This window comes from Centruroides sculpturatus, unplaced genomic scaffold (assembly GCF_000671375.1).
Source record: "Centruroides sculpturatus isolate CEXI.00-Female unplaced genomic scaffold, Cexi_2.0 scaffold239, whole genome shotgun sequence".
NCBI lineage: Eukaryota > Metazoa > Arthropoda > Arachnida > Scorpiones > Buthidae > Centruroides > Centruroides sculpturatus.
This window is the reverse complement of record NW_019384979.1, coordinates 714,713-770,104: the sequence shown is the minus strand read 5'-3', so window position 1 is coordinate 770,104 and position 55,392 is coordinate 714,713. Positions and strand designations below refer to the sequence as shown.

General features: G+C 31.9%; 3 protein-coding genes across 12 annotated transcripts; 2 read left to right on the top strand and 1 right to left on the bottom strand.

The window, feature by feature from the left end:
- Nucleotides 1-2,453: 2,453 nt before the first annotated feature.
- Nucleotides 2,454-12,595, top strand: LOC111632749 (peptidyl-tRNA hydrolase 2, mitochondrial-like). 2 transcript variants are annotated; one of them, XM_023377271.1, is made up of 6 exons: nucleotides 2,454-2,496; nucleotides 3,979-4,132; nucleotides 4,321-4,410; nucleotides 4,742-4,863; nucleotides 6,752-6,864; nucleotides 10,018-12,595. In XM_023377271.1, the coding sequence occupies exons 2-6, from the start codon at nucleotides 3,992-3,994 to the stop codon at nucleotides 10,065-10,067; spliced, it is 516 nt and encodes a 171-aa protein (XP_023233039.1). In that variant the 5' UTR covers nucleotides 2,454-2,496; nucleotides 3,979-3,991; the 3' UTR covers nucleotides 10,068-12,595. The 2 variants fall into 2 exon arrangements, with proteins under 2 accessions (XP_023233039.1, XP_023233040.1); XM_023377272.1 differs by lacking the exon at nucleotides 2,454-2,496 and adding an exon at nucleotides 3,388-3,902.
- A 781-nt stretch (nucleotides 12,596-13,376) lies between these two features.
- Nucleotides 13,377-37,917, bottom strand: LOC111632748 (TATA box-binding protein-associated factor RNA polymerase I subunit A-like). Of its 6 annotated transcripts, none has more exons than XM_023377265.1 (13): nucleotides 37,605-37,741; nucleotides 34,934-35,201; nucleotides 34,688-34,772; nucleotides 34,483-34,616; nucleotides 33,167-33,231; nucleotides 32,997-33,102; nucleotides 32,809-32,938; nucleotides 27,815-27,942; nucleotides 27,580-27,732; nucleotides 23,631-23,697; nucleotides 23,444-23,555; nucleotides 20,368-20,528; nucleotides 13,377-13,984 (listed from the first exon to the last, which is right to left on the bottom strand). In XM_023377265.1, the coding sequence occupies exons 2-13, from the start codon at nucleotides 35,012-35,014 to the stop codon at nucleotides 13,872-13,874; spliced, it is 1,335 nt and encodes a 444-aa protein (XP_023233033.1). In that variant the 5' UTR covers nucleotides 35,015-35,201; nucleotides 37,605-37,741; the 3' UTR covers nucleotides 13,377-13,871. The 6 variants fall into 6 exon arrangements, with proteins under 6 accessions (XP_023233033.1, XP_023233037.1, XP_023233035.1 ...); XM_023377269.1 differs by having other exon boundaries at nucleotides 34,934-35,127; nucleotides 37,605-37,709; XM_023377267.1 differs by having other exon boundaries at nucleotides 37,644-37,658.
- Nucleotides 37,918-38,618: 701 nt separating this feature from the next.
- LOC111632750 (multiple coagulation factor deficiency protein 2 homolog) lies at nucleotides 38,619-51,550 on the top strand. Of its 4 annotated transcripts, none has more exons than XM_023377276.1 (4): nucleotides 38,619-38,820; nucleotides 40,534-40,750; nucleotides 47,409-47,566; nucleotides 48,699-48,837. In XM_023377276.1, coding segments are annotated over exons 2-4 (375 nt in total). In that variant the 5' UTR covers nucleotides 38,619-38,820; nucleotides 40,534-40,535; the 3' UTR covers nucleotides 48,701-48,837. The 4 variants fall into 4 exon arrangements, with proteins under 4 accessions (XP_023233044.1, XP_023233043.1, XP_023233041.1 ...); XM_023377275.1 differs by having other exon boundaries at nucleotides 38,623-38,820; nucleotides 40,629-40,750; nucleotides 48,696-51,550; XM_023377273.1 differs by having other exon boundaries at nucleotides 38,623-38,820; nucleotides 48,696-51,550.
- The last annotated feature ends 3,842 nt before the right edge of the window (nucleotides 51,551-55,392 follow it).

The window sequence follows — 55,392 nt, the reverse complement described above, 5'->3', positions numbered from 1 at the left end:
GAAATCCGACGAGAGCGCACTACATGACCTCACTCATACGCCGATTGCCAACGACTGACGCTTCCTGCAGGCGGGAAAAAATTCAGGGCTGTGCATGACTGTCCCCTCCACAACTCCACCGAAGAAGGCCTCTCTCGCATCATTGGTTTACGCGGAAAATAAAAAGGTCCGATACTTTTTGAACAGACCTTGTATATTTGATATTATATAAATAGTTTTCTAGGGGTTTTATAATTAAACTTTTATTGTACAGGATTTAGATGGACTATTAGCTGTAGGGATACGGCCTTTATTTCATTAGCCCTACGAACAGTTATTTTAAAAATATAACTGTTAATAGGTATGTAATCATTAATATATTTGTTTGTGTTTTATGTATTTAGTATATATTATTAATATAAGTTTAATGGAATTTACCATTATTATGTGGATGCGTAGAAATTGATAAATCTTCAGAAGTTCCTAATGAGGAATGCATGTCCGGTTTTTTATTAGTTATTGTATCCGGAACAAAAACTTCATGTTCGGACACTTTTTTTTGCGCCTCACATTCCGACTCCGAATTACTTTGCAACATATTTGGTTGCATCGAATGTAGCGACGTTTCGGCTACAGGATACTCCGATTCATTTGTTCTTATTTGAAACGGACGAAGTTCATTTTCGTCCATATCTGCCAGTGGCCAAAATTCTGATGTATTTGTGGCCACATCATATTGCGGCACTTCTTGAAAAGGTTCATTTTAAACCACTTCCTCCTGTGACCAATAATTTGATGTTTGAAATCCTTGTAATGGCGGTTTGTATAAACCGTCTTGACTTGAATATCCATAAGCAAGCGAATTAGAGACTTGCTGATATGGAATAAATGGTGAATATAGTCCATATTCTTCTTGTGGTATGAAATACTAAAGTATAAAACAAAATTGATTAATTATAAAAATATCAAGTATTGATATTATTTTTAATTTCTAATTTAAGCAATCTTAACATCACTTGTATGATTTATTTTCTTTATTGTATTAATAATATTTACTGTATTTTAAGTAAGATAACATTGTAATTTTTCACTTACTTGATAATCATAAGTAACATAAAAACCATCTTCGTACCAGAAAATAGTTTCAATGCAATAACAATCAACATCTGTAAATAATAATTTCATAATTATTACATTTAATTAATGGCAGTCGGTCATTTTCTCTTCTCAATTAACTCATTGAAATAAGAAAGTGCAGAATTAGGAGGAGGAAAGGTTTAAAAAATACCGTGTTTCCCCGAAAATAAGACATCCACAGAAAATAAGACCTAGCGCATTTTTCAGAGCAAAAATTAATATATGACACTGCCTTATTTTCGGGGAAACACGGTAGCTAANTGGGAATTTTTTTGTTCAATAATAAATGTGAATTCTTCTTCCTGGAAAAAATAAGACATTCCCTGAAAATAAGACCTAGCGCACTTTTCAGAGCAAAAATTAATATAGGACACTGCCTTATTTTCGGGGAAACACGGTAGCTAAGAAAGCATTTAGAGTGGTGTGAATACACAGTCTTGATATACAATGCAGAATTTAAAGATAACGCAATATACAACAATAAATGCCATTCTGGCCAGACGAATGAATACAATAACTAACTATCGATGAAGTAGCAGCAGAAAATATATACATATTAATTACCAAACTGTACATATTAATTAACAAGCTGACAACAAGCAATTACAACGATGATTCACAATTGAACACAAGTAATGTGATGACACAGTTGTATTAATGACAAGCATTATCCAATTCATGTTGGTGGTTTGGTTGTGTTGTTTTACTTCAACAAGTCCCATGTCCTAACAAAATTTGAGAAGATCTTGTAGGTTTCCTTGTTCGCACACAGTGAGCTGAGTTCCGCAGGCCATGTCAGACCAGTATCTGTCTGCGTTACTAGTCTACTAAAAGTAGTCTGAGTAAACGAGTAAGAATTCTTACAGTAGGTGGAGTCAGAACTACTGATATATCGTCCAGTATCGTCACAAGGCCTGACTAAGTCAAAATTCTGCGTTACTGAACACAGGTCTGGTTGTATTAAAAAAAAAATTCGAATCCCTGGATCGCCATTGTGAGCCTGGTAGAACCCACAATGGATATGGATAACACGCGCTAGATCAGTGGTTCTCGTGTCGCGGATCCCTGAAACCACCACAACATGATGGACCGCGACCCTCACAGAGTTCGGAAACGGCTCTAGATGACCATACGCCAAAAATGTAAAAAGGACTAAATTAAAATTATGATATCTATGGTGGTTTCATCAAAATTTCTACCGAAACATAATCTATTCTTACATTTGGACTGATTGATGTTTTAATTTTAAAACCAAATCTAAGAAAAAAGAAAGAAAAAAAACTGTAAACCAGTAATTTTAATACAGTATTTAAATAAAAATTTTAATTCCAATATTTAAAATTAATGCAGGTGGCGTGCCATATCACAATCAGCTAAACGGTATGTTATAAAGCGGCTTAATTTAAAATTTAGCGTAAAATCTAGAGTTTTTTTTTTCTTTTCATATTAACTGAATTTCTTCTGTTTACGAATTTGTGTTTTTAACTCATTTGACATTCTGTTTAACTGAAGAATATAGACGTAAATACTTGTAATCCTTAGTCACGTGGCATCGTAAGGAAGCTGCCATGTTTAAAATTTGACTGTCAGTTTCAAACCTTTTTAACTTCAATTTTAGGACTTTCTGATATATTTTATTCATTTGATATAGGTTTTTATCATCGTGTAATGAGTTTGCTAATAATTAATTCAAAATAATTCCATTGTTTTTAATATCAATATGAATACAGAAGCTTGATACAGTAATTACATATCCATGTATCTACCCATAAATTTACTAAGTAAGCACTCCACATATGTTTATCAGATACACATTTTTAACTATTGCATGATTGCCATCACTTAATGTAGCTAGCTGAAAATGATTTTCTAACATGATTCAGAATGTATGCACCTACTTAAAAATCAGCTATGATAAGGTGATCAATCATCCTCCTTTTGTAAGTTTTGTCCTCCCTTGAAAGTGTCCTCCTACATGTCCTTCTTTTTGATATTTGAAGACTAATCTGTAAATCTCCGTATTTGATCAGTGCCGAACTGATCCGTTGCGTGTGATGTGATATGATGTTTTTGTATTTAACATGACGATTCATCAAGGCTGTGTACAGTGCGACGAGATACAATTATGAGACACATGCTCTTCGCACGGGAGACCTAGAGAGAGAGGGAGCGCAAATGGCTTTGTTTGCTTCTTGTCAAAACATGACATGGTACCTATGCATGCAGTAGAGATTATTATAGTGTATTATTGTTGCAATGAATAAAATGTTTTTTATTTATGATATTTTTTCTATCAATTTATTAGTGTCCTCCTTTTCATTGTAAAAAAGTTGGTCACCTTAGCTATGATATATAAAAGTAGAGATAGATTTTAATTTGAAAGCTCTGTATTAAAATAAAAGAAAATCAAATGTAATAATCATCTGGTGTAATAAATATTATAAGACATTCTTTGATATATGTGCCTTCCTATATTTGGAAGTTATGCTACAAGAAAGCAAGATGGCATTAGTTATTTTCCCATAAAATACTTCCCATATGTAAATTTTAGCATTTTCCACTTTTATTCTTACTTATACAGGGTGGACCGAAACTTAGTTAATCCACATATTTTTTATGAGCAGTCTTAAAATATATTTCAGTTAGTTAACTTTTGCACCAGCCTTTATACTATTTGCCAAGTTAAAAATAGTCGTAAGCAAAGAATAAAATGAGTTTCAGTTCAAATTTTCCTTGAATGAAAGAAAAATTAATTCTGTAATTATTCAAAAGATCATTTTGCAAATGTATGGTTCTTTAAATAACAGATATTTTGTTCTGAAAGCTTTGTAGTACTCAATAATTTACTAATTTGTGTTTCAGATATTGGAATATTATGATGCCACTCTCAATTGATAAATCTTCCTTAACAGTTGGAATTTTTACCGGATTGAGTGTTGGGATATTGCTAGGATGGGTCCTTAGAAAAAAGCTGAGGGTGCCAGTAACGAATTTAGGAAGTGCTATAATCCAAGAAGTAAGTATCAATAAGAGCCGGATATAAATGCAAGCTAAACAATTTGTAGTTTAGGACCTCCATCTGTTAGTCTATGTCTTAGGGATTTTTATGCATTAAAGTTCAGGGTCAAGATAACTCTAAATCTGGCCCTAAGTTTACTATTTAATCATACTAAGTTTACTAATTACATTATTATTTTTTAATAGAGTTTTAACGAATTTGGGCCATGTGAATGCAAGCTAGTTCTTGTTGTCAGGAATGATCTGAAAATGGGAAAAGGCAAAGTGGCTGCCCAGGTAATTAATGAAAGCTTTTTTTTGGGGTGTTGATCTGAAAAGCTTACTTGAAACAGGGTAGACTTTGCAATTCCATGAGTCATTTGTACTTGTTACTGCCTTGCTATGCATTACAAAAACACAGATCTGAAACGTTTATTTACATTAGTAACATTATAACTATGATGAATCAGTTAGGTGCCACTGGTTCATGGCATCACCAAGTCTACTCCTTCAGTAAATTTTTCATTCTGAACATAGTGCTAAAACAGTATACCAATACTATGTAGTACATTAATTATTTCTTCTTCATTAATATATGACATAATTAAAATAATTTCTTTCATTACAGTGTTCTCATGCTTCTGTTATAGCCTACAGGCAGCTGCAAAAGAAAGATCCTGACACATTAAGGATGTGGGAACTTTCTGGTCAGAGGAAAGTGGTGGTGAAAATTGATAATGAAAGTTTAATGTAAGTACTGATAATCATTTAAATAATTTAAATCCTGTGGAAGATAAAATTCCATGTTCAACTCCATCACTGACTACTAGATAAACAAATTAGTTATAAATTTTATAATTAAAAGGATTGGAATATATCTAAGTGGTCAATCAATTTTTTAATTACAAAAACTTGCAAAGATGCTGCATTAGATATTCGTAAAAGAAAATAGTTCTTAGTTGTAGCTTCCGCAAATCTTGAACCAGTGTATTCTATGATAAATCCAAAAATATGAATGAAAGGACAAATCTGATTGTCATAGATAAATTTCACAATATTTTGTCTGCAAAGATTGGATTCATTATCATCTTTTTGGACTGTTTTTTTATAGGGAAAAGTTTCTTCAAAAGATCTGTGAAAGTTAATCTTTTCAGACATTGAAAGAGGTGAGATGCTCACTGGCCATCTCTCCAAGAGCCATAAAAATGCAGTAGAAACTTTCTAATCCAAATCCTGGTAATCTGAAATTTCAGCTGATGCAAACAGCCAAAAAATAATTTAAATTGCTCTCTTGCTATCCAAACAAAATACATGGCCATTGTGCTTGCTTTATGCCACTTAGAATACATGATGCCACCTCAAAATAAATTTTAAAATTTTATTGTTGGAATAGAAATGAAAATTAGTCTCCTATCTCCTCCTCCTCACAGTCACAATTACTCACAGAATGAAGTTGAAAACCCCTGCACACTTGAACTGACTTCTCAGTTCATATTTGCAGGGATTTTCAGTTTCCAGTTGGTTCTTGAAAAACACTGTTGGTGATCTTGATGTAATACATCTGCAATTACAATCTATATCTATACTAATATTATAAAGAGGTAAAGTTTGTAAGTTTGGATGTAGGAGGTAATCTCCGAAACTACTCATCCGATTTCAAAAATTCTTTCACCAATATTTAGAATGGAACTTTATGGTGGACATACGCTGTATATTATTCCGTTAAACATTCATATAAATTAAAAGATATCATCTAGGATTAAGGCTTTTATGTCGCTAACTCCGCGAGTATGACAACCTAAGTTTGCTTTTCTGTGAACTAAAGCAGATCATCTTCTTTCTATCTATATAAATAAAAATGTAATGTTTGTTTGTTCCTACCAATTCCTTTGAAATTTTGACACAACATTGCATTCGAATACGCACGTGTTTTTATATAATATATATGTTGAAATTCCCCCCACTGGTAGGGAGATGGACAGGATTAAGGCTTACCATGAAGAACTTGGCTTCTATTATACTATTTTAGATGTGGTTTTTGCGTTTTTGATTGAGTTTTAATAGGGTACATCAATAGAATGTACTACACTAAGAATGGATTTTTCAAAAAATTCCCCCCACGGGGGAAGTGTTATACATTTATAATAGATACATTTTGAGCCACAACAATGCATGGTGGGGTCTGCTAGTATATTCATAAACCCAAAATTAAGATAAAAATACATTAAGAAATTTGTATAATCCAAATAGTTTGGATTAGGAAGGGGCTCTACTGCAAATTAATAAATAATTATGGATTTTTATCATTTACCAAAAGCAACTCTTATTTATATTGCTTTAGTATCATGATTTTTATGTAAATTACTAAATTTTGGGGGTTTTCTGTGTCTGGGTCTGGATGTAATGGCTCTTCTGACCATCCTTGCATCCATATTCTTTATAGACCTATTTAGATTAGACTTCTTCCTCAATGGAACAGATCTATCTATAAGTTGCAGTTATTTGTAGCAAAGAATTTTACTATTCTGATGATTCATTATTACAGATTGTGAAACATTATACAGAAGTGTCATTCTAAAGCATTGTTTATCTAGGAGGCTGTAGTTACATGATGTTTCATATTTGATCGGTTCTGTAGGTCCGAGTTGGCGGCAAAAGCGAGATCCGAGGGCCTGTTGACAAGTCTGGTGTGTGATGCTGGAAGAACTCAAATAGCTGCAGGAAGCAAGACTGTTTTAGGAGTTGGACCAGGTATGTTAATTTTTGCTTTTTATGTTGTATAACTAGTTATTTTTTTGTTTGGAGTTTTCGGGGTGGCAGACAAAATAAAAATATGTTGTTTACTTATTGCAGCATGAGTATTGCTGCAATAAGTAAACAAGTACAAGATATCTAGGTATTGCCAGTCTCACAGTCTTGCAAATGATTCACTTTATTTTTATTGGATTTTATTAAAAATTCAATAAAAATAAACATAAAGATATTTAAATATAGGAGTAATAAAATTTATAAGGTTATAGATGGTGGGGAGAATTCACCCATCACCAAAACCTGAAAGGCCTGTTGTGTCATCTGTGTTATATCTGTTTCTCCATCCATCTGATGATACACGGGGGCAGTCTCAGCCTCTTCAAATGCATCTACAGTCACCATACAATGCAGAATCCCAACAAGGTAGCTGCCTTGTCTACAGTTAAAGTCTTGGGACTGCCAGCATTCATGGAAAATCGAGGCAGTCATAGCCTAGACTTGAGCCTGTGCCTCTTCTAGAGTGGCAAGCCAAAGCTAAGCTGCCTTGACCATGTTTGCTATATGGTATGCTAAAATGATGCTAATTAAGTCAATTAATTTGTTAATTAAATAATTAATTCACATTACTTGCAAGTGACTCACTGCTAATAAAGCAATAGAATCCCAAATGTATCTTGATTAACTGACTCTTGGGCCACGCTGTAGTGGTTTTTTTATACGCAAGTTCATAAACATTTTTAATAATGGGAACGATAAAGCTACACCAACTACCATATAATACTTGGCTATATATCAGCAATCATAATTACAGTATTAACCGATATTATATGGCAGTTAGTGTAGCTTTATTGTAATGTATCATGTTTTATTAAGATGTTTATATTAATAATGGGAACAATTTGAAGCTACTGGAAGAGATTTTGTCTGTCTGATAACAAAATTCTAAAATTGTTCTGATAATAATTTTAGAACATGTTATCAGAAAGTGTGAGAAATAACTATTCAGGAGGGACTTTAGTTACAATTTCCTTATGCCATCTGAACAGCACTCTGTTAGCTGTTGTCTAACTTTCATCTGTATTAAATCAATTAGAATACAATGTGCAACCTTTATTCACACGCAACTCCTAAATTTGGATGTTGACTGTGCAACTCTTTAAACATCTGCAACTTCAGATTGCTTTGTGTTCTGAATGCTAAAATAGTAAATTGCTCAGGTTGTATGTTAAAATTCCTATTCCTAATGTAAGATAATGCCAGACAAACTCAATTATTAAGTGCAGTTTTTACTCCATACTCCAGTTAATTTAAACTTTGAGCAGTGTTGAAGAATACAAACTTACTTTATGTTTATTTTTACAGAAATTATTGTTTTAGATCAGGAATGTGCACTTATAAAATCGGATGGCTGATATAAAGACTGGAAACAGATTTTCAGCCAGGTGATTATGCATACAGAAAATTTGTCAAAGACAAAACTTTAAATGCAGATGACTATTGCCATCTATAGTAAAATGGAGCCTTTGATACACAAAATACTTTTGTGTTGGTACTTTGTTCCACTTGAACGATGATGGGTTTAGGAAGTAATTTTATTAAAAAATTGCCAGAAAAGAATGGCCAGAAAGTTATTTTGAAACTAAAATACACACAGATTTAACATGGCATTGATTCCAAAATGACAATTAAGTGATTGAGAACACTATACGTCTACAGTGACCAAACTGCAACTCACAGGACATGATTCTTGTAGCCTTAACTGCAACTCTCATATACTTATACAGTCTTTATATAAATTTGATACATACAAAACTATTACATATGTGTATGCAGTAAGTTTTCTGACTGTCATCTAATGTGGTTTACATGAAAACTGAAAGACCCTCACCTTGAAAAAGCAACCAAAACCTAAAGGTACAGTAAATTTGGAATGTCAAATGTTTAACAAGCTGGTTATAATATACCAGTAAAGTAACAGTGATAATTACAGTAATTCAATAAGATAAATAAACACCTTTCTCTATTCCAGCACAACGTTTAATGCGTTAATTAAACGCATTAAACGTTGTGCTGGAATAGAGAAAGGTGTTTATTTATCTTATTTAATTAATTCCAGTAAGAATTTATTTATTTATAGTAATTCATATAATATACAGAAGATACGGTTCTTGCTTATTTCTGATAGCCAATACATGGCTCATATCACAAGATTTGGCCACTCCTGCTATATACAGTAGGTGATTGAATTTCACATCTTGTGCCCCTGATTTTAATACACAACATTGAAGTACCTTACATCCATCTTGTCATATGTAACTGATATTTTCTTAGTTTCCAATATATTTTAACATATCATAACAAAGATTATTGGTCAAATGTTTCCAGATATGTCCACTGTTAAATTGCTTAGCTTTTGCATTTTGCATTTTTAAGTTGTGCCATAGTTTATGCCTGCTTTTTGAACTTGACTGACCCTTCAAGAAAGAAGAAAATTGTAAATCTATGAGTCTAAAACCTTGTTACAAGCCAATAAAAATCCAGTTTGTTAAGAATGTGATTCAAACATATAAAATAGAATCAATATTTGAGTATTGGGACCCCATACAATGAAATTTTTGCATTCTATTCATGCTTAACATTATAAGTAGAAATATTCTTATGAAAGTTCACTATCAAACCCTCCACCCTTTGATAATCTATATTCATTTTCTCTTTTATTCCATGTGAATACAGATGATTAAGATAAACAAACACTATGGATCCATGCTGATAACATACTGTATCAGTAAAATAATGTCGATGCAAAGTTGTAACCACAACCTCATATTGATATCCTTTTACTGATACAGTATGTTATCAGCGTTCAGATTGGGACATCAGGGGACATCTTGACAATGCATTCAAAAGAGCCCATAAACTGTATACAATTTTGTAATCACTTTCTGAATGGATTCTCAAAAAATGGCTTGATAACAAGAAATTTATGATCACAGAAAAATTTCAGAGAATTAGCTATTAAATTTGTTAACTTAAATTTTAAGGAGTAAAAAACTGCTGACCAACTTAATGAGGTTTTATCCTATTATGAAATTGTACATTTGTGAGATTGTTTTTGGATTATAAATAATTATTAATTTATCTTTTGTTTTACAGGACCTGAAAATCTAGTAGACAAAGTGACTGGCCATCTAAAATTGTATTAAAATGTATTTTTTAAATAAATTAAAGTGTTTTTTATATAAAATATTACAAATAATAGTTTTATAACTTTAAACATCTCATTTTCTGTTTTTGCTTTTTATATTATTACCATTTTTCACTGGAATTGCAAGTTAGGATGGAGAAATGAAGCAGTATTTCAGAGCTTATATTAATCAGACAAGCTCCCAAAATTGTAGATTAGATGACTTTTCTGTACTTTGTCACTGTGAGACTAGAGCATACTACCACAGAGCAATGTCTACCGAAACACAGACAGCCAGCCTCAAATTGGGAAGACATTTGTAGATTGTCAATGTATTTATTTGTGTAAATTGACAACATATTCTAAAAAATTCAATCTGCAGAGTGAACAGTAAGAATCTGTTTAACACATTTGCATTTGCCTGCATTTTTTCTTTGATTTTTCTCATCAGAGTGTTTGTTTGATAAAGAATGCGGTGTATCTTCTCTTGATTGTGAGGCAAATGTGCACTTTGGAACAATTGCCAAAATCAAAGATTGCTTCCATAAAACTGAACACAGGTGATGGACTGTCGGGAATATTTTGTCTGTTCCTTCAGACTATGAACAATTCATGTAATGATTCTAGAACTAGAAGAGCTGACTCATAAGACTTAAAGTTATGACAATTACTTTGTGAACGCTCAACAACATATAAACTAACTTAATGAAATGATAACGCCAGATTCGTCAGACCATAACTTGGCTAATTAAATATAGGAGATATGAAGTAATTTGGACTAAAGATGGGCAATTAAGTTATCATCTTTGATCTTTTCTTCCAGAATACTCTTAAATTAATTAATCTGGAGCAGAACTTAAATCTGCTTACTGTGCAAATGCATTGCCAATTATGCTGTCTGGACCTCTGATCTTCACTTCCAGACCAATTAGTATAGAAGATATAATCATACATTGAATATATATTCGACATGATTGCATTGTCCGTCAAATACACATTATAGCAGTAGATCAAGGAATCAAAAATCTTGATGTTAGAGATGCATTTTGTAAACTTATTTGACCTTTAGCTTCTCAGACATCTTCCTCAAATTGTCAAGCCTTAAAGATATCTTCAGTTTGGAAAATAGGTGAAAGTTTGGAATTATGACATCATAAATCCTTTTCTTGTAAAAGAAAAAACAATCACTTTAAAATATTTTGTCTGGAAATGAAAAATCCTGACACCATAATGTTTTCAGCCAAGACTTGACCATTTTTGGCATCAAACATTACTTTTATAATTTATTCTATTTTGTTTGTATGCTTGATTCAGAATATGACCTAAATTAGGCTGAAAATAGTGGAGTGTTTTTTTAGCATAATTTTAAAAATTTTGTATTTTGAACAAGGTTTTTATTGTGAGAAGTCAGAATTTGAAGTTGTAAATAAGCTTACACTATGTATAAAATAAAAGAGAGTGATATATAATGATAACTTAAATCATATTAATTTGGTTAAAGTTGGTGTTTCATATTTTTGTATGAATCTTTGACAATAAATTACCATTGTTTGAGACCACAATAGTTTTTCATATAACAAAAATAAAAATTTAAGTAAAGGGCATGTCTGTGCCAAAATATAATGTAAACTAGTAACTGTAATATTAATGCTTCAGAATGTGCTTTAATATACAGTGTGTTCCCCTCAAACTTATCTAGTTTTAAATCGTTCTGTAGCATCCATTTATCCAGATATGAATAAAATCTGTTGGAGAATGTTGGTCAACACTCCAACTTTCACATGTGTAGCCACTGTTGCATGATGACAATTTGGACCTCCATTATGGCATGGTATAGATTGTAGAGGCTCATTTCTTGGTCCACTTGATTGTCTGACGTTATCTCTCTGAACTTTTTTCTTTGTGGATATGTCAAAGATCATGTGTATGCTACAAAAGTTCCAGACAGGAGAGTTTCACATATAAGAATGCAGATGTCATTAATGGCATGAATTCTAACATGCTGGCTTGAATGTGGACTGAAATCAAGTACAGGCCAGATATAAGTCAGGAGCATATGTAGAAGTATGCTGATTTAATGTAGTAACTAACTATTTCAGATGCACTTTCTCTTACCATTGTCTACAGTGCTATACTCGCATTTCTTTTCTCAAAATTAATTCACAAACCTAGGTACGTTCAAGGGGGAAACACTGTACTATACATAAAAAAGTAATTTAATTAAAAATACAAGAAAAAAATTGATCAGAACAACAAGTTTCTCCAAATAAAAAAAATGAGATGTTATATAAAAAGGGATACAGCAAGTAGTCAGAAGAAGCCTTCCTGGTTGCAGATGTATTGACAGAAAGTGATCTCTTATATTTGCTATCTAGGTGACTTCTTGCTCTCTACTCACTGCTTATCTACTTAATCAGTGTGTATGTCTGTCAATAATCAGGACAAGACAGATGCTGCCATGCAAATAAACAGAACTACCATATATCTCGGCAGATAAGACATGGTATAAATTTTTGTCAAAGTTTTAGCATATATCTGTCCTATAAGATGACACCCAAATTATCAATGGCCTATGAATTTAGTTTAGATCATCGATCATCATTTGAATAATAATAATACTGTATAGCATATACAGAATTATGTCCTATTTGTAATTTTTTGAATGAACAAATTTTATTTTCTTGCATCTGGCAGCACTTCCTTGTGATTGTTGCAAACATTGGCACTGATTTGACATTCGGGTAATGACCTTGACTATTCACAAAAATGTCGTATGGACTATTCTATTTTGTACACATACCCTACTCTCTTCTAGTAAATAATTACGGTTTGTCTGTCTTTTTATTATGGTTTTAATTTATATAAATTTCAATCTAACTTTTTTTTGTATCTGTCGTATAAGACAACCCCAGATTTTGGGGACCTTTTTTTATGATTCAACTGTTGTCTTATCTGCCGAGATATACGGTAATTATTTTGAAATTTTTTTGTGGAACTTTCAGGAAAATAATGTTTCATATTGTTTTACTGAAAGTTTCTTTTTTATCATAATAATGGAAATTAAAATGGAATGTAATTTAATGGAAAATAATGATGTATTTTATAATGTTTTCTTATGGTATAGCAAGGTAAAGGAACATAATAAAGGTCTATTTGTTTAAGGCAGTGCAACATATGGCAATCTGCCAAGGGGGATGATTTTTATGGGAAACTGGCCCCTATTTAGGTGTTACTAACAAAGAAAACCTGGAAAATTCCACATGGCCAGCCCATTGGCAAAGCACAAACCCTTCTTATGGTAGGACTTGGTTTCAAATTATTCTTCCTGTATTCTTATTTCTGCAGTTTCTCCACGAAATGTTCTTGTAATTTGCCATTGACGACAATGCACATTTTTTTTTGTGTGTAATCAATTATTTTCTGTAAATCTAACTAAAATATTTGGGAGGATTATGTTCTTGTATAGTGATTTATATTTTTTTATTAAGGACAAGGTATATAGATGTGTTGGGACCCATAATCTCAGGAAAGCTGTGGTGAGAGTCTGACATTGTTTTCGTATTATCTGTTGATAAATTTTGGTTCTTTAGTTGAAAGAGTGAAACATTTTGAAATTAAAACTTAATAAGGAGCCCATAGATTCCATTTAAAATATGACAATGCACGAAGGACACAAAATCAGATCACATGATGGTATGTTAATTTGAACATAACAAACCTCTCATATATTTATTTTTATACAAAGTTTAGAAAAACAAATATCTTGTAACAGTGTAATTATCAAAATAAAATTAATAATTTAAAAATACTAATTAATTTTTAATCAACTTTTCTTCAAATTCTTCACATGTATGATAACATCATTAAATTCTGAAGAGAGATCGTGAAAAGGAGACTCGTTTAATTTCTCAGATACTGTTTCTAAGTAGGGATGACCTGCAATAAAATAAAATTTGGAAATTAATGTCAGCATTTTCTTTATTAAGTGTAAATATGATTAAAATAAATTATTAATATGGACTCAAAGTAGAATATACATATGCAGGGTGCATAGTAAAGTTCTTATGCACGCACATAACCTACAAATGCAAATAGCTACAGTTATGAATGTGATGTATAGTAAAGCAATTATGTGCTACAAGCAGAGACCACTTGCAGCAACCCTAATAGAAATGCTAACTTCTAAATTTTACTATCTCAAAATGATGCACATACAGAAAAAAAGTCTATTATAAAACTATGGAGTGTGACTGACTTAGTACAAAAGAACACCCTGCATACATAAATAGAAAGTGTAAAATGCTAATTTGTCAGTGTTTGATTCTTGCCAATACTACTAATGTTACAAAGCAGTAAATTGTGAGAAATAGAGACAGAATAGGAAATACACATTTATGTCTGGGAGAGAACTTCTCATTGCTCATTGAAACAATTTGCCAGATCTATGTCTAACATGCAGTTTCCATTCCCATGTTTTGTGTGTGCGATGCTCACTTTTGAAAATGCTTACAAATGATGGCAGTCAATAATCCCCTCTAGTCAGTGTTTCCCAAAGTGGTACCCAAATGGTCTTCAGAGTATGTGATGGTTTTTGGCTATGTACAGTACCCGTACTATTAACACACAGAATCATTACTATGAAAAAGTGTAGTAACAAATTATTTTAATGTATATTTGGATAATTTGCAAAATAACTTTTGTTGACAAGAACACACTTCAATAATACTTACGAAAATCTGAGGAGGAATATAAAACTTTGGGAAACACTTCTATTCACTCTTGATATGCAAATAAGTGATATTTGTCAAAAATTTTTAAAAAGTCATACAAAGGGAGAAGTTTATTTAGTTAATAAGGACTTTAAAAAGATTCTAATTACTATACTCGCTCTACATTTACTTGAATATTAAGAATGAATAGAGGATTATAAATGATTGGACTGCAATTCCTTAATCTCAAGAAGGGAGTTAGATGAGAGGTGAGACTAGATGTGGAAAGCTTAAGGGCAGGAGGTTCCAGTTTGAACCGGAAGTCATGTTATTTCAATTCAAAAATTTTCTCCAGAATGGAGTTAGATGACCAGCATAACTGTATTGTTAACAGGAAAAGTATGATGTACAGGGGCAAGACACTACTAAAAACAAGTGTACATATTTTAAATTAAATAAATTAAAAATTGCAGCCTGGCATTGTGATAATGTCACAATAAATAATTACTCATTTGTCATCAATTGTGTATAGCCATTCCATAGTTTAGAGAACTGGAGTTCCAATTTGAGAGCTGACATACAGATGTACTGTACAGTACATAGATCTACATGGGATTTTAGAGAGTTTTTTAGAATATAATGAGTAAAGAAGGTCAAGATTACCAATATGTTTCCTATATTAAAAGAATTAATATTAATTTTTACTTTTATGAAATTCTCTCTCTCTTTAAATATTAGAATTTCCTTGTGTTAAAGTTATTAAATCTATGTATTAACTGGAAGAGGGTTTGAGTCTGCAAGACTTAATTTGAGTAAACAGTTGGGGCTAAAAATACAGTTTGTGTGTCAAATTAAAGCTCTTACCCTTTAGTTAATGCTGCTGAAAAGAGATTTGAGGATGATGCAAGGGTTCAGACATGACAAAGTAGCAAAAGTACAATGTTAAATCAATGGGACAAACATTTTGGGTGCTTGCATGCCATCCAGTGATTTAGTTTTTTTTTTTTTTTTAACTGTTAGAACATGTTACTCTGAATTACTGTATTTTTTTTTTCTAATTACACAGGTCTGCAAGTAAAAAACTGCATAGGATTTTTATACATTTTCTTATAGATTTCAACTTGGTAAAAACAAAAAAATACGAAAAAAATTCCATCTCGTCAATTTTTTTTGTTACACTAAGTTGTTGTTTGTATTTAGCGTAAAATTCCTAATAAAGGAATTTTACGCTAAATACATGCCTTTATTAGTTGATGCTAAAATTTATTTTAGCGTCAACTAATAAAGGAATTTGATGGAAAATTTGCCATTTGTCTTTGGAATAAAACACAATACTAGTGTTTATTACGCCACAAAAGTAAAATTCCTAGTTAACTTAAAATTTAGTATTTGTTTTTTTTATTTAAAAAATGGCCTTAAAACGAAGATTTCTCACATTAATTCTATCAATTATAGCTGGACTTGGCAATAAATAAATAAAAATGTTAATGGTTGAAGAGAGTAGTGGTAGGGGGAGATGAGTAAAGTAGTTTTAGCGTTAGGAGGAAGATCGCATGATCGTGTAGATACAGGTTAAAAGTTGATAGTGAGTAATATTACTGGTGAGGTTGAGCATGTTTCAACATGTTATCTGGGATACTAGGAATAAATATAAATAACCTACTGTTGGATTAGATCATGTTTCAACAAGCTAAATAAGTTCAGTATCTCTCTGGCTATCTAATGCTACACTTAGTTTATATCCAGCATTTGAACACTACTGTGCTTGTATTTCTACTTCTGAATATGGCTCACAGAGATTGTGTAATTTCTCCCATCAGCTTCTGTTATGTTTGTGGTGAATACATAGTGAAAAGTCAACATCCCCTTTATCTGATCCCCTCTTTTTGGAAACAATAGGAGAAAAGGAAAAAGAAGCATGGAACTCTCAAGAATGTAGTGCATAAGTTTTTGGTGAATATACCCTGACTACAAAACCATTGTATAATGCATGTTGGCAGTGTATGAAGCTCAAGGATGCAAGATGAGCTTAAAAGTTCATTTCTTACACTCCCATATTGACTATTTTCCCAAAAACTTGGGAGCCTACAGTGATGAACAGGGTGAAAGATTTCACCAAGATGTCCGTGATATCGAGATGTTACCAAGGAAAACGGGATGTCAATATGTTAGCTGACTACTGTTGGATGCTCAATCGAGAAACCAGAGAAGGAAATCAGAAACAAGTTTGGAGAAGCATCAAAGAGAAGAAGAAAAGGTGTCATAAGAAAAAAGAGTAGATCTAAAATTGTATATAAGTATCAGGAACAATTTTTTTGATTAGTTGTAAGAAAATATAATATAGTTCATTATAGTTCATTGTAATAAAAAAGTTTTTGTCAAAAATTTGTTTTTATTTTGCAAAAAACCTATACATGATGTGATGTTATGAAAGTCATTTTTAGCATCTATGATCTTTAAAACATAATTCAGCAAAAATATCCCATGCAGCTGAAAAAAAAAATTCTTTTTGTAGACCTGTGTTATGTGTTAATTAAAAGACTTTTTACATTAATTTTTTAACATTATTATTTAAATAGAGGTGTAAGAGTTTAAATTTATTAAATTACAAGTAGTTTTGTCAAAATTGGCTGTAGTGTCATCTATCAATTTTTAGCACCAATCTCTGTTTTTACTTTACTGTTATTCCACGAGGAGACCAAAATATGATTCTAACCATTCAATTTGTTACTTAGTGCCAATTAACGGATTTATCAACAAACCTATCAACAAAAAGAGTACACTTGAACATTTGACTGTTGGTAGATCTAAGTGGTGATTGCCATGAGGCAGGCCAGCACTATCATCCGTTAATCTGAAGCCATGCCAGTTGAAGTTGGTCAGCCTTAAGAAGCCACTGAGACATGACTGATGAGAGGAACCTCATAGTATATGCAAATCACCTGCAGACAGATCTGGAAAACAATTGCTATGTGCTTGATGATTTTTGTGTAGAATGGCAAATTTTAAACAAGCTTATTGATTGTGTTTAACTGAATAACACTATTGATTTTGACAGTTTCCTGATAATATTTAATTAAAAGAAGAAAGCAAANACAAGTAGTTTTGTCAAAATTAGCTAGTGTCGTCTATCAATTTTTAGCACCAATCTCTGTTTTTATTTTACTGTTATTCCATGAGGAGACCAAAATATGATTCTAACTGTAAAGTAGTGACCTTTTAGCAGAGTGGGGACAAAAGAGGCGTGACCTTGTCAATTGGACCCACGTGCGGTCGGGTAATACCACTTGTAAAGTATTGACTTGTAAACAAGGGTAAACAAAGGAAGCGCCGGCTTTGTTAATTGGACTCACCTGCAGTCAGACGGTAATGGTAAACAAACGAACATAAACAAGTGGCGGACGTTTGTGTAAGCTTCATCTTGTCGGATGACGGCGGACCTGAGTGTAAGCTGTTCGGGCATAAAAAAGGGTTGTGATTGGTCGGAAGTTCCCATTCCAAAATCCCTTAAATTGCGGGGCGAACGAGAGTCAAGGAGAGAAGGGCAAGAGACTGGTACACGGTTGTCTCAGACACTTGGGAAGCCCGCTGAGCGTAAAGAGAGAGTGTTCTCATCTGTTGATCTTCTCAGAGACGGGTTAGTGCTGAGACCGGACCGACTGTGTAGTTGAGCCGACTCCACAATCTGACTGAGGTCTCTCCAAAGGTTATTAGTTCCCAGACACCAATCTGGCACGTGAATTTACTATGCATGATTATCCTGTATATACGCTATGTTTTCCAACTTGTACTTTCTACAACTGTAAATAAACTGTACATATATTCAATTTGAGTGTGGAGGTGTGCTTTCCAATGAACCTGATTCATTACATCGAGTCGTGAAACACAAGAAAATAACTCAACGAGACGGAGTTAGGAAGGAACGGCAATAAGATCTTCACTCTAACCATTCAATTTGTTACTTAGTGCTGATTAACGGATTTATCAACAAACCTATCAACAAAAAGAGTACACTTGAACATTTGACTGTTGGTAGATCTAAGTGGTGATTGACATGAGGCAGGCCACCACTACCATCACTGTTAATCTGAAGCCATGTCAGGTTGAAGTTGGTCAGTCTTAAGAAGCCACTGAGACAGGACTGATGAGAGGACCTCATAGTATATGCAAATCACCTGCAGACAGATCTGGAAAACAACTGCTATGATGCTTGATGATTTTTGTGTAGAATGCCAAATTTTAAACAAGCTTATTGATTGTGTTTAACTGAATAACACTATTGATTTTGACAGTTTCCTGATAATATTTAATTAAAAGAAGAAAGCAAAGTGAATAGATAAAATCAATATAAAAAAAGTGTTTTATGCATTTCTAACTTTTATACACAAATAAAGCTAAGTTTGCATTGGCATAACTACAAAATAGATACGAACTGTCAGTCTGTCCCGTTTCGGCAATTGTTTGACTAGTTTGTTAGGAGTTGGAAATATCTCAATGTTTGACAAACTTGGATTCATTTCACCAATCAATTTTTCACAATTAGTGTTCAAAACCTGTTCAACCAATTACATTCATTCATAATAATTTCTATGATGGTGTAAACCAGTAGTTCCCAATTAGTTTTTCCTGCGTACCACTTCGAGAAAGAGCTCAAACTTGTGAACACCTTATAGCAGAAATTCATATTAATCCATACTAATATTATAAATTCGAAGGTAATTCTGTCTGGCTGTCTGTCTGTTACCTTCTTTTCACATCTAAACCGCTGAACAGGTTTTAATACAATTTGGCACAGAGATAGTTTACATGTTGGTGATGGACATAGGCTACATTTTACTGCGAGAAAATATCTTACTCCCACGAGAAAATTCAATATAATGTGGGTGAAGCTGTGGGTAGACAGCAAGTGATAAATAGAATAAGTTTTTTTACATTTATTACCTTTAAAATACAATTCTAATAATAATGAAAATAACATAAAGTTATTCAATTTTAATGTGACAAATGTGCATGATTTTCTTTGCACAACTTTGTAAAATTTGGTTTCTTTTTGGTCAGCTTCAGTCTCAAGTCATCTTCGAGTTGAAGTCGGTGACGATGTTTAGTTTTCATGTTTGTCATGGCCAAAAATCTGCTCTCGCAGAGGTATGCTGTGCAAAATGGTAGAAAATATTTTATTGCCGCTTCGCTGACATGATGATAATGATAATTGTACAATTAACACAAATTGTGTTAATTGTACAATTTTTGTTTCTTGCGCAAGAATTTCATTTAGGTATTGTCACAAATGCATTTTTTTTATGAAATTTCGAGAATATTTTTAGTTATAAATAAACAAATTTGTGCATTCCACATCATGTTGTAAATTGCCAAAATGGTCCACCCATTATTTTTTTGATTGTTTCATCTCATGCATTTAAATTTTAAATCAATTGATTTTAGATTGCTGCGCGTACCCCTTGATGCAATTTCGCGTATCCCCAGGGGTACGCATACCACTAATTGGGAACCATTGGTGTAAACCTAACTTAAAGGTATTGTATGTCTTTTTACTTGTATACAGTAGTGATTTTTAATAAGAAAAAAACTACAAAATAAATTATTTTTTACCACTTTCAATGTCTTCAAAAATGGACAAAACCATTGCCTTTAGTAAAATCAATTTTGCAGAATTTCTGTCCGTAACATTTAGTTCCGATGTAGAAAATTGATAGCTGGGCCAGAAATTTTCATATTCACTCCATATATCATCCAAGTCAATATCGATTGAACTGCAAATTCATAATAATAATAATAATAATAATTAGCAAACATATTGATATTAAACGTTATAATTTGAGAACCTCATAAATTATAAATTTTAACTAAAAAAGTCTTTCTAGTATCTATATTTGTATAACAACCATTATGCATAATTGTAACATAACATAATGTCATGCATTTTCTCAATCTTATGTTTTTCAACAAGCAGATGTAATAGTTTCACTTACTCCTGCACTATATCACTCTAACAAAGCATGCATTTTTTCATGCACTGCACAATGGGCACTAAAGGGCCTTTTCCAGGCCTATTATGGGTTCAACTAAGCTCATAGTGGAGTAACTGGGTGATGAAAGATTGGGCCTAACATATCCAGGATGGACCTCTAAAAAATTCCTGGGATTTTGACTAATCTGGATTTGATTCTGGGTTCCCTAGTGTTTTAGGCTGATATCTTTCTTAACTGTCTTGGCCTATTCTCCTCTTTACATAAGTTCATGATCTCTTTCTTTTTTAAAGAATCCAACCACTGACTAGCCATTCACAATATCTTTGTCCACTTTCTTTATCCCCTCTCCCTTGTTCATTCTCCCAATGCTGTGCTGATTCACTCATTTAATCATGTTCTCCTTCAGTATATCCATATTTCTAAAATGATAATATCTAGTCATATTACATTTTAAAGGCATTTATATGGCTTTTTATATACAGTTCTATACATAAGGATTAATTTATTTAAATTTAACAATAGGTTATATATGGTCAATAGATATCAAATATTATAACAACAATGCCTTTCTGCTGTCCTTAGTATTTGTAATTTAATAATTACTACAACTGCAAAATATATTTATTGATATAAAAATGTATAAATTAAAAATTTCATCTTTTTATCATAATTTAAATATTACAAAAAATTAAACATTTTTTGTAATATTTAAATTAAAAGTTTAATATTTCTAAGATTATGAAGATAATCTTTTATAGATTTTGTTTAAAAATCTGTAAATACATCATAGAAAGCTCATTAATGAAATAGATAAAAAATTCATTTGCTGTCTTACTGTGCAAAATGGACATAAAATGTTCTTTTTATATGCTATTACTTAAATGGACAAATGTTTAGCCATAATGTCTAGGTGTAAATACAGTAAGATTTATAAACAAACAACTCTACTCAAACCCGATACATTGTATTACCAAAGCCAACCACTGCCTTATGCTATTTGGCTAAATTAATAAATTACCAAACAATTTGATACTAGAGGGAGGCATTAGGTGCCATCTCAATAAATTTAATAATTTAGATCTACTGGAAGAAAATTAGTCTGGTGTGGGACTCGAACCCACAACTGTCAGTTACCGTGAGGATGTGTTGCCAATTACATTACCTAGACCTCTGGTCCGATCCTGTCTTCCAATATATATAACATTATGCCTTATGAGGGAGTTTACAGGACAAGGGCGCTTGATGAGTCCCCAGCCAACACCATAGGAACTGCTGATGGTTATAGTGTAATGTTAATAGCACAGATAAATAGTACAAGTCTTTGAAAAATTTATATATAGAATTGTTTTATTCAACTTATCGTAGAATTTTTTCCTGCTAAGCACTAACAGGACTTTTTTCATACCCAGTATAAGTTTGGCTACATTCACAATGATACAATTAGATGAGGCATAAAACTGAACATATCTGGATCAAGTTGTTTATTAAAATTTCTGTAGATCTGAATTTAAACCCCAGTCCTCCAGAGCATTAGCAATAAGTCTTTACTGCTTAAGTTATATGGCCATTAGAATAATTTGTTACAAAATATGATTATTTCACTATACAGGTATACCTCGACTTACGTCATTCCCGATTATACGTCGTTTGTCAAAAAAGTATATGGGAAAATAAAAATCAAGTTTAAGTCATTTTATTCGACTTTACGTCTGTCCGCCACAAATATTGAAGTCGTAATATCACTAGAAAAATGTTTAAAGCACATAAAATCATTTTTATATTTTTAACATTTCACTGGATGTAAAAATTTTTCAATAAATAAAAAGACAGTCAATTCCAAAAAATTTTTGTTAAAACTTTGGTCGATCACCTTTTATTTCTGTTAAAATTTCAGGATAAACTTCAGCGACCGGACCTTCCTTTTTAGGCTACACGGTCGCCTATAAAACAGTGCTTTAAAATACAGAAATAATCCAATTTAAGTTTGGGATCCTTATATTTACTCCCGAATGGAAGAAGGATGAAAACCTAAAGACGTCGAAAGATCACAATTCCAATGTTTTACAACTTTTTTTACAAGTTTTAATGCTTAAATTGGATTATTTCTGTATTTTAAAGCACTGTTTTATAGGCGACCGTGTAGCCTAAAAAGGAAGGTCTGGTCGCTGAAGTTTATCCTGAAATTTTAACAGAAATAAAAGGTGATCGACCAAAGTTTTAACAAAAATTTTTTGGAATTGACTGTCTTTTTATTTATTGAACATAAAATCATATTAAAATATATACATTTACAAGTATGTACTGTATTTACAGTACATGCATTTGTAAATTTAGATTACTTTTTTCTGTACTATATTAAAAACTAAAATTTATTTGTTTGTAAGCTTAAAATAGATCCTTATTAACCATACATTATTAAAAATGCATTAATAAATAAAATACAGAACCAGAATTGGCAATTTATGGTTTAGCCTAGTGACAAGTAGATTTGGAGACAAGTAAATTCGACTTACGTCGTTCTCCTGAAACCAATTACCGACGTAAGGCGAGGTATACCTGTATATCTAGTTTGCAAATTTAATGACATATTGGCATAAAAATTTTTAATGTATTTATCTAAACACCTTTAGTAAATTATAACATTTATACTTAATATTCATTGTTATTACTATGCTAATTATTTCACAACAACTTACTTGTTTAATATCTGTAACAGTATATCTGCAAGCATTGTCCATCCTTGAAGATCATCCTTGTTTGAAGCATAGTTTAAATAATCAAGAAGTATATCAACACTGCCCTTAACATCTAGAATAAGTAAAATTTAATCATTTTTATCATTAAAGATAACTTAAAAAAAGAAAAAAGTTACAGTTTAAATACCTTTCTCTTTAATAAGTGAAACGTAGTTCAATACCCTTTTATCCGAAGGACAAAGAGATTTTATCTTCTACAGTAAAACAGTTTTTGTTAAATTATTTAATTTAAATTCAAACTGTTTATGTATAAATAATCACATTACACATTTGTATTTTTTAATATCAAATTTTTCTGTATATAAGAAAACTGCATAAGCATCAAGAAAATACTGCTATTTTAAGAAAACAAGAAACATTTTTGGACCTTTATTCAGAACAACTTTGGCTCACAATAACATTTGAAATGAACACAGGATACACAAGGTGTTCCAGAAGCTCATAAACCATGTGTATCCTGCATTTGTTTCAACCTTATCATGGCCTGAAGTTGATCTGAATAGAGGTCTGAAAATGTTTCTCCTTTACTTAAAGTAATGTTTTCTTTTTATATACTTATACAATGATACAAATCTTATAGAAGTTCCTGAAAACTGCATATTTATAAACCTATAAACAGTGTAATTTATTTTATAAGGAATATTGATTTATATCTTTTTAAAAAATAATCATCCATTTATTATGATTTTCATAGGCAGTATGAATATCATTATACGAGGGCTGTTTGGAAAGTTTGTGGCCTTGCCTATATGCGGTGCTGTGATCAATTTAATTTTTGGCGGGAATAATTCAGCCATCTTTGTTAGAGATACGATACCAATTTCCACTTGATTTGTCATAAAGTTTTGCCACAAAAGTTTAGCACAGTGTTTCTCAATGGGGGTGATATCGCCCCCATGTGGGCATTTTTCCATGTTGAGGGGGCAATTAGTAACAATTTATATTTTGGGGGGCGAAAAAGAATTTTCTGGGCGATATAGTAAAACATTATATTAAGAATAATTAGATATTTTATTCGTTATATCGTACAATAATTAAACAAATAACATTATACTAGTCACTAGTCTATTCAATGCAGTACGAATTTGGTGTTAGCCTTGTCCCTCGGCATCGGAATTTTGAAGTGAAGGGGCGATACTATTGAAGGGGGCGACGATTCGTTAGAGGTTGAGAAACACTGGTTTAGCAGATAGTCAGTGTGCACATGCTTTGTCAAAAAATGGAGAAGACGGAGACTCGTGCGATCATAAAATACCTGACAAAAAAAGGGTTGACCCCATCTCAAATCAAAGCTGACATGGATGAAGTTTTGGAAGAGTCTGCTCCTTCGTACACCACTGTGAAAAAATGGACAGCCCTTTTAAAATCTGGCAGAGAGAGTGTGGAAGATGACCCTCATAGCGGACGGCCGTCAACTGCTGTCACTGAAGAAAATATCGACAAAGTTCAGATTTGGTATTAGCAGATCGCCTTTGAAAACATGTGAGATAGCTGAGACAATAGGCATCTCTGTCAACTGAGTGCACCACATCCTAACCAAAAATTTGGGTATGACGAAAGTCTCAGCAAGGTGGGTGCCACGTCTGCTGACCACCGAGCAAAAACGTGTTCACACTTTGATGTCAAAAGAGTGTTTGGACTTCTACCAGAAAAACCCACAGGATTTCTTGCATCGGTTTGTCACTACTGACGAAATGTGGATCCATTATTACACTCCTGAAACAAAAGAACAGTCAAAGCAATGCAATGTGGATCCATTACTACACTCCTGAAACAAAAGAACAGTCGAAGCAATGGAATGTGGATCCATTACTACACTTCTGAAACAAAAGAACAGTCAAAGCCACCATCAAAGAAGGCAAAGACAGTTCCATCAGCAGGGAAAGTGATGGCCTTGGTTTTTTGGGATGATAAAGGCATCATCTTTATTGACTACCTAGAAAGAGGAAAGACCATTATTAATGCTGTCTATTACTGTGAACTTTTGGAAAAACTGAAGAAAGAAATCGAAGAAAAGAGGACACACTTGAAGAAGAAAAAGGTTCTGTTCCACCACGATAATGCACCTGAACATTCTGCCAGAATCACTGAACAAAAGATAAATGAACTTCGCTTCCAATTAGTTCCACATCCACTGTACTCACCTGATTTTGCCCCCAGTGACTTCCACCTTTTTCCAAACCTAAAAAAATTCTTGGCTGGAAAGAGATTCCACTCAAATGACGAAGTCATCTCTGAAGTGAACGAGTATTTTGCACACTTTGACAAATCGACCTATTGTGATGGCATAAAAAAGCTAGAACATTGCTGGAATATGTGCATTGCTAACAATGGAGACTACATTAAAAAATAAAAAAAGTTTTAACATTATTTTGTTTGTTGTTCTATTTGAGGCCGTGAACTTTCCGAATAGCCCTCGTAGATATAGGATAAAGGGATCATTTTGTTATCCTTTACCAATCATGTTCAACTACATTATGGATAGGCTCACTCACAATTACCAATTATTTTATATTCTTGGATCTGGAGTAGCTCAAGTGTATGTTATCTGACTACCAAAATAGCATCATGGATTTACATCTGAACAAATATATTTTTTCTTTAGTATTCATCTCTGCCTAGCTCTAAAATGTTTTCAGTTTCTTTTCCAATTATCTGGAAGTTTTGCTAAGAGGTTGCATCAATTACATCACTGTTTTTCTCTTACACAAATGTATCAAAGAACTTCCTACAAGACAGTACTATTGATATAAAAATAAAATAACTATAATTTTAGCTATACAGAGATTGGGGTAAAAGTTAATTCAGTATCAAAAGTACAAGCTTGCATGTAAAAATTGCAAACTTTATTTGGTAACAAGAGCCAACACATTATGTATGTGAAATTCATGATTTCTTGGACTCAACATTCTCTATGTGGACAAAACTGTGGAATAATTGAATGCCTACCATATAAGATTTACTAAGTACACTCTATGTTGTTTGTTTAATAATGTATTTTGACAGGAATTTGTTAATTGGCACATACCTGTATTTATAAAGCTATGATTTGCAACAATCTTGTATGTATTGAGAATAATGAAAAACACTTTAGGCCTAAATACATTTCGAAATAAACTGATTTGCTGGGATTTATACTTATTGCCTTTTAAAATAGATAATTACTACATATCATCAACAGAAATCAAGAAGAGAAATATATGATCTACCAGGAAATGAAAATGGAGGTACCATTTGAAATTACTGTAATTATGTTAATTATCATTCAAGAAGTATGTGACATATACTAATCGATAGAGTAACCATCTGAGTTTTGTCTCCCAACTGCATTCAAATGTCTTCTCGTCTACTACATCTAGGAAGCACCATAAACAAAACTCATCAACAGAAAAGGCATTTTGTGTTGTGCAGTTTGTAAAGCTGGACTAACTCATCATTATGCAACATGAGTAATTTGCTGGTGCCATAGAACTGTGTTTGCTATGGGAGGTGTGACAACAGATATGCTGTTGCAAATGTAGGAAGAATTTGAGTATCAGTTGTATATCTGCCTTGTGGCATGAGGGGCACACATTGAGAAATGGTAATAGATAAACATAAAACTTGGACAGTTTTCCAATGTTTTAATGTATGTTACAATGTTCTTGGATAATAATTAACCTTTAACAATGGGATAGTCAGGTATGGTGCTACCCCAAAGCAGTGGAGAATAAATGTGGGAAATTTTTAAAGTATTTTTTCACATGTTTTTTCTTATTACCATTTTGGAAAAAGATTTTGTAAACAGTTATGTCTAGTAAGGAAAAGTCTTTTTTTATTGTTACATAATTCATTATTTATGTGAATTTTTTTTTCGTGGTAGTTTTTGGCGATACCCCCAAAAGAATTTAACGAATATATCCATCCTACACTGTTGAGTGGTTAACATAATTACATTAAATTAAAATGGTAGCATTCATTTTGGAAGATCCTGTATATTATTCTGTTTTGACTCTTAATGAGAGTATATAGTCTTACAGTGCTTGAATTTTCCAAACAGTTTCTGCTCCAAATGAATAAAATTTAACATAAATTACCTGCAAATATTCTTCTTGCATATGTTCAAGAAATGAATGTTTACTGGAGAATTCCAAAAGATAAATATATGCATTCAAATGATCCGGATTAATTTCTGCATACTGAACTAATGCATCTTCAATGTCATCTATTTTTCCATAACTTTCTAGAATCTTTAGAAAACAGATATTATTAAATAAACTCAAAAAACAGCAAAATAAACTGAAATAAAAATAGAAAAATAGACAGACAAACCTCAATGACTTTTAATATAAAAATATCCCATCGCCCTGGATTCTTAAGTAAATTCTGAAATATATTTAAGGCTCTCTCTGCACATCTATTTTGAGCTTCTTCCTCGGAATAAAGATCAAAAGGATCATCTTTACAAAAAATAAAGATTTTATTACAAAAATATAAATGCTTACAATTATTAACTCATACATTCTTTATAATTCAACATAATTCAATATAATTTTTCAGATCGGAAAATGAATACAGTAATATCATTCAAATATTAAAAATCCAACAAGTTGCTTAACTTTCCCGGCAACATTTGGTGGTGCCATCCGTTATAAAAAGTTTTTTAACAAAATATCATATTTTTAATTATTATAAAATGGCAATAAGCTTAATTTTGAGGGTAGAGATGCATTTTATAGAAAATTGTAAATGCTAATAACAAGTAAAAATTGTCATTACGTCTGACCCACTGAAGATATGACACATGATCCCCTCTATTGTCCCATGTCGATCTTTAACCACCAAAATTTAATAGCATCAATCCCCTTAATACACAAACCTCTCTGCAAACTTGCAGAAATTTTCAACAAAAAGCTCAAGAGTTATTAAGTTTCAAAGAGGGTGAACAAAATTTTGCCCCCACATACAAATATACACACAGAAAATCTCCCAAAGTTTTTTAATTTATGGATGTTTTAAGATCCTGAGTTCAAAAATGTTAGGGGGTTAATGTAATTAAGTGCTATTTTTTGTCATTAATTATTCATTTTACTTTCCCAGCTGTTATGTACTATGTTGAGTACTTTCATGTGTTGTACACTTTCATGTGGTTAACTGAAGAAGATTGGTTAAAACAATTGAAAATGCTTTTAATTTAGTAAATTTTATTTGCTGGATTGTTAACGGTGTGCTTTTTTATAATATTTAGTTATTCAGTACATACATTTCAAAGTACATGAAAGTATTGTAATCGTGTCAAATTTCACCTATGGGTCTCAATGTTTTGAGACTTTCTGAACCCAAGAGTAAAAAAATAAAATAAAATAAAATAATTAAAAAGAAAAAAATTTCTGGGATATGTATATATGTATAAGTGTGTTGGCATCTATTTTGTTTAATATCTCAGTATGCATATAAGAATGGAATAAAAATTAAGAAATAAAATTTGGCATGGTAACTTGTATTAAAGGGGCATTGATGCTATTAAATTTTGGTGGTTAAAGGTCAAAGGGGTGGGGATATAGAGGGGATCACGTGTCATATCTCAAGATGGCACGTGATCCCCTCTATATCCCCACCCCTTAATGAATATTTTTACTCATTATTAGCATTTACAATTTTTTATAAAACTCATCTTTACCCACAAAAGTATGCTTTTTGTCATTTTGTAATAATTAATAATATATTTTTTTAAAAATAAAATCTCATAACAGATGGTGCCACACAATTTTAACTTTGTATTAATGTGTCTTAGTATTTCTTAACACTTCCATTTTGGCTCCTATAAAAGATATGAGAATAACCTTTAAGCATAAATGTTGTGGCAGCCTATTGGTTGGAGTTGATCATGCAATAGGTACAGCCAGTCACCTCTGATTGGTGAATCTTTTGTGACATCATCACGCATGACTCCCAAACCTTCTCTTTTTCCTCCTCAACGCAAGGCAAGAAAGATGTAGGCATTCTTGCTCCTGTGTATTTGGTCTTACATCAAACAATAAAACTTTGTTACTGTTCATACCGGTGTGAATTCCTCAGATAACATTATTAGTGCTTTGATACACATACCACAACATTTGTTTTGTGGAAAAGTTATGCAACTTGTTGCTGGAGTTTTTAATTAATGTAATTAATTTACTTTCAAGCATTATTATTTAAGTTTTCAGTTAAAAAAGCAGTCAATTTTTCTCTCTACCATTTATCTGTCTCAATCTCATTATAGTTTCCCTTGAATTTTGAGGTGCTTAAATGGTAATTTACAGTAAATTAATAAAAACAGAAATGTTGATTAGTTATATCACAATAGAGTCATAGTAAGTTAGGAACAACACAATTTCAACCATAATAAATAGTGATAAATATGACTTTAAGAAATGTAGATTATTCTAAAATTGGATATAGAGTATGATTTAACTACTGAGAAATGCAATGCTGAATAGCAAAAAACACTCCAAAAACGTTAAAAATTGCATTAACCACTTTAATTTCTAATATTTTCATCTGTATTTTACCAACTTTCCTAAGGAGAAACTTAAAAATTGAATGAGTGTGATTTAATCAATAATGACATTATTAATACTCTGATAAACATTGTTGTATGAAATATTTAATGAAAAGATTATAAAGGTGTTATAAAATCAAAAGAATAAAACCTCTAATTTCTAAAAAAATAGAAACTACAAAGACTGATGCACATAGACAGCAATATTAAAACAATCATCACTAATGACTGGTTAATATGTCATTTTCACTCATTACCAACTCAATTTTTGCTGCTCGTGCACTGGCCTTAAGAGTTCTTCCTAACACTATATCAATTGAAGTATAAATAATAAATCTAAGAATTGTGTTTATGTTATTTTTTTTCTCATATTTAAATTTCCAAAAATTTTCAAAACTGAAAAAGTTGCTAGGACAGTAATGAGTCAAATGAATAAATATAAGCGACTGCTTCATACTAGAAGTTAAAAAGCATTTACTTAAGAAGCAACTGTGTTTGCAAATTTCAGTAGGAAATACTACAAAAGCATAAGAATATCAGCAGAAGGAATTGCTAAATCCATAGCTACTCAGGCATAGCTTGAATTCCAAAACAGAAAGGTCAGGTCAGGTCAGGTCAGGTCACAGTACTACAAAAGGATATTACAGGTTTATGAGTATTTTATGATCATATTTATGAGTGAAATGTGTGTGCTCTTTTACAATCTGTCTTAGGTCTTCCTAGAAAGAAAAAGTTTTATGTTGAAAGACAACAGAACTCTGACACTAGAACATTCAACAAACTTGCATGTTTGATGAGGAATATAGCATAGATGAATAACCTATTTTTCAAAATGAGTGTAATAAGCATGGTGATGCTGTTTCCAAAACATCAGATGTTTTTTTTTTGCATTATCTTGTCGATCCTACGTTTCAAACTAGTATAGCAGAGGATACAGGCATAGATCAAAATAGAGTATGCAAAGCTATTCCTAATGTACATATATTTCATGTGAAATGTATAATCTTTTATGTCCCATTTTTTCTTCAAGTAATGAATGCCATTTTAAAGAGGGACCAATACATTAAGTTTCGAAAAATGCCTGAAGAACAAAGCATGTAAAGAAACTTTGGCAAAAACAGTTTACTATGCCATGTGCCATTGGAGCACATGCATACCAAAATTTGCAAACTAAAAGTTTTGGAATGTGACCATGCTGGTTGGAAAGTTTCCCATTATCAATGTACAAGGGACTTATAATATGAAGGAATATTTCACAAGTATCAATGTGCATTAACTTACATCTGTCCATGACAGCTTTATCTGGAGAGTGATGCAATGTGCCAGAAATCATGAAACAATTGTGAAATATATTGATGTTAGGGGATGAAGAATATGGTGTAGCCCAGTGGCTGCTCGTGCCATACAAGGACAAGAAAACCATGGAAAAATGGCAGTTAACAACATACACACTAAAGAAAGAATGATAATCAATATTTATTCATATCAATTTCAAGCCAAAGCTTCTTCTTTTAAGTAAATGCTGATTAGTATTTGCTTTTACTTCATAAGCTATATTCCTAGTAATTGCTAATTTATTTGACTCATTATACTTTATTGAAGTGAATTTATTAATTTAATTACGTAGAGTCCAATTGTCTTGCTAGCTCACCTTCAGAGACATATTTTTGCCTTTGCAGATAATTTAAGTATTATAAATTAAAAAAGTTAAATGTTCTTTTAACATTCTACATTCTCCTAAACTGTCTGCTTTTGCTTGATTGTAGAATTTGGAAACTTAACTTAAACTGTGTATAGTATATAGTGATTTTTATTGCTTGGAAGCACCCATAGAAGTTATTTTCTGTCATTTCCTTCAGTGTATCCCATGTTATGCTCTTAACCTCATCTACCATCTCAAGTCTTTTTCCCTTCAGCTTCATTTTTGGGAATGAAAAATACTCACAGGGGAATTAAGTTGGTGAGTAAGAAGATAGGAAATGACAGTCATGTTTGTAGAAATTAAAAACTGATACACAATGAACAAAGAATGGGCCAGTGCTTTGTCACAATGCAACACCCATGATTTGTTTCATATCTCAAGACATTTCTGTCAAACCTATTCTCTAAGGTGCCCCAGAATACCACAGTAAAACAGCCCATTCACTGTCTGTCTTTATGGGACAAATTCCTTGTGGATAAAAGTCTTTTGATGTCTAAAAACTAGATCAACATTGTTTTCATGTTGCTCTGGATTTGACACATTTTTTTAGTCTTGGTGAATTTGTGACTTCATCTCTAAATGTTTGTTTTAACATTTAGTGGGTTTCTATCACCATCTTTCCCAGCTCAAAACAAAATTTTATGCAAATTCTTTGTTTCTTCAAGTAAGTCATAATGTCAATTGTAAAATAGCTTGAACACAATTTTACAGAAATGCACAATATTAACAGACAAGACTTTCCATGGCAACAATAATTTGTAGACTTGTTCCTTTCTGATACTGGTGGTCACATCTAGCAGCAGAGCAACATAGTACACTTCACTAAACCAGGACAATATCTTTCTTGGAACTTTACGTGTAAGCCTAAAGTTCCAAGAAATTACACCTTGTATAATATTTAAATAGAATTTATGCTGATGAAGATGGGCCATGTTTGTTTTAAGTAAATAAATTCACTTTAAATAAAGTAAATTTTATTATTTTGAATTTGATTTTGAAGAATTTTTATTAACATATTTTAATGCTATCTTTTCTCAGACACTTGACATTAAACTGTACCAATTTTGGTAACTATATACATACCAATTTGATCAATTTTTACTTTCTTTTGAGCCCATTCAATATAGTGCAATAATCCATTATATCCACATAATATTTCTTCAATCAAAGGATCGGTTCTTAATGATTGTCTAGCTTTATTTGCATTGAAAGCCTGTAAAATATTAAATAATTAATATAGAATATAATATAATATAAACAAATTAACATACTTGTAGTTGTTGTTGAGCTTCTGTAAATCTGTTGTGCTTTATTAGATAGATAACACATTCAAGAACAATTTCACTTTTATATAAACAATGGAGACACAGAAGATGTCTAGAAAAAATTATTAATTATGCTATATAATAAAAATAAAAGATAGAGATGAGAAAAAGCTTACCTTACAAACTGTAGAATAGTATCTTGTGTTGTATTTGGATGATTTTCTAGAGTTTGAAATCCTGCCTAAATAATATATATCAAAATAATAAGGTAAAAAATAATACAGGATGATCCAATGAAAAGTTTGCTTGTGAGGAGTAGATTTGTTAATGCTGAGAGTTGCATGTGCCATCAAACTCCATGATTTATTTATTTAGTTATCTCTTGAGTCTGTAGTAAATAAATGTTCAAAATTTGTATTTCTTATAACAACTAACAGAATTACTATCGTACTATGCATCTGAATTATGGTAAGATATTTGCTAAAGTCTATTGCTTAAAGTAAACTTTTCATTTGATCCTTCAATATCATACAAATAACTGAATTTAAGCCACATTCATTAGCAATGAAAAAGAAATTTTAACAAGCAATTATTTATTGTGACATTGTCACAAAACCGGGCTGCAATTTTTCATCACAATATTCTCAATTTTTTAGTAGTGTTTTGCCCCTGTACATCATACTTTTCCTGTTAACAACAAAGTCATGTTGGTCATCTATCTAACTCCATTCTCAGATTAAGGAAGAACAGACAGATGAATTACAGTGGAAATTTATAGATCTACATTTAATATGTTATAAAGTCTTGTCACATTTAATAATGTAAAAAAAGATGCTACCATTATTTAAAATGGTAGCATTCTTTTTTTGAAGACCCTGTATGTTAATCATGAGCTGAAAATGTCATAATGTACACTAAACCATCAGAAAATCATCCAAGTTTCACATTTGCTTATTACAATTTCTCAATGTTTGCACCTTGTGTCACATGGCACACATCCAACCAAACTCAAATTCTTCCTAAGCTCTCTATGACATATCCATTGTCACTCTTCCCACAATTCTATGGCTCCCACAGATTGCTTGTATTGAACAATGACAAAGTGATTCTGACTTTGCAAACTGCAGAATGTAAAATGCTTTCTCTGTTACAGAGTCACCACTTTTGTTTAAGGCATTTACTATGGTAGACGATGACATGACATTTGAATGAAGATGGGAAATGAAACTTGGACAGTTATTCTATTGATTTGTGTATGCTGCATACTTTTCAGATAATAGTTAACATAATTACAATAATTTAAAATGGTAGCATTCATTTTAGAAGATCCTGTATAATTATAAAGACAAACTGAAGAATTTGTCTTCAGATAATGTTGACTGTAAATTTTAACAGAATAGATCTTAATGTGTTTCTATTGTTTACAAAATTAAATGCTATCATCTTTTAGATATTTTTTACATTTTTAATAAGCAGTAAAATCATAAATTACCTTAAATATGAGTTGAGGACTATCCGTTTCATAAGACAAACATTCTAATACTTTGGCAGCTTTGACATACTGGTGTTTTACGATATATTTCTTAAGCATCTTCCGTATATGTTTTGACTTGAAACATACTTTAGCTAAAGAAAACAATCAAATAATTTAATAATAAAAATTGTATAACACATTATTTATTATTATAGATACAAACTTTCTGAATATTGACTTAGATTGTCTGTTCTTAGATATTTAGCAGGATTTTCAAAGGCAGCATTCAAGAATTTCACAGTTTCTGTCTATTAAAAAAAATGTAATTTGCAATTATAACTTTTAACATAATATAAAATATTTAAATGAAATTAATAACTTAATTAAACAAAGTTATGAAGTTTAAAAGTTTGTTAATAACAATAAAAATAAAATTATAGAATAAAAATATCAAAGTATAATGCATTACTTCAGATGGTCCATATTTTGCAGCTTTCAAATTCCCTCCAAATAAAAATAGTACCTTATTGAGATTTTTTAAACTTTCCATCCTGTAAGCACTAAGAGGGAATTTTTAGCAGTCCCATTATGGGCTTGGCCAGGTCTACAATGGAGCGACTGGGTGTTGAGGCACAGGGTCCAACATATCCAGATGGACCATCCCTGAAAAATTTCTGCGATTTGATCCCAGGTTCTCCAAAGTGCTAGGCTGCCACCTTAACTTCACGGAAATCTGCCTGTCAAAATATGTTTGGTAGTACCCAAGAGTAGGTTCCGTATTGAGATTTATTTGGAATACCCTATTGAATGTCTGAGATCTTTAGCACCACAGCATCCAAAACAATGACCTGGGAATTACCAATCAAGCATCTGGCATATATATTGTAAATTTTGACCCATCCTGTACAATATAAATAATAGCCTAAGTAATACAAATTTATGGGCTATGTTTACTAATTATAGCCTAAAAATTGCCTGTTTAGTTTATATTTATTACTTTAAACATTTTTTAATTGTATCTATTTTGTCATCTGCATTTGTATAACAAAAATATTTAAACAAAGAACAATAGAACATTCTACAATTAGAACTTTGGACTATAATTTATATTTATTTTATAGCATATGTCAAAAATTTTACTACGCATTTTAGTTATTGGATTAGCTACTATGATCTTATTGTGCCATTGACCAAACTGCAGCTTGTGAGCTACATGTGGCTCTTCTAGACCTTTATTGTGGCTCCTGTATGTCAAACCCCTATACAGTGGTACCTCAGGATACGAAATTAATCCGTTCCGAAACTGAGATTGTATCATGAAAATGTCGTAAGGTGGATCATCTTTTCCCATACGATTACATGTAAAAGCAAATAATTCGTTCCAACGCGAAAAACATACTCAAATTAAAGCCAAGTAATACATTAAAAAAATAAGTGTAGTAAGAAAAACAAATGAAAAATGCGAAGTAATGTAACTTCGTATGGTGAGTTTTTGTTCGTATCGTGGAGCAAAAATATGTTCGAATTTCATGTCGTATCCTGAAAATTTCGTATGCTGGGGCGTTCGTAACCTGAGGTACCACTGTATATATCAGAAATATGTGAGAGCTGCATCTTATATTGAAATGTTATCTTAGATATATATAAAATACCATTCCAATATAAGATGCAGCTATCACATATTTCTGATACACAGTATAGGGCTCCTAACATGACAATAGCCACCTGTTATAGTGGAACTTGAAAGTTCTCAGACACCACTCCATTGATTTCATTTTATTATTAGTAATTTGTATACTTTGATTTGGTAGGTTTATAAACTATTTTAGAGCATAAAAGTAACTTTAAATGAAAAAAAAAGAAGCTGTTCTTTTGTTTCATGTTATGTTATGACTGAAGCACTATAGAAGTAATTCAATTCTAATTTATTCTTTGCAACAAAAAACTTTTTAGAAGTTATAGGTGTTTCAGGATGTATGTCTGTCATTGTAAGCAGGACCCATTGAGAGCTTATATGGAGCCCGAGGATGAGTAGACCCTTATTAATTAAGTTTTCTCCAGGCTCAGAGAAAAATCTGCAGCTAATCCCTCTCAACAGCCCCAATCAGGATTCGACACAAAGATCAAGATAAGATGTCATTACTAATGCTATTGAGCTTTATGTTTCTAGTTGCTCACAATGATTTAAAGCCCAAAAATGTTTCAGTTTTCTAAAATATTTTTGCTCTAAGGAAACGAAACTGTCAAGTCTCAACAACAGAATACATATTGACCCTTAGAAGTTCAAGGAAATCAAAGATATTACATTATTAAAGTCAAAATGTCTCTAATAATTATCCCTCCAACTGCTGTATATCCACGGGCTATAATTTGGCAATAATAATTATAACTTATTACTAAATTTGGCCCTAGAAGGATATACGACAGTTGGAGGGTTATTGCTATGTATCAGGTTTGATGCAGATGTTTATATTTATAAAATGTCTCTAGTATTTTCAGACTGGATGGCTGGGCAGCCAAGACAACTCAGAAATCAGCCTGCCACTCTTGTGTTCCTGAAATCAAATCTGGGTAATTGAAAATCTCAAATTTTTTGGGGGTGGTCTGTCCTCAGTATGTTGGGTCCCATCCCTCACTACCCAGTCATCCCATTGTGGGCCTGGCTGAATCTGTGGGCTCTAAGATGGGTTTTTTCAGGTTCTCTTAGTGTTCAAAGGGCAGAAATAACCATTTGTTCCTGATGATAAGCAAACTCTCATCAACAAGAGGAGTTAACATAATTCTGTTCTCTCTGCTTAAGTTTGTGATGATGAATATAGAAGCATTAAAAGAATGTGATGAAATAGAAGCATTAAAATCCTTAAATTTCAACTTTTTTGTCTTTTTATTTTTTATAAAATAATTTTCCAATAACTTTTATCAAATGCTTTAAAGTTTCACCAACGATTTCTCATTAAGAACTTGAGATTTTAGTTTTATAAGCTAATGTGCTAGTTTAACACGTGATGTTTGAGGCGCGACTTTCTCGCGCCACGTCGCGAAGTGACGCCACGCGATTATTAACACATCTATGCATTCGTGCGAGTGTCAATTGCTGCAGTATACATTAATTCAGTCATTAATTATAAAGGAATAAGTACTAAGTTCTGCCGATCGTAAAATCTTGTTTAAAACGTTACGGTTTATAAGTCTGTACATCGTCGCTAGCGCCAAGCGACGCGACTAAAGTCACGTGTTGAACGAACTTGTTAGACTGTCAATTTCACCTTTTAAAAACACTTCATTAGCCTTAATCTAAATTTAATTTAGCAACATAATTTGTATAATTACCAATTTATTTATGCTCTCTTTGTCTGTTAAAGGAATAATACGATAATCGTGAAAATTCATGGCTTTTAATTGTAGAAAACACAACAGTGTTGCCATATAATAAAAACGTCACAGGCTATATCGAGGTACGCGACAACTGGTCGATTCAAAATGGGCGACGGTTCCCTGGGCGATAAAAACTTAAAAATTTTTGCATACTTAGAAAGCATGCAATTTGGCATATATATATATATTGAATTTACAGACAATGTTCTCTATAACGAAATCGCTAAATCTCGAAAAAAATTCGCAATAGGAAAGTTCTGTTTTACAGAAATTATACTTTTTGGGCTGCAATTTGAAAAAAATTGTTGATTTATAAATTCTCACTGTTGTATTTGTCTGTCTTTGCTTAATCTGGAGTACACAGTTAAATACATGAAAGACGAGACCAGATATGGAAACCGTAGGGGTGGGACGCCCTGCGTAACTGTATACAAACTTCCGATGCAAATCGGAAGAAACGTTATTTCAATTCAAAAATGTTCCCCCAAAAGGTGTTAGATAGATGACCGGCATGACTCTGTTGTTGCACAGAACAATTAAAAACTATTCTTTTTTCGTTATATGCTTCACGCTTATTAATGTCTATGAGATGAAAATAGCTTTTATTAATTTAAAAAATCCGAATATTAATTTATAAATAATAACGATACTAACGATAATAACGATTGATGCGAACATAAAGTATTATATTATAATACTTATGTAAAAAATATTATAAAGTAAAACATGATATTTTATTTTATAAGACGTAAAATATGTCTCGAACTTTATACGAGTATCTTGTTACTAATTTCGAACGACCGAATTACGTTCTTTTAGAATAATTTCGAAATATTTTCTAATGTATCCGTCAGAGGGTGTAATTTTAGCTGTCAATTTCGACTAATGAATCCCACATGATATACCGAGCCGGCTTGTTGGAAGGAAGATGTAATTAAAATTGAGAAAAATCCAAACTTTTTATATTTTGAAAAGGTTGAAGTAAGTCAAATTTTAATGGAAAGATTTTATTCTGTCAAAAGCCAATTACAAGGATTCCAAAGGCCATATATGAGCAAAAATCCAAAAGAATTGAACCACTCAACACTGATAGTCAGTTGAGGGTTCACACCTCGACTGCAATGGCTCGACCACGTGGGTTTTCTTCACGTGCCTTACGAGAAATTTACTCCTATTTAGGGTCAAATTTTTTGTAAGCGGCGTCCTGGGTGGCAGCTTCCAGGATTCTGGGGACCCCAGGATTGAATCAGGAGGATCAAAAAAACCTCTGGAATTTTTTCAGTTGGTTTGTCCTAATGTGTTGGACCTGCACCTCATCTCTAGGCTGCCTCATTGCAGACTTTGCCAAATTCATAATGGACTTGCTAAAAAGAGGCTGTGAAATGCCTACGGGGTTAAAAAAAAAAACCATAGATTCAATCCAAAAGAATTGTAGATTTAGGGTAATTGGTGCAAGATATAAAATCTGAAACCTTCCTCCTCCAGCGTTAAACAATTTATGAGAGTTGACAGAAATTTAAAGATGAGAAAATTAGAAAACTATCTGAGAACGTTGCTTAAAATAGTGTTGGTTCTTTGAAAGAAGAAACTAGAATGTTTATAAAATAGGTGTAATGCTAAAATGAGGTTATTAACTGATGTTAGATGCATATGAATTGTTGTTAAACAGGACAAACAGCATCATTTTGAAATTCACTGTAGTCTGTTGCAGATTTTGACATCACAAAATGTTTCCCAAAAAAGGAAATTGACCAACATTGATTTTCCAAAAGTTTGGAAAACACAACAGTTTGTTACCACAGCAACCGATTAGTGAAGAGTATGTTTGTAAATTACATAATGCATGTGATTTTTTTTTTTTCAGTATCCCTTAGTGTAATTATGGGGGATTGAGTAATGATATGCATTTTTTGGGGGTGGGTATGTGTGACAACATTTTGGAGCATTCCAAGAGTTAACCTCTTGGAATGCTCCAAAATGTTGTCACACATTACCAAATGTTGTCACAATGATGGTAGTTAAAAGTATAAAAATAGTTTTTTTTGTTTTTTATTATAAAAATATAAAAATAAAAATAGTATTATTCAATTTACAGACAATCCTGAATGTCTTGGTAAAGTAATAGTATTTTTTATAATAGTACAAATAGCATATTCAAACAAAAACTTTATTCACATTATCTTACAAGACTAGTTGCTGGAGGAAAATATTATCTAGTGTTTGTCCTTTCCACCAAGATTGTTGGGCAACAAACCTGTTTGCCAACCATGACTTACCAGCAAAATTGTGTAATGTTTACCCTGTTTTACACATCATGTATTAACAAGATTAAATTATTATTCAAATGTGAATGAGAATTTGCTTGAAACATTCTTGAAGAAAATTTGGTTTAGTTATTATACAAAGGCTGCTATTTAAATATGACTATACTACAAGTAGAAGTATGTCTAAACTGATTTTAATTTCATTCAACTGATTCATTTGGAAGTAATATATAGAAAACTTTAGAATGGACTTTTTCATGAAGGATCACTCTGATAGCTGTAGTTCCTGTTGGCATTTTGCTTGTATAAAAAAAAAAATGGCCCACAACTCTTGCAGAATACATCTGGCTTTTTGCAGAGATAAAATCTTGCAATTGGATATGATTGTATAATTTTAAATTAATATTTGTATTATATTTTAATTTTACAGAAATGAGAAGATTATACAAGGAATATCTTTTTATAATTATAATTTTTCAAATAGTTACTATAATGATTAATGGACATGTTAATATACATCAACAGAAACATCATTATAATGTTAAACAACATCAGCATCAGGGATCAGGCTCTCTGGGAATGCCATCGGCACCAAATGAAAAAGACAGTACATTAATTAGAGATAAAGCAAGAATTCAAGACAAGGAGTAAGTGTATTTTAAAATAAAATGTTTTAAGACAATATATTGATATAAATGTTATTTTTATTATTTTCTCAATCCCATGCTCTATTATTTGTATTAAATCCTATAGATTCTAGCTAAGGTAACTTATAGAGATGATATGATCTGATTCTGATAATTTTCCAACTAATCTGATTTAATCCAATCCAATCCAATACTGATACATGTTCTATCATTCTATGCAGGTATTGGTAATAAATGAAATCCTGAAAGCTCATTGGTTTAGAGAATATTCACTTTGTGTGCTAACCATTTAAATTCAAATATGAAGAAATAAAAGTGTACAAATTGATGTTTGAGATCCTTCTAGATCCAGGTCCTAGGCAATTGTAATTTCTAGTTTATCTAGGCTCAACTTCAGTCATGATTTTTGGAAAACATTCGAACAAACTTTCAACAAATTTATAATAGTATAGAAAAATTGTCACCAAATCATTAACTGGCTGATCTGGTCTTCTTATGGATCTCCCAAAAAAACTGGTGATCCATTGTGCAGGAGTTGGTCTCCTGCACAATGGTCTTCACTAAAATCAACAACAACCAACATCATGTGGTCATTGGTGGTGAATCATGTGTAGAGAGGATGTTCTGTTCATCACCATATTTCAATGTTTGCCATGGCAAAATAATGTAAAGGATTCATATGGAATATGTTTGTTAAATGAAGCAATATTAATAAATCAGGGACATTCCAATATGCCAATATATTGGTATCAGATCAATATTAGTTACATTTCTAGTAACTTATATCTGTTAGTTATGTTAGTTATTACTTATTGTTATGTTTGTAATTTCTTTCATAAAAAGAGTAATTAGTATGATACAAATGATTGCTGGTACTTATGAGTTAAGAGGACACCAGTCGGAAATAGCATTTTTTCCAAATAATGCAATTTTTTATTTGTCAAATTTAATAAAATTGTTAAATCAAACCAGGGCTGTGGAGTCGGAGTTGTGGAGTTTTGATGTTTTAGCCGGAGTCAGAGTCGGAGTCGGAGTCGTCAAAAAATCCGCCGACTCCGACTCCTTTTTACTTACCAACTTGTTATGTATATAAAACGGAAAAGTATTGGAATCGTGTCAAATTTGACCCTCCAAGTTTTTTTTTTTTTTTTTTTGCAAATCTACACGTTTGGAGACCTCCCGAACCCCTCAAAAAAGTCAATAAAGGGGAAAAATTCGCGCGCGCGTGTGTGTTGGCGTCTAATTTGTTTAATTTCTTTATTTTCTGTTCTGAGATATTAAACAATATCTCAGAATGGGTAAAGTTTAAGAAACGAAATGTGGCACTGTAGCTTGCGTATAAAGGGGCATTAATACTATTAAATTTTGGTTCTTAATTAAAGGTCGACAGGGTGAAGACATAAAAGTGGTCATGTGTCATATCTCTTAATGAATATTTTACTCGTTATTAGCGTTCAAAATTTAAAAAAATAAAATAAAACTCGTCTTTACCCTCAAAGTAAGCTTTTTTGCCATTTTATAATAGTACAGTAAAACCCGTTAAGATGTTCTCGCCTAAGATGTTAGAATGTATATGGGGACATGATTTAGTTCAACCACTTTGACGCTTAATAACTAACTCCTGTGTTAAACCATCTGACTCCGATTCTGACCACTCTGACCACAGATATTATTAGGCTTCAAACAGAATGAACAAAATCATCCCCCCCACACAGTCTAACATCCACACATATAGAAAAAACCTCGAATCTTTTGCATATCTCAAAATTTCAAGGTGTCCCGAGTCCAAAAATGTAAAAATTTGGGAGGGGTCATTTTTTGACCGAGCACTACACTTTTCCTCTGTTATATATAACAGCTGGAAAAGTAAAAATTATCGAATACATATTTATATATTACTTAGAGAAGTCTTTTAGCTTTGGAATAAAAAGTTTCTACACTCTATTTTTATTACAACTCTATTTATTGAATATTTTATTCTGAGGTCATGTGATGACATCAGAATTTTCGGTCACTTTTGGTAACAAGTCTGCCCCTAGTCGGATGGTAAGGAAGAGTCGGAGTTGGAGTCGGTAGATTTTTACGCGATTCCACAGCCCTGAATCAAACAATAAATTATGATTTATAAAGATATAACAAAATTTCACAAACTGTAATAATAAACCACTTGAATATGCAAATTGTTTTTAGTGTATATGGCAAATAGGCAATATCTATCATCCTAATTGATTTTTTTTTATTTTTACAACTTTATCAGTAAATTTTCTTCTTTTTAGATTTAAATTTACTAGTCTATTGTTATTTTGATATTTTCATTCAAAATCGTGACTTTGATCGCTATTTCCGACTGGCGTCCTCTTAACCCATAAGTACCTGATTGCTTATAAAATCATATGAAAATTATCAGTACGATTAATAATAATCATAGACAACATAAAGCCATATTGAGTATTTTTTGGTAGTGTAACAATGTCCTGAGCAGATCACTGCTTGGTTTGTATGGCACATTTATCATACAGGAAATCCTGATTAACTTGAAATCTTGTAGTTTGTAATTGTACTTTTATTCCAGCCAGGAACATAGAGATTTACATTTTAAGAAATTTGGTTAGTTCAAAATATGACTACTTTGAAATTTGAAGTGAAAATTCTGTCCAAACTGTGATAAGCATATGTTAACTCATTTGGTTAGATCAAAGTGCCTCCATGCTGTAACAGAACAATAGACAACTCTAATCTGGTCAATATAGCTTTGCTTTTACAACAGTGGTGTGCTGTTCACGGGAGCAGTGGAAGTGCCACTTCCCTTGTATTTTCTAAAATATAAATACATATTATTTTTAATACAGTGATACTCCAAACTTACGCGATAGGTGGGACCAAGCGATAACCGCAAAAGTCGAATTAGCGTAAGTCGGGGTATAATTTTGCAATTTGTGTAAAATCCAAGTCGGATGTATGTAAGCTAATAAATGTTCTTGTTAATCTTAGCTTGTCTTGTGATTCGTTCATGGTTACAAGAAATCACATCTGAACATGTAAGCTGAACAATAGTGTGGGGGGAGTGAGTAATCAAGAGCTGCGTGGCGCTCAAACAAAAGACGAATTGATGAGATTTGAAAATCGCGTAACTCCGGGTTTGCATAAGTCGAGGTATTACTGTATTTTAACGTACTTTGAATTAATTGAAATTAATGTTTTATTATAACCACATTATGTATCTTATTACAAATTTCTATGTTACGTGTGAAAAAAAATGATAAGATTTGCTATTGTATATTTGAATATAAATTCGTATAGGCATATTCCCAATGGAAGTGCTGTATTGTATAATATGGGACAGCTTCCACAGTGAAAATATTTTTTATCGTGTAAAGCAGCCAGATTATAGGCATTTGTGCATGTGCTTTACAGAGCAGCAACCTCACGCGGTTTAGCTCATGGATGCTCCGCACCAAAATATCATATAACTCTTGTAATGATTCTATCCAGGGCTGGCACAGATTCCCTATCATCAAATGTCACCGCATGTTACTGTTTTACAGTAACACATTTTTGAGTGTCATCTTACTCATGGACTACTCTTTTTTATCTTATCTCATAAGATATGACTGGGTTTCAGGATTGTGAGATTGGGCTACAAGTAGCAGATTGAGATATTTGTAGGACTCTTGACTACTAAATTTGGGCCACTTTAAAAATAANAAATTATCGAATACATATTTATATATTACTTAGAGAAGTCTTTTAGCTTTGGAATAAAAAGTTTCTACACTCTATTTTTATTACAACTCTATTTATTGAATATTTTATTCTGAGGTCACGTGATGACATCAGAATTTTCGGGTCACTTTCAGTAACAAGTCTGCCCCTAGTCGGAGTCGGATGGTAAGGAAGTGTCGGAGTTGGAGTCGGTAGATTTTTACGCGATTCCACAGCCCTGAATCAAACAATAAATTATTATTTATAAAGATATAACAAAATTTCACAAACTGTAATAATGAACCACTTGGATATGCAAATTGTTTTTAGTGTATATGGCAAATAGGCAATATCTATCATCCTAATTGATTTTTTTTTATTTTTACAACTTTATCAGTAAATTTTCTTCTTTTTAGATTTAAATTTACTAGTCTATTGTTATTTTGATATTTTCATTCAAAATCGTGACTTTGATTGCTATTTCCGACTGGCATCCTCTTAACCCATAAGTACCTGATTGCTTATAAAATCATATGAAAATTATCAGTACAATTAATAATAATCATAGACAACATAAAGCCATATTGAGTATTTTTTGGTAGTGTAACAATGTCCTGAGCAGATCACTGCTTGGTTTGTATGGCACATTTATCATACAGGAAATCCTGATTAACTTGAAATCTTGTAGTTTGTAATTGTACTTTTATTCCAGCCAGGAACATAGAGATTTACATTTTAAGAAATTTGGTTAGTTCAAAATATGACTACTTTGAAATTTGAAGTGAAAATTCTGTCCAAACTGTGATAAGCATATGTTAACTCATTTGGTTAGATCAAAGTGCCTCCATGCTGTAACAGAACAATAGACAACTCTAATCTGGTCAATATAGCTTTGCTTTTACAACAGTGGCGTGCTGTTCACGGGAGCAGTGGAAGTGCCACTTCCCTTGTATTTTCTAAAATATAAATACATATTATTTTTAATACAGTGATACTCCAAACTTACGCGATAGGTGGGACCAAGCGATAACCGCAAAAGTCGAATTAGCGTAAGTCGGGGTATAATTTTGCAATTTGTGTAAAATCCAAGTCGGATGTATGTAAGCTAATAAATGTTCTTGTTAATCTTAGCTTGTCTTGTGATTCGTTCATGGTTACAAGAAATCACCAAATAGAGTCTCTCAAGTCTCCGTAGATATAACAAACACAGAAATAAATAACACAAAATAAATTGTAGCTATGTGTCGATTTCGCGTGACACATCTGAACATGTAAGCTGAACAATAGTGTGGGGGGAGTGAGTAATCAAAAGCTGCGTGGCGCTCAAACAAAAGACGAATTGATGAGATTTGAAAATCGCGTAACTCCGGGTTTGCATAAGTCGAGGTATTACTGTATTTTAACGTACTTTGAATTAATTGAAATTAATGTTTTATTATAACCACATTATGTATCTTATTACAAATTTCTATGTTACGTGTGAAAAAAAATGATAAGATTTGCTATTGTATATTTGAATATAAATTCGTATAGGCATATTCCCAATGGAAGTGCTGTATTGTATAATATGGGACAGCTTCCACAGTGAAAATATTTTTTATCGTGTAAAGCAGCCAGATTATAGGCATTTGTGCATGTGCTTTACAGAGCAGCAACCTCACGCGGTTTAGCTCGTGGATGCTCCGCACCAAAATATCATATAACTCTTGTAATGATTCTATCCAGGGCTGGCACAGATTCCCTATCATCAAATGTCACCGCATGTTACTGTTTTACAGTAACACATTTTTGAGTGTCATCTTACTCATGGACTACTCTTTTTTATCTTATCTCATAAGATATGACTGGGTTTCAGGATTGTGAGATTGGGCTACAAGTAGCAGATTGAGATATTTGTAGGGCTCTTGACTACTAAATTTGGGCCACTTTAAAAATAATTTGGGCTCCATTTTGAGTAATCTGCTATATTTTTTTTTTTTTTATAAAACCTATCTGGCAACCTGTGAGGTTCTCACTGGACATGAGCTGTTTATCTTCACATTTATATTATTATTATTATTTATTTATTAATGAAAATAGCATTCTGTATACATATCTGTATTCTGTTTGCTATATATGCCAGTGATAATGGGATTGAGGCAGAACTCCCTCAGGTTACTGTAATATGACAAATGTGTTATATAACTTAACCAATATTACCACCAACTTAAGAATTTAGAAGTGTTGGAGATATTTAAAACAGACTGCCTATCTATCAATTTTAAAAACAAAAAGCAAATTTCAAAGGCATTTGCAAGCTATATTTGACCCGACATTATAACAAACAAGTAAAACGGCAAAGCCATTCTTGGGATGAGACTATGTCTCAGAGAGTGTGAGCAACACATGTGCAAATCTCGCACTCGCACTTGTTTGTAGAAACAGTGTCAGCATTTTGTATTTTATTTTGACCCAGTTCTCAGTCCCACGACTACCTACAAACTCTGGTTTATTTTATGTTTACATGATTTGGGCACCAAATACTCCATGCCGAATTGCAACTCCCGTGGCCGAGGCTCCATTCTTCTTTACATTCCATACAGCATTGGCAGCAGATATGGGAAGTGTGCAGCCGTTGACAGCAGCGCAATTTTAGAGACGAGACATAGTCTCATCAACAATGCAGGCACACATGATTGGATAACAAAAGAAAAAATTTTAAAAAGAAAACATTCAAAATTTGAATGTATTGAAGTCTTATCTGAAGATGCTTTTAAATGTTTAAATAATAAAAGCAAAAATACTTCTTAATTTCTTAATTTTTGTTAACATTTTTAAGAAAAAGTAATGTTGATAAGTTTGTAAATCTAATTTTTCTTACATTCAGTTCTATGGAGATTATATTAATTTTAGTTTAAGTTTAATATCTTAAATATTTCTGATTTTATCATATTTTAAATGCATTTTTAAATTTCAGGCACATAAAAGATCACTTGGAAGGTATAGTTGATGAACCCGACATTAGCCACATGTCTGAAGAAGAATTACAGTTTCATTACTTCAAAATGCATGATAATGATAAAAATAATAAACTAGATGGATGCGAATTAGTAAAATCTCTTATACATTGGCATTGTAAGTAAAAACTTCTTTAATAAATAATTTGCATGTAAAATTGTATGACACAACATTCCAGTAACCCTTAAAATATCTCCAGCAAAGAAATTATGAAAGAAACATAAAAATAAAAAAATGCATGTCTTACATAAGGAAATAGCTAAGAGAGATGCTATGCCAATGTACAAACATAATTCCACTATTTACAAGTTGCTCTACAATGGCAAAGATACAGTTAACAGTTATAGAGTATCTGGAGTATATAGGGTTCCGGTGAGGGACAATACATTCCAGAAAGAATTGAGTATATTAATTCGATCAAATGTTTCTTCCACAAGAGACTAGCTGAACACAGATATGAAATAACTAATAAGAAACACACCATCGCCCTGGTCATATATGCTTCCAATAATGGTGTACAAGCTAATCTCAGGAGGCTACCCTCATCAGACAATCTCAACACATGGACTGTATCAGAACACTAGAAACTCATGAAATTTTCAAAGCTGAAGAAAAGAGACTGTATTAATTTCAAAGAAGAGAAAAACATCATGTATGTGTAGGAATCTTTCTATGATAATCCTGATTCAACAATATATATTAGTGATTTATTATTTTATAATAATTGTGGAGCTCAGTGTGGCCGTTAAGCATGGCACACTGCCACCATCTGCAGACTGGTTTATTTTTACAATGTTCATGAGACTTTTGGGTTTCCATTCTAATCCAAAGAGAATTGTTCTGTAGACTGTACCTGGACTCATATCTACAGATTGGATAATTATGCTTATTTTTTTATATGGGTGTATATAGGGTGGTTCAAAGAGCAGTTGACTGCGATATTTTTTAAAGATTATTTTAAGAATGGTTTAAACTGGTTGGGATTGCACATGTTCATGATTTATTTACTCAGGTTAACTGATTTTGATCACTCTGTATATGCAAATATAAAAATGTTCATGTATTTAATACAGTTATTGAAAATTTTATACAGAAAATTATTTAAATAGCTATTTAATTCATTTTTGCCAATATTCATGTTTGTGTTTTGGGAATATTCTTAAATATTCGTTGTTTTTAAAGCTTTCTATATTTTAGTTTATTATTATGTGTAAAAGTATAATAATAATTTTATTGGTTTATTTAGTAGAAGAGAATAAGCAGAGTGGAAATAATCCTGCGACTCCAAAGATCTTCTCTGACCATGAGCTTGCGACGATGATTGATCCGATTCTTGATATGGACGATCAGAATAAAGATGGTTTCATCGACTATCCAGAGTTTATTGCAGCTCAACAGTCAAGATCTAACTAAATAATTTTATCTAGTCACATTCTTATTTGTTATTTGTTTTTTTTAAATATTTATTTAAATTATTTTATTTATTGTTAAATATTGCACACATTCCAATTCTTTAGGAGTCAAAAAGATTTTTATTTATATACAGATTTAAGTTCGTAATATGTATTATATTATTATTTTAGAACAAAAGAAAGTATTTTTTGTACCTAAAAAAGTGATAAAAATGACAATTGGCTTCTAAGAAAAACTGGAATTTATGAGTTATTGTATTTTTTATTAATTTGTTAAAACTACCAATTTATTATTTTAATGCAAAAATTCAGAGCTTGTTATCCTTGACATGGCATTAATCATTCAAAATTCAACTCTGTATAATGTTCATTGAATATTCAATTCAATTTGATGTTGTTCCTTCAAAACTAGTCTTTCAATATGCATTAAACTCAAAACTTATTTTTTTGTATTTGGATTATGCCACTTTATTGACTCATATCATACAATTCCAATTTTATACCTTAACAAGATAAACTGCCAAATTATTTATACAGATAGTTTTTAAGGTATAATTTAATTATTAAGTCATTTTACATTTAAATATAGGAGATGATCACTATCATGTTGAAAGTTAATGAGTAGAATTCAGATTATTTAGAAGCAGCTGAAAACATAGTTTTACATTGTACATGAATTAACTGAATTATAAGACATATAGACTGATGGATCACATATTATTACAATATCCAGAATGAAATATTATATTTACAATTTAGACATAGTTCAGTTCTTAAGTTCTGTTTGTAAAATCCATTTCTTCAGTTATGTGAATAAAATATATTGGAGAATGTTGGTCAGTACACAAAGTTTCACATGCATAAGCTTGAAAGGAGCACTACTGTCACAACGTGGTGATCCAGACATCCACTGCTGCATGGTCTAGACTGCCAGGACCCCATTTCTTGGGTCTGCTTGATTGCCTGTCATTATTTCTTTGAACTTTTATCTTTGTTGACGTTGAGGATTGTGTGTATGCTACAAAAGTGCCAGGCAGGAGAATCCACATTTGGCTCGAACATGGGATCAAGTACAGGCTGGATATACGTCAGGAGCATATGTGGAAGTGTATTGGTTTAATGTAGTAACTAATTATTTCAGACACACTTTCTATTACCATCACCTACAGTACTACATTTATGTTTCTTTATCCACAATTAATCCACAAAATTTAGACATTCAATGGGAATACCTGTAGTAATTTTAAAGATATTACATAAAACATTACAGTATAGTCCTGCTAGTCCAAACACCACTAATCCGAATGTCTACCTAATCCAAACATGTTTCAATTGGTGGAAATGAAATTTTTTAGCTCGCAAAATATGTGGTTTTTGTATTTTCCAGTTGAATTTAAATGGTATTAATGGTACAGAAAGTTTTAAAATTTCACAACAAAAAAAAATTATTTTTTATTATAGTGCTGTATTAATACTGTACAAAATAAATCAGTGTTTGACATGGCCTATTAAAATGGCAGATCTATACTGTACTTACACACAAAAACAGAAACAAAAGTCATTGATGGTGTTGAATCTATATAAACTGGACCTGTTTTACTGCTTGTTTCTGCATTATTTCAATTATTCAGCTAATCCGAACAGAGCTCGGTCCCAATTAGTTTGGACTAGCAGGACTCTACTGTACAATCAAATATCCACTTCCCAGTTTTAAAATAATATTAGAGCTATTAATTTTATTAAAATCTAGTGATCTGTTTATAATTTAAAAACCATAATCAAATTCCTGACAAAATTATGTTTTATGAACTGGAATGCATATTGGAATGTTAATTTACAGGGTGGTTCCAAATGAGAGTGGATTCCTAACAGGACAAAAAATAAAAATGGTCCCTAATAATGTCTGGAAATGCACTAGTACCACTGGGTGTCACAAACTATACAGGTTGCACAACAGTATGGTATACATATCCAAACAATGTCCAGCATCCACACATTGCTCCAACGTCTGCTCATCAGGAACTGGTTACATTTTCCAGATTCTCCATAACTAATAATTAAGGGGTTGAAGTCTCCAACTGGACAGACCATACAACAGCCTGATCAATCTGCAGATGTCCAGATAGTGCTGAATGGGAATACAGAAGTGGGTCTATCTCGGCTCAGGTGCATTTTTACACTGTTAATAGGACCATTTTTGTTTTTTTTATCCTGCCAAGAATCCACTCCTGAAGTTCGTCTCCATGTTCAGAACCATTTTGTTTATTGGAAATGGCTAGTTTTGAACAATTTGAATTTTAAATTAAGAAGAATTTATGCTAAATGAAAATAATAAGTTACAAAAATTATGTATTTACTTTAGTCAGTTTAATAAGAACAGCATCATATAATAAAAAATCTCATAGTGAATAGGTTGAAATTGTACATAAGATAAAGCATTTAATTGGATCTTTGCATATCAGTGTACTAAGCATTTCTGTGGTTATAAATTATGTTATGTTTACTCAAAGAACTCTGTACTTAGCCCGTAGACTATTTATGCATCTTTCTTAGATTTTAAGCTAAGTCTAGAAGTCAGAAAGGATTTTATCATAAACATTACTAACTCTGTGGTCAGTATAATATTAGTATTGGACATTCCATCAAATTGTAAGTTGCTCAAAGAAAACATTAAATTTGTAAGTACTTTTATTGTCTTTATTAATTAACAAAAATATTCTCAGTACAATAAAAATTATAACAAAAAAGATGTTTTAATGGAATGAAAAAATATAAAAAAGCAAATTAATGAGCGACACTTAAACAACTTCTGATACTTGCAGCATTGTAGAGACTTGGTGTGTTTTTAAAACTTGGAAGTGCTTGAAAAATAGATTGTTACTTCGCTTTTTTTTATCTTTCAATTCCATTAAAATACTTTCTTAATTATATCTTTAAACAATTCTATAGAATTACTCAAAAAAAATTTTGATTTAAAGTTGTCAATTTTGTTATTTATCTACAATTTTCAAATTGTAGACCTATAAAATTCCCACTGGGATCTGCCTTAATTTTGAGAATGGAGTGAGTTAGATGACTGCAATGACACTATTGTTAACAGGAAAAGTATTATCTACAGAGGCAAGAAACGACTAAAATTGTAGCATTATGATGAAAAATTGCAGCCTGACGTGACGACATCACAGTAATTGAAGTTTATTTTTTAAACATTGTTGCTTGTTATGATGTCATGTTGTATAGTTAACATATAAACTGGTAACTAAGTAATTTATTTCATGTAACTAACAAAAAAATGTAATTAAATCATGTAACAACTCTTGATGACTGTGATGGAGTAAACAGTTCATAAATTTTCTATTTCAAGTTCTTCTTAGATCTAACTTACATTATGAGAATTTTTCTATATAAAGACTATCATTACTACTAAATAATTTTAAATGATGTTTAATAAACACATGAAACATGTTTTAAAAAGTTTTCCAGTTAGACAAACATCAGTCAGTTACTATAGTAACAAAATTTGGTAACATTTCATAAATTTGTATCGACTGAAAATGGAATGTTGACTGGTAATAGAAAAAAGAAAATCCACATCTTATGATAAAATTTACATTTGTAATGCATTTCAAATTTATAACTGTGATCTTAGGATGATCCATTAATTAAGAGGAGCGAAAATGTGCATTTTGAAGGCAGGCAGTTTCCCTCTTTTGGGCATGAAAATGTGTATGAAAGTCAAACAGTAGAATTTTGTCTTGAAGGGAATTAATTCCATTATCAGAGAAATCTCTTATTAAGGACTGTTTGTATAAGTTTTTCACTGCTGAGACATGGATTCTATCTTTTGAATTTATTTTATTGTGTTTTGAGTAAATTTATTAGACTGTCTTAAGTTTTGCCACACACATTCATCATTACTTTGAAATAAATGTTCTTACATAATGCAAAAACCTTTTTGAAACAAACTATGCATTGGTTTGATGGAATAAGGCAATACAACTTAAAGGCACTCTTGTTGAGAGGAGGACTTCTAGGAGATTTTTTATGGAAAACCAGCCCTATTTAAGTGTTAGATAATAAAGTCCAAAAAACTGTCTGGCAAGCTCATTGCTTGCGTATAGACCCACAACCAACTATTGGTGTTTAGCAGTATATCCAATCAGCTGCTGATGGACAATAAGCCACTGGTATTTTAGGAAATTTGTTTGTTTGAAGAAATGTCAATACTTGCTCATTTTAAATTGCTCTTGTAATTGTTTAGAAGGTATTTAGAAACCTAGAAGTTGTTTAATCATTTTCAAATTCTTAAAGAATAATTTGTAATTCTATAAATTCTAGCAAACATTTAACATATGAGAGATATACAGAAGCTTAGAATAGAAAAGATACTGATTATGACTTCTTCATAGAGGATAATTCTTTTTTGATAGATTCTAATTCACGGGTTCCCAACCTATGGGTCGCGACCCAGAAGGGGGTCGCGACGGGCTTTCTGTGGGGTCGCCAACTTATACAGTTAACTAAAAAAAATCACTATAATGCAATTTTTATTTTTAATGGTGTCTTGAAGTTTGAATAATTTGATATACAGTCGATCCCCCTATAACACGGGTTCCTATAGTTCGGATTCCTATATGACGGCGAAAAAATTGCGANAGATTCTAGCTAAGGTAACTTATAGAGATGATATGATCTGATTCTGATAATTTTCCAACTAATCTGATTTAATCCAATCCAATCCAATACTGATACATGTTCTATCATTCTATGCAGGTATTGGTAATAAATGAAATCCTGAAAGCTCATTGGTTTAGAGCAGTGTTCCGCAACCTTTTTCTACTTGCGGCACACCCATGACTCAACACGGCACGCCAAAATGTTATTCCCCTCAAAAACGTATGATATGATACTATTAATAGAATTACGTAATGCCACTAACCTATTATTATTGTTATTAAGCAGACATCAACACCTGTGAGCAATTTTTTTTACATATAATTTCTTAGAATACATAAAAATGTGTGGCTTGTAATAAAGAATAAACAAATATCATCTTATTTCATCAGTGCTGTGGCAGAGAATGAAATACAAGCATAAGAAACACAACAACTGTGATAAAAATATATAAATAAAATTTGAAATTAACAGAATATGTAAAAGTTCACGTCACACCTTTCACCATGTGACGGCACATCAGTGTGCCGCGGCACACCGGTTGAGGAACACTGGTTTAGAGAATATTCGCTTTGTGTGCTAACCATTTAAATTCAAATATGAAGAAATAAAAGTGTACAAATTGATGTTTGAGATCCTTCTAGATCCAGGTCCTAGGCAATTGTAATTTTCTAGTTTATCTAGGCTCAACTTCAGTCATGATTTTTGGAAAACATTCGAACAAACTTTCAACAAATTTATAATAGTATAGAAAAATTGTCACCAAATCATTAACTGGCTGATCTGGTCTTCTTATGGATCTCCCAAAAAAACTGGTGATCCATTGTGCAGGAGTTGGTCTCCTGCACAATGGTCTTCACTAAAATCAACAACAACCAACATCATGTGGTCATTGGTGGTGAATCATGTGTAGAGAGGATGTTCTGTTCATCACCATATTTCAATGTTTGCCATGGCAAAATAATGTAAAGGATTCATATGGAATATGTTTGTTAAATGAAGCAATATTAATAAATCAGGGACATTCCAATATGCCAATATATTGGTATCAGATCAATATTAGTTACATCTCTAGTAACTTATATCTGTTAGTTATGTTAGTTATTACTTATTGTTATGTTTGTAATTTCTTTCATAAAAAGAGTAATTAGTATGATACAAATGATTGCTGGTACTTATGAGTTAAGAGGACACCAGTCGGAAATAGCATTTTTTCCAAATAATGCAATTTTTTATTTGTCAAATTTAATAAAATTGTTAAATCAAACCAGGGCTGTGGAGTCGGAGTTGTGGAGTTTTGATGTTTTAGCCGGAGTCGGAGTCGTCAAAATATCCGCCGACTCCGACTCCTTTTTTACTTACCAACTTGTTATGTATATAAGGAAAAGTATTGGAATTGTGTCAAATTTGACCCTCCAAGTTTTTTTTTTGCAAATCTACACGTTTAGAGACCTCCCGAACCCCCTCAAAAAAGTCAATAAAGGGGAAAAATTCACACGGGCGTGTGTTGGCATCTAATTTGTTTAATTTCTTTATTTTCTGTTCTGAGATATTAAACAATATCTCAGAATGGGTAAAGTTTAAGAAACGAAATGTGGCACTGTAGCTCGCATATAAAAGGGCATTAATACTATTAAATTTTGGTTCTTAATTAAAGGTCGACAGGGTGAAGACAAAAAAGTGGTCATGTGTCATATCTCTTAATGAATATTTTACTCATTATTAGCGTTCAAAATTTAATAAAATAAAATAAAACTCGTCTTTACCCTCAAAGTAAGCTTTTTTGCCATTTTATAATAGTACAGTAAAACCTGTTAAGATGTTCTCGCTTAAGATGTTAGAATGTATATGGGGACA

Bases quoted from the DNA above. Each gene is read 5' to 3' on its own strand.
- LOC111632748 (XM_023377264.1), bottom strand. From the start codon at position 37,890: ATGGCAACACTGTTGTGTTTTCTACAATTAAAAGCCATGAATTTTCAC. The intron at 33,103-33,166 runs GTAAGCTTTTTC...AATTTTTTCTAG, and splicing joins ACTATTCTACAGTTTGTAAG to ACATCTTCTGTGTCTCCATT. The intron at 32,939-32,996 runs GTATGTTAATTT...AATATTTTACAG, and splicing joins AAGCTCAACAACAACTACAA to GCTTTCAATGCAAATAAAGC.
- LOC111632750 (XM_023377273.1), top strand. From the start codon at position 40,536: ATGAGAAGATTATACAAGGAATATCTTTTTATAATTATAATTTTTCAA. The intron at 40,751-47,408 runs GTAAGTGTATTT...TTTAAATTTCAG, and splicing joins GCAAGAATTCAAGACAAGGA to GCACATAAAAGATCACTTGG. The intron at 47,567-48,695 runs GTAAGTAAAAAC...TGGTTTATTTAG, and splicing joins ATCTCTTATACATTGGCATT to TAGAAGAGAATAAGCAGAGT.
- LOC111632749 (XM_023377271.1), top strand. From the start codon at position 3,992: ATGATGCCACTCTCAATTGATAAATCTTCCTTAACAGTTGGAATTTTT. The intron at 4,133-4,320 runs GTAAGTATCAAT...ATTTTTTAATAG, and splicing joins GAAGTGCTATAATCCAAGAA to AGTTTTAACGAATTTGGGCC. The intron at 4,411-4,741 runs GTAATTAATGAA...CTTTCATTACAG, and splicing joins AAGGCAAAGTGGCTGCCCAG to TGTTCTCATGCTTCTGTTAT.